We start from the raw sequence: 72,089 nt of genomic DNA on the forward strand, positions 1-72,089 counted from the left end.
GCTCTGTGCCATAGTTACCATATTCAGCTGAGGTTTAAATTACCAAAACCTTTACTGGACCTACCAAGAATAGTGAAATTATCATTTGTTTTGAACTACCCTCCACCGCATCCAATAATCCATATAATAGGCCAGTTAAGGAATTCCGTGGAGTTACATAAAAACTCCCTAGATTTCACACTAGGTGGAATTCGGATTGTCGGGATAATCGTCCTGAATTTTAGCACGAGAAGCTTGTTCCACGCTGTAAAATCATTGCAAACGGTACCAGGCGGCATGCCAGAGGGCATTGCTTCTTTCTGTCGCTCATGTAGATTTTATACTTGAGTGCCAGCCTTTTCAACAAGAATAGTCATGGCCTGCTGCGACTGCCAGTGTTGAGAAATCTCACTGGGAGGAGTTCAAGCACCTGAAAATTGTGCTAGGGGATGTAAATTCTCACTCATGAACTTTAGCGTTAGTTAGCCACAAGTGAGAAAGAACGACTCCATGTAACGGCTGGCAGAGCTTTGCCAGAATTCCACATTCCAAGAGGAATGTAGAGTGGGCAACATTGTGCAAGCTCTGACAACGAGGCAGATTTTCTTGCCCAACCCAATCCTAAGCCTACTAGTGTGAAAAATGAAAGTGCTACCACCAACAATAAGTTATTAGGCCCTACCACTAACACAACTCTATGCTTCTACTCCCACCAGGTCATATTGGAATCTTGTTGCAAGTGCAACACCCAATCCCAATATGACAGGCTTCTCGAGGGCCACAGGTCGGGGCAGAGAGAGAAAATACCATCTCATTAATTGCCAATCTATCCCTCTATGGTGCTGCTTTTTAATTGTGTCACCATGGGTGGGTATCGGTCAGCAGAGGTAGAGATTTCCAAAGGGGTGCCACAGGGCTCTTGTTTGAGCCCCACTCTTTTCAACATCTATGTGGCACCCCTGGCAAGAGTGATGCGTAAGTATGGTTTCATCCCCGTGTCATATGCTGATGACACGCAGCTCCTCTTCCCGTTCAAAACTATCTCCACTGAAGTGAAGAGCTCCTTTTCAGCCGGTATGAAGGCAGTGGCACAATGGATGTCGGCCAACTGCCTTCAATGCAACATCAGTAAAACTGAGGTTATGTTGTTTGGAGAAGCTAAACTGCTTTGGTCCCCGGACTGGTGGCCCAGTGACTTGGGAGTTGTTCCTGAACCCAAGTCGATTGTAAAGAATCTAGGGGTCCGTCTGGATCAAGACCTGACACTCAAGCAACATGTTAACTATATCTCAGGTTTATGCTTTCATACCATCAGCCTACTGCGCAAGGTCTTTCCTCTTCTGCCTGATTCGGTGAGGAGAACCTTAGTTCAGGCACTTGTTCTAAGCAGGATTGATTATTGCAATGGTGTACTGCTTTCTGCCAATGAAGGGGTGTTGGCCAAACTTCAAGTCATCCAGAATACTGCGGCTCGTTTGGTCCTTAATGCCCCTCCCAGAACTGCCTCCAAACCCCTTCTTGACCAACTTCATTGGCTTTCAGTCCGGCAGAGAACGAAATTTAAAACATGCTGCCTGATTCATAAGTGCTTAAATGGACAAGGGCCTGCCTATTTAGAAAAGAAATTTGTTCCATACACCCTCACTCGATCTCTTAGGTCCAGTAATAATCTTCTTTTGCTGGTGCCACAGGCCAAGAAAGCCAGACACGGGAGCAAGGCACTTTTCATAGCAGGACCTACTCTATGGAACAAACTCCCCCTGTCACTTAAACAATGCACAGACCATTTAAAGTTTCGGAAACAATTAAAAACCTTACTGTTCAAAAATGAAATTTAGCTCCCACCCCCATCTATCTCCTGGTGTTCTTCAGGCGTCAAAGCGCAGAGATACTCCATTGTGAGTTGATTCCAGCGCTATATAAACCTATAAATAAAATAAATAAATAAATTGGTAACTAAGTAGTGAGTGGAGATCATGATCCAATTCATGTCACTATTGGTTTGGTCTAGGCATGATTATTGTTACATTGGCATAGTCTCGTGAAATTTACAGCATTTGTATTCAGTAACAATGTGTAATGCCCAAGATTACACCTTTATTTCATGTAGTGTAAATGAGATTCCCGTTTGGGTAAAATATAATTGCACTGGAAAACGAATGCAATCTGCTGTTCTTTGACGTTGCATCACTGAAATTCATTTGGAGTTGATTTTATCCCAAGCAGATAATTAGTTAATAGCTTTCAGCATGACGTACATCTTTATTTATTCGTTTATTTGGTTGTTTAGAGAATATGTATCATAGAAAGTGAGCCTGCTGTCCGAACAGTTTCATCTTCCAAGGATGAGGACATTTTCTCATATGTCAAAAATGTTGCTTGACATTGTGACAGATATTTCTACTGCATGTTATTGTTTGTTTTCATTTAATCTGGAAAGTAGAGTTCATGTTCAAATTCAGGGACGGCGTATGGAAAATGATCATTTCATCATCCTCCAGATGACATCCCTAATTTTGTACATAACCTATACTTTCCAAATTAAATAAAATGAAACATTAACATGTTCCAGAAATGTCTCTTTTTTTTTTCACAACAAAGTTTTATTGAGCAGTCAAAGCAAGGGAAAATGTGGCTCCCCACAATCAGAAGATCGCCACCAACAGTCATGGCACAGATTATTACTTATGCATAGATGTCTTATCAATAAAGGGTGAACAGCTCAATAAGAACAGCCCCGCAACCCACCCATACCCTACCAACTCCCCCTACCCCACTAAACCCCAAACCCCCCCCCCAAGCACGTGTGCAAAATGCAGCAAGCAAATCTTGGGTGCGGTGTGATAGGTATGCCACAGATCTCAGGCCACTATCCATCCCTTAATTAGCGCCGAGACGCCCACGGGTATTCGCCGCGCTCTACAAATGTCAATAAATAAATAAAATAAATAAATAAATAAATATAACACAGTACATTCAGATGTCTTCCTCCCTTTCCGCCGGGGGATCCAGAGACAACCCTCTATAATCGGCCCACCTCTTCCAGATTTTGAAATGTTTACGTGGGCATCCCCTTCCCTCAAACACAGGTTTCTCCATTCCCATATAGTTATCCAGTCCAGCTTTCCATGCAGACAGGGGGGGGGGGGCTCGCTCCCCCTTCCATGCCCGGGCCAGGTCTCTTTTAGCCACTACGAGTCCCAGCAACAGCAGGTGGCGTTTGTAGATGTTCCCACCGATACCTTCCATAACATGAAGCAACCCCAGTCGATGAGTGCGGGGGAGATCCCAACCCAGGACTTCAGACAGGCAGCCCCATACACCTCTCCAAAAACCAGATAATCACACACGACCACACCGTATGCAGCAGCGTACCCGGTGCAGCCCCACAGCGCAGACATTCTGGAGGCTCAATCAATCCCACCTTCCCCAGGCATTCTCGGGTGTAATAGGCTCTATGGAGGTATTTAAATTGGATAAGCCGAAGCCGCATGGCGATAGCAGCCCCTCGCGGGGACTCCAGGGCCTCCCTCCAATCGTCCTCGTCCATGGGACCTATGTCCACCTCCCATGCCGCCCGAAGGGGAAGTAATGTAGAGGAGCAGTGAGTAACCAGTGTTTGATAGATGCGGGAGACCTTCTTGTCCCCCAGGTCTCCCATAAAGACTTTCGCCTCGACCGGACTAAATTCAGGAAGAGATTCCAAGTGGGCGATACTGGGGGTGAGCGCATGGCGCAGTTGTAAATAGCGGAAGAACTGGGATCGAGGCATGTGGAACTCCGCACTGAGCTCTTGAAACGATTTGAGGGTAGTTCCTGACATTACTTGGCCCAGCAGCGAGATCCCAATGGCCTCCCACCCCTCAAACCCAGCCAGGGTAGAAAGCTCTGGGAGTAAACCATTATGCCACAGCAGTGTTTCTGCTGTCAGCTTACCCCACCAGCCCATTCGGCGCAGCGCCTGTCTCCAGACAGCAAAGACCACTTTCGTGACAGATGGTAACGTACGCCGCAGTTGGGCTGAATATAAGATTGTGTGTAGCGTATGTTCCCCCATGAGCGAGCGCTCCAAGGCGTAGGCCGGTTCTCCCCTGTCACCGTACCACCATTCATTAAGAACAAGCAACTGCAAGGCCTGGTAATAAGACAGCAGATCGGAGGTGGCCAGGCCCCCACAATAGGTGGACAAGAAGCATGTCCGTAGCGCCACCCTGGCCGCGCCTCCAGCCCATAAGAAACGGCCCAACACCGAGTTAACTTGTCGGAACCACAGAGGGCTGACAGGATAGGGGTAGTTTTGCAACTGATACAGCAGGCCTGGAAGCGCCACCATCTTGAAGATTGCAGACCTGCTGAAAATGGTTAAAGGCATTCTGGACATGTTTTGGTGTCAGCCTGGACTCGCTCCCACACAGGCACGATATTGCGTTCCTAAGCAACGGCCGCCGATTCCGATAGAAACACCCCAAGGTATTTCAGCCCGTCGGACGCCACCCGAAGGTCTGCCGCCCAGGGGTCCGTTATGGCTCCACCTCCCAGCACCCACAGGGTAGACTTATGCAGGTTCAGTCGAAGGCCGGAGACTTCTCCAAAGATACGCATAATGTCCAATACCCGGGGCCCAGAACGTCGCAAGTCCGTAAGGGAAAAAGAGGACGTCGTCAGCATACAACGCAATTTTATCTGCTAGATCCCCATTCCACACAAACCCGTGCACCTGCGTATCTATGCGCACCCAGGAGGCCAGGGGTTCCATGGCCAGGGCGAACAGGTATGGGGACAATGGGCATCCCTGCCTGGTGCCCCGACCAATTTGAAACCGTTCGGAGATAGCCCCAGCGACTCGTACCGAGGCCGTAATGTCGGTGTACAGTAGCTTAAGGTACGACAAAAACACCGGGCCTAGGTTAAGACGGGGTAGGAGTGCAAAGAGGTACGTCCAACTCACAGAGTCAAAGGCTTTGTCCATGTCCGCTAACAGCAAAGCCGCTTGTTCTCCCAAAGCCCCCATGGCATCCACCGCCGCCTGTGCGCGCCGGATGTTGTGGCGCGTCGCTCTATGAGGCATGAACCCGGCCTGGTCAGGGTGGACCAGATCGGTGATGTACGGAAGCAGGCGGTTCGCTAGAGCTTTCGCTAGAATTTTGGCCTCAATGTCCAGCAAGGATATGGGACGATACGAGTCATGTCTGTCGGGGGGCCTACCCGGCTTCTGAAACACCACATTTTCCGCGTGGCGCCAATCAGAGGGCAGTTTTCCTCGGGTCCGGGCAGCCTCGAGCGCACGGCGGTAGTGAGACCCTAACAGAAGGTGAAATTTCTTGTAAAACTCACACGGGTAGCCACTCGGCCCAGGTGCCTTCCCAGTGTTAAGCTGCCCCAGAGCCTCCCCAAGTTCCTCAGCCGTAAGCGGGGCGTCGAGCGCTGTCCTGGCCTCATTTGAGACTGCGGACTGTCGTAGGTCATCAAGGAATTTGGCCACCTCGTCTGCGTCAAGACTCTCCCGTGCGGAGTACTGCTCTGTGAAGTATCGGGCGAAACTAGCCGCCAATTCAACCGGGTCTGTCATCACCGACCCGTCGTCCGCAGTGAGGCCAGGCAGTGTGATTGGCTGAAGGGTACATTGACATAACCGATGAAGCATTGTGCAAGATTTATCTCCCCACTGGTAGATTCTGCTCCGCGTGGCAAGCCACGCTTGCTTAGCCTCGTCGTGCAGGACAGAGGGATAAGACTGTTGTGCCTGCAGGAGCAACCGTAGCACGGTCTCATCGCCCCCTCCCTGGCTACGCCGTTCTAGGGCCTCGACCTGTGCATCTGCTGCGGTAATGGCTTCCCTGTGCCTCCGGCGGGCGGCCGAACACCAAGCAATATCGACCCCTATTATAGTGGGCTTCATTGCTTCCCAAACCACCACGGCGTCGACATCGTCTACAAGATTGTCCCGTCAGTACTGATCAATCGCCTCCCGCACATGGTGGACATACTCAGGTTGTTGTAGGTGCCACGAAGACATCCTCCAACGGAACGGCTGTCGTTTTGTGTGAAGCTCTATCTGGACGGAGGCGGGGGAGTGGTCAGAGAGCCCTCTCAGCAATATAACAGCCTCTCACACTCTACTCAGGCAGGCACCAGGCATAAACACATAATCCAACCGCGAGAAGGAACCATGCACTGCAGAAACAAACGTGAACTCACGTGCCACCAGATGCATATGGCGCCACACGTCCACCCAGCCCATACTCTCCACCATCGCGCGCAGCCGGGACAGGGGAGCATTCGCAGCCACACCTTGTCTCCGCTAATGGTCGACACAGGCATCCATCACCTCGTTCCAGTCCCCCCCAACCACCGTTAAGGACTCTGGGATGCCTTCCCATATTGCAAACAGCCTTTCCGACAAGGCCCACTGCAGAGGGGGAGGGGCGTACACACTTCCAAAGACCACTGGTTCAGCACCCACCATTCCTTTGACAAATATGTACCAACCCTGGGGGTCTGCCCACTGCTTCTCATGCACATAAGCCACCCTACGATGCACCAAAACAGCCACGCCCCTGGACCCTCTAGTAAACCTGGCATGGTAGACCTGTTGAAAGCCGAACCTCTGCAGGCCAAGTACCTTGGAACCCAACATATGTGTTTCTTGAAGTAAGAGTACATCGACCATTTCCCTTTTCCCCCAGCGCAGTACCGCCCCTCGTTTAATCTTATCAAGCATCCCCCTGACATTCCAGGTTACGACACGCAGGGACTTGTTAGGGAGTGTAGTGGTCTGTTCAGCCATAGTCAATGTGATTGCCCCAATCAGGCCCCCTGTGCCACCCCCACACACCCACCACCCTACTCAGAACATCAGATAGCAAAACGTGCGAGTCCCCCCACCAACTACCCCAGAGCCCCCCAACATCTTCTCTCACCCCCCCTAGTCCCAAACTCCCCCCACCCCTATACCTCATAAAACACTGAAGTACCTGTTGCGGCATGGACAGCCCCGGGCCCAAAACCGAGGACCCAGGACCAACCATGCCAATGGATCCCAACACCCCACAGACCATAAGGTCACACCCCCCCCTAGCTAACTCCCACACCTCGGTGAGGTTGGTGGACCCCATTCAGTCGCCTCCCGAACCCCAGCTGTGACACCACATATGTTCAATGTACTTCTCAGAGCAGGAAGCTCCGTATCAGCGGGATCCCCCAGTGTGCGTTCCCGCCGTGAGACCACAGCAAATCACGGCAGCAGTCCTGTAGAGAAAGGCAGATCTCCACCAGGGTTCAATGACCATCATCAGAATGCTCAGATTCCATAGTCCCACTGGTTTGCGTCGCACTAGCGGGGGCGGATCTCTTGCGTGATCGGGACCTCCGATGTCGTCCTTTCCAGGCCGGTCGGTCGGTCCGCTCCTGTAACGACCCCCTCGATCCACCTGGGTCCAGACCCGGCTGGGCATGCGGCCTGATCCGCACAGTTTCATCTGTCCACTTAAAGACGTCCTCCGGGGAATCAAAGAAGTGGGTCCGGGACTGGTACACCACCCACAGACGAGCCGGGTATAACAAGGAGTACTGGAGTTTCAGGCCCCGCAATTTGGCTTTGGCCGCCACGAAGGACTGCCGTTGCTGCTGCACTAGCTTTGTGTAGTCGGGGAAAATCATGATCTTGTGATTCTCATTGGAGATTGAGCCTCTGGTTCTCACCTCTCGCAATATAACATCAAGGTCATGATAATTCAATAGTCTGGCGATGACCGGTCTAGGACGCTCACCCTCCGGTGGCCTCTGCGTCAGGGCGCGATGCGCACGCTCGATCACGAAGCAATTAGATAGAACCCCCGGCGGTAGCCAGCTCTCTAGCCACCGGGACAGAAACTGCTCCACATCGTCCTTCTCACATCTCTCAGGAAATCCTATAAAGCAGAGGTTATTCCTGCGTGCGCGCCCTTCGGCATCCTCCACCCGCGATGCGAGATTCTTTTGGACGTGCTCCAAGTCCGCTACTTTTTGTTTCAGGGTCCCAACGTCATCTTCAACTACCGAGATCCTGGATTCCGTCTCCGTGATCCGCGCTACCGCATCCTGCAGGTCCTGGCGCAATAGAGTGACATCCGCGCCCACAGCTCCAATCTTGGCGTCCAGCATGTCCCTGGATTGGGTGATCGCCGCCATGAGGGCCGCGTTGTCCGGCCCGAGTCCCCCGCTGGGCCCTGTGAACTTGTCAATGGGACCCTGCTTGGGCGGACCACCACCTCCTCTGGTCATTGCTGCGCACAGTCCCACTGCCACCAGGCCACCTGTACCTGTAGCTGCACAAGTTCCTTTGGTCGCCACGGATGTTCAGTCCCAAGCAGCACAGGGGGGTGCTCCTGGGGGGGAGGCGGCCGGGGCTCCACAGAGTTCAGCAGCAGGTGGGCCCCCCAGCCGAGTCAGGCAATATGCACAAGAAAAGTCAGTACCGGGCTAGGTTCACCCCACTGCGCAGGCCGCCAGCTGCCACGTGTGTCTGGTCCTGTGGACCGCTCCAGTACACAGCCCCGCCGCCTCACCACCGACTCCAGGCCAGCTAGTCCCCGGTGTAAAACACTCACAGTTCGCGGTGGGTCTCTGGGCTGCACACCCGCCGCCGGTCTCTCCGTGACCCACTAGGCGCCCCTCCTCAGCCGCTCCAACAGGCCTCCGTCTCACATCTGCCACTGATGGTCCACTCCACATGTAGGTCCGGGGCCCACTGGCGCAGAAATCGAAGCCCTGGTCGCCCGCAGGACACCCGGGCCACAGCACTGCTACATCGCTCCAGGCCCCTCCTTACACACCAGACGGCCACTCGGGGCACCGCCACAGCCTCACCAGCCTCCGGCTCCACCCGGGCCAACCTACTGCAGACCGGCCAGGCCAGCCCCCTGGTCGCGAAACTCGAGGCCTGGCTGTGCGAGGGCCGCCCAGGCCTTAGTGTCTTTATGCCTGCTGGGGGCTCCCTAGCAGTGCAGGTCGGCACCACAGGGCACTGCCACTGCCCCGTAGATCTCCCGCGTCACAGTTCCAGGCCGGGGCGCCTCCCTGCCGGTCTGTCCCCGGCCGCCAGCAACAGGCCTCTGCTCGGCCACCTGAAAATCGAGGCCCCGGCTCCGTCCACAGGCACTAGGCCACACAGCCCCGCAGGCGATCCCGGCTCACTGGGTCTCCCGGGAGGACCGCGCGGATCACCGGAGAGTTCTGGGCGCCGCTACATACACTCGCCAGACAAGTGGTGCCACCAGCGGGCTCGGGGGCCAGGATAATTGAGCAAATTGTGTCCGGGCCGGCGGGAGCTCTACAAGGCTGCGACCGCCATCTTCGCCCGCTAAGCCACGCCCCCCCAGAAATGTCTCTTTTAAAGTCATCTACTATCTACATGTCTCTCTGTCTGTCTGTCTGTCTGTCTGTCTGTCTCTCTCTCTCTCTCTCTCTCTCTCTCTCTCTCTCTATATATATATATATATATATATATATATATATATATATATATCCTCTCTCTCTCTCTCTCCATATATATATTCATGTGTGTGCATGTACTTATTAAAAAAACGAAGGTTAAAGTAATGCTATAGTTTAGGGGAAATTTTAGTTCAGTTATAAACTCTTCAAACCACTAAAATTCACCAGTTAGAGTTAGAGTTATCTCAATTGGTGGGAGATTTGAATGGACACGCCAAGCGAGATCAAACATAGGATACCCTGTCCATGCCAGTGCAGGCAGGAAAAACACTATGTCCTGTGGATGGACTCCCTGGGACATAGCCTGAGCCGACCCGGGGCAATGGGGTCCCCAGGGCCATGAATGGATCAGTGAAGGGGGCTGCGTACCCCCTCCCTCTTCTCAAAAATGGCTAGACCTTGGGGAATAGGGTCCCTGGGGCTGAAATTGCCCCAGGAAGGGGCTGCATGCCTCCTCCCCTTTTAAAAAAACGTCCTGGACCCGGGGGATGGGTCTCTGGGGCCACAATCACCTGGGGAGCCAAGTACCCCTTCTCCCTTAATAATGCAGCCTGGCCCAGTGGATGGGGTCCTAGGGCCAAAAACGTCCCGGAGTCAAGTGCCCCCTTACACTTTTCAACGCAGCCAGGCCCTGGGGATGGGGTCAGTGTTTTCAAAATTGGATGGGGGAGGGGAGCCCCATGTGCCCCTCTCCCCCAAAATATAAATGCTTGTTCTGCCTTCGAACCTGGCCTACCCATGGAAGCTTTAAAAAATCAAATGGGAGACCACGCTTGTGTTTTAAAAAAAATAAAAGTGATTCATTTATGGTCAGTGATGTCACCAGTAATGTCACTGACCATGTGATGAGCGATGTAATATGTGAGGCCATAAGCAATGCATTGCGGGGGCATAAGTTATGGTTATCTTGGGTAGCTATAAGTGCAGAATTTCTATTGTTTTATAATTTTGCATATGTACATTTTGAACTTAACTTTAACATTCTAGTAACCTTTGTTGTTTTTTTTAGGGAATTCCTAAGTTTTTTTAAATTCTATTTCTTAACTATAATGTCCCTGTTACCTTTGTTTTTTCAGTGAATATATATGTGCACTTGGCAAATTGACAATCAAGGAAGGCAGAGACATTTTAGGGGGTGAAAGCGTGGTGACAAATAAAATAAAACAAGCTATTACTACTCAACCCTAACGTGAACTGCGGACTTTCCATTGAGCAATGGTATGTACTTCTTGAAAGGATATCCTCATTTCCTGAAAAAATTATATGTCTGCAATCCCATGTCTAATCTTTCTTACCCAGGTTTTAGACCAAACCACAGCAAGAAATTTGCTTTACTACCAGTATCAAAACATTTTCATTTGATTTGTGACAATGGCTATAATGCTGCACCAACCCTGCTTGACCTGTCAGTTATGTATCTCATGCAATATGGAATCAGTGGCTATCCAATTTGGGTTTACCTGGTGATGCTTTGAACTGGGGTCACTCTTTCCTTAATTCCATCACTTAAGCTGGCTCTTTACCACCTTTCACACCAACCCCTAAATCACTGCAGTATATAATTCCTCAAGGCTCCTCATTAGGCTTCACACTATTTAATACACAAATGACTTTTTCACCATTGTAGTTCAATCCTTTGGAGGGAGGATATCTGACAATACTCAGCTTATTGTCACTATACCTAGGAGCACTTGTCTTACACAAAAGTTGTTAAAAGCTTGCCTTATTGCCTTATCTAAATGAATGAAGGAACGCTGTCTGCAACTCAATGTGGAGAAGACTGAAATCCTTATTTTTGATTTCACAATTTAAATTCTGAACTTGAAGTTCCCCTGCCGCCAGTAACATCAGCCAGAAACATGGTGGTCAAATTTCATCATGAATTTTCATTTAGCCATCAGAAGTTGATAGTTGTAGCTTACTGATTTACCCTCCTGGACTATCTCCAAAAAGAATACGACATCTTGCCATCTTCTACTCACTAATATGTGGTGCAAGCCCTCATCCCATCTAGGCTTCATTATGGCAATTATGTTTATCTAGGATCGCCAAAATATCTGTCCAGGAGACTGCAGGTGGTACAAAATGGGGTCACCCTCCTGATTTGAACATCCCTTTCTGATACTCTGTTTCTTCTCACCTCATAAACTTCACTGGCTTCCTGTAAATAAGGGACTCCAATTTAAAGTTCTATTTATGACATACAGAGCCAGAACCAGAGCCATCCTTTTTTGTATAATCAGATTCACCCGAGTCTTGCTCCACGGAATCTGCACTCTTCTTCAGCCAATCTGACAGTCATACTTTGTTTTGTCTTTTAGAGTTCTTACCAATAAGCTGTGGTGCAAAGCATCTCCTGATCTTCTAGGTGCTAAATCTGTGGCTCATTTGTGGAAGTGCCTTAGAACTTGGCTGTTCAATACACTTTAGGCACACCTTAGTTTTTCCTCTCTCAGACTGCTGTAAGATTCCTGTTCTCTAGCACCGGACTCAAACAGCTGTTCATGCTCCACAAATTTGTCATTCATTCATATTCTTAAGTGAATGTTCTGCTTATCTATGTCACTTTCATGGGAAAAGAGACACATATATAGGTAACAGCCTCTGGCTCACTCTGGAGGCCTAAAGTTCATACTGCAATTGAGTGCTGAAATGCTGTATTAAAATGTCGCTTATCATGATATTCTCTTAAGTATAGCTGTAACTCTGGTTCAGGAGAAGCCATCACTCAGTAACCACACCAACTATATCCTTACTACAAATATAACATCTCTGGACTTTGAGATCACCCAGACAGAATGCAATAATAATATCAATCTTGATTATATAGCAAACAATACCACAACAAGGGGAAGTAGATACTTTGTTTTAATTGTAGCAGCCTGAAACATGCGGCTTTGCATAAAACAACACTGTTTTGTTTTGATTATGTATTATTTATTTATTTATTGGGGTATTTGTAATGCGCATGGCTGCCTCAGCGACGAGGCGTCCCAGCGCAACCAGAAACCAGAGGAAGAACAGAGAGACCCACAAGTGCCTAAACCTCAGATAGTGGGAAACAGCCAAGTTTTATAGTCTTATGAAACATCAAGAGATTAGGGATGTCTAGAATGTGCGCTGGGAGAGAGTTCCAGAGTTTGGCCGCCAAGAGGCCGAACAAACGGCCCCTAGCCCTCGCTCTCTTAGAAAGGCAACAGGTATGTGCTACCCTGGGCTAGTCACTGGCGAGACCCTGCCACGTTTAGAGATTGACTTTTGAAAATGTTCACTGGCAAAATTAGTACAGGGCTAGCAGTAATGGTTTAATAGTCGATTAATGGTCTTGAAAAATGCAACGTCAGTTGAGAATACACATTTTCACTCGGAAAGGCTCTCTTCTAACATCATTTTTTCCAAGCTAAAGCTGAAAAAGGGTGACGATGCAAGCTTAACATCTGTTGTTGAAGTAAACAGAGGAACCCTCCCTACACGGTTGCCCCAGAGACAGACAAAAATATACAAATGCATTTGAGCAGATCTTCTTTTTCATCTTTTTTAATTGTCTATTTTCTTTCACACTCATTTTCTCGCTCTGATTTGCATCTGCTACAAAAGATGCCTATAAAACATCTGTCACCTCTCCTAGATTATGCATGCTGTTCTTTGCTAAAATGTGTCCTAATGGGCAAGCACTAGGAAGCCTGGGTTAATAATTCCATACCGAAGCAACATCTAGCTGCAAGAATGTGGAAGCTGGAAGTAGTACACAAAAGATCTGAATTAGCTTTAGAAGTGTTAAGCTGCACCCTCACATCAGTGGGTTTAAAAAGGAGTGAGATCGGGGGCTTTGCTTTGACGCTGAAGAGGATGGTGACTCTCTTGTGAGGCTCCATCATGCCTCCAGCTCCCAGGATTACTCAAGGCACATGGAAACACTGACCTGAGCAGCATTCAGTTGATTTAAGCATCCAGGAAGTCTGAAGAGCTTTGAAAACTGCTTTCCTTTGGTTTTAATATCAAGGTTCACAGACTGCTCCGGCTGCCATTTTATTTGTCCTTAATGTCAGCAGAAGTTCTTTCAGAGTTTGCTGTTTATGCATGATGGAGCATACTTGATGCCTCAGTTATGTACATATATATTCACTGAAAAAACCATAGGTTTCAGCCACGTTATAGTTAGGAATTATCATTTAAAAAAACCTTAGAAATTCACTGAAAAAACCATAGGTTTCACACATGTTATCGTTAGCTGGACATTTCACTCATACAAAACCATTGAAATTCCCCCGTTATAGTTAATTCAGCTAACTATAAATCGCGTGCCCGCATTGCACTGCTGATGACGTCACATATTACATTATTCATGACATGGTCAGTGGCATCACACATGACATCACTGATGACATCTCAAATGACATCACTGATGACATCACTGATGACATCATCCTTGTGAAAGAGTGGCAGACCTCCTCTCCCCTAATATAAACTTTGATACACACATTCAAAAATAGAAACTAAAATTTTCAAACAAATCGACATACCAATACCAGTTACAACAACCTATTCAGTAATTCCAACATCTACATTCTCAAGAAAAGTCATAAACCATGTCCGTGCGTCATATCTGCCCAATTGCCAATATTCCGAACGATTGAAAATGACTTTTCTTGAGAAACATTTGGATTTGAAATATTATGTCCTATACTTTGGAATTTTTGAAAGACTGACTTTGAGGATGCTATAAATTACTCAAGTCTGCCCAAATTGTGTGGGTAAAATTGATACCTAGTCACTTTGAATAAGAATGTACTCATCTAACATTTGGAAGAAATATCTAGTTATATGATAACAGGATACCGATATAACTTGCTGGAAATAGGAACGCTTTGAAGTAGTTCTGTTGTACAGAACGAAACGAGTCGGCTGGCTGTGGTACGTACATTTAAGGAAAATGAATGCATTTGAATATGCACCAAGATTCAGCGCTTCAATAAGGACTCTAAGTGATATGATTTGATTGGACTTGTTGTACAAGTGGTGCTGTGCCAAACTTTGGAATATTCTCCTCTACTCTCTACTACTCACTCTCTACTAGTCCACTACTCTCTAATACACACTCTCTACTACTCATTCTCTACTACTCTCTACTACTCTCTATCTACTACTCACTCCCTACTACTCACTATCTGCTACTCTCTACTACTCACTCTCTACTACTCTCTACTCTCTACTACTCTCTCTCTACTACGCTCTCTCTACTACTCACTCTTTACTACTCACTCTCTACTACTCTCTACTACTCACTCTCTACTTCTCACTCTCTACTACTCACTCTCTACTACTCTCTCTCTACTACTCTCTACTACTCACTCTCTACTACTCACTCTACTACTCACTCTCTACTACTCTCTACTATTCTCTCTCTCTGCTACTCACTCTCTACTACTCACTCTCTACTACTCACTCTCTACTACTCACTCTCTACTACTCTCTTCTACTCATTTTGTACTACTCTCTACTAGTCATTCTCTACTGCTCTCTACTACTCACTCTACTACTTACTCTCTACTACTCTCTAGTATTCACTCTCTACTGCTCACTCTCTACTACTCTCTACTACTCACTCTACTATTCACTCTACTACTCTCTCCTACTCACTCTTTGCTACTCTCTCTACTGCTCTCCACTACTCTCTACTACTCACTCTCTACTCTCTATTACTCACTCTCTAATCTCTACCTCTCTACCTCTCTCTACTTCTCTCTCTAATAGTCTCTACCTCTCTACCTCTACCTTTTTACCTCTACCTCTCTACCTCTACACCTCTACCTCTACACAACTACCTCTCTACCTCTCTCCACACACACACATATACACACATATATATGCATATATATGCATATGCATTTATATGTATGTATGTATATATATATATACATACATATATAAACATATATAATCTGCTTATCTATATAAATTCAAATATAAATGCATGCATATATACATATTAAGGGTGGGCGTAGTTCGCGAAGTAGCGCTACGCGAAGCTAGGCGAAGTGCACTTCGCACTACGCGAACTTCACGTAGCACGTTCGCACTGTGCAAGATGCGTTTTCAATGATTGCACAGTGCGGACAAGCATCCGGCACTGTGCAATCATTGAAAACGGCATCTTGCACAGTGTGAGCTGTAGTTTTCTGCTGCTCGAGTAGATTTTTACTCGAGCAGCAGCTTTCGCAACGCGAACTTGGAGTTTCTCATCGCGAGTGGTCGCGAGCATGCGCAAACACTCGCAATGAGAAACCTGACCTCCCCGCGTTGAGAATCTCGCCAGGATGTCATTTTGCTTGCTCGTGGTCGCGAACATGACGTTGAGGACCGCGAACAAGCAAAAAATTACCACTGCACTACGCTACGCTGCACTACGCGTGTTCGCACTGTGCTACGTGCAGCTCGCGAAGTGCGAAGTTGCGCAAACCTCGCAAACTACGCGAGCGTAGCGTAGTGCTTCGCCCAGGGTTAATCCATATATGCACACATATGCATGTTATTTACATGGAAGTTTGAAAAACACAAATAAAAGCAAAGCTAAAAAGCCACCTCATTACAAACAGAATTGCTTTAACTTAAACGAGGGCGAGATCTATTGCATTTTCAATGCTTGTTTACTTTGGTTCCATCAAGAAGGCATTCAGATGTGTCACACATTTTCCATAAATTCTGAATGTTAGACCTCTAGTTGCTCATTAGATCACTGTAGTAAAGCCACTTCTCACCAGGGAAGTCTGCTGCTGGTATTCAGTCAGTGCATGTTTCAGTCTGCATGTCAGAATTTTTTTAATGAAATAGCAGAGGATTTGAGAAGTCAAAATGTGCCCTCATTTTTCTTTCTTCAGCACTAATCATAATTTCTTTGGCAAAATGAACCCCCTCATTTTGTTATTTGCAAATTAAATATTTTAAGTGTTACCACTTTATTCCAATCAAGATGACTTCAGGTGTGCAATACTTTTGTCATAAGTAAGACTGTTAGCGCTCTAGTTGTTCTTTAGAACACTCTGGAACATTCTGTCATTTGGCTATACTTGGGCTACATCTGGGGGATATTTGTGCTACATTTGGGCTCTTTTGTCTTTGGTGGCCATCTTGGAAGACTGCATATCAGAATTTTTTAATGAAATAGAAGAGGATTTGAGAAGACACTCAAAATGTGCCCTAATTTTTCTTTCTGAAGCACTAATCAAAGCACTAATCATACTTTCTATGGCAAAATGAACCCCCTCATTTTGTTCCTTTTTAAATTAAATGTTTTCAGACTTACCACTTCATTACAATCAAGATGGCTTCTGGTGTGCCATACTTTTGTCATAAGAAAGACTGTTAGCGCTCTAGTTGTTCTTTAGAACACTCTGGGACATTCTGTCATTGGGCTATACTTGGGCTACATCTGGGTGATATCTGGGCTACATTTGAGCTCTTTTGTCTCTGGTGGCCATCTTGGGAGACTGCATGTCAGAATTTTTTAATGAAATAGAAGAGGATTTGAGAAGTCACTCAAAATGTGCCCTAATTTCTCTTTCTGCAGCACTAATCATACTTTCTATGGCACAATATACCTTCTCATTTTGTTCCTTTTTAAATTAAATGTTTTAAGAGTAACCACTTTATTCCAATCCAGATGGCTTCAGGTGTGCCATACCTTTGTAATAAGTAGGACTGTTAGCGCTCTAGTTGTTCTTTAGAAAACTCTGGGAAGCTGCAGTAGAACACAAAGGAATCAACTGACAGTCTCTGTCCTTGTTGGATGTACATGTTTTACTGAGAATGTCAGACTTCATTCTCACATGACTGAGAAAGATAATTTAAATTTACAGAAAATATGCTTTCAGTTTAGCTTATAGATCCCCTTCCAAACCACTGTGGGAAAAACATGAGATAATAGTTATCGTTCAAACATGATTCATGATATCCCAGCAGAAGGGTTTTTCACATGGTAAAATCACCTTAGAACACACCACAATTCCTAAAATGAGTATGGTACCATCAACAAATGATTTATAATGTAACTAAAGTCCTAAAACCTTCTATTAACTGCAATGCTTTTTAATGAGGTGCTATCATGTATATTGGTCCCAAGATGGCTGCCAACACTTCTTGGATGAAGTGCTGACAGCCAATAAGATTTCACAAAGAGATGTGTGGTTAGGCTCCGTCCAGATATATATATTTTTTTCTTTTGATTTTCTCAGGAACTACTAGAGGGATTTACACCATTTAACCAAAAGCGTGATCTGCGTACCAGACCCTACCATTATATATATATATATATTCATTTCTGATCCTGGATTGCTTGTTTTTATTTTTCAAATGGCATTCATTCATGAGTGAATTTTGGGAAGAGAATACACCCATCATTCTATAGATGGATTTATTCAACCACTGTGATTATATCATTTACAAGCTTTTTGTTCTATTTTTCTTCCCAATTGTCATTTTGTAGATATTCCATTATATACGGATGCTGATCTCTGTCTACATGTTATTCACGAAATGGAATATATTACTTATTATGCTTTTCTGTGCCATACTTGAATTGTTATCAGCCTCAAACTAAGCCATTTCCTATTTCAACGTATATATTTATCTTTTTATTGCATGGGCAGAAATACGACTTCCCACAATCAGTTAGTTTCAACTATTTACAAGGTTATATATTTTTAGACCCTATTCCGTGGACACATGATTTAAAAGTTTGAAGTTTGACGACTGCTGCCCTAGTCATATCTAAAGCAGACATGATGAAAGGCATAGATCTTCCTCCTTCTGATGGTTAGGATATTGTTTTTTCCTCTTTAGCCTTTGCTTCAAATCAGGTAAAAGAACAAATAAGGATGTGGAATCTCCTCCCAAATCACCATCGTCACCAACATTAGACGACTTAATGGATTAACTAAAATCTCTGCAACCATTTCTTCAAGAAACTAGTTCCAATTTACAAAGGTTGGAAGACAGGTGGTATATGCTTGATCAAAGGATCTCTACTATGGAGCAACACCTTGGTGACGTGGAACAAATGGTGCCCAATGTTTCACAGTTACAAAAATATGTCCACGTTTCAAGGAGGATTACATAGGAATTGGAAAACAGAAACATGAAAAACCATTTACTATTGGACTTTTATATCATTCCATTCTTACAATCTATCCTACCAAAGGTTATTCGTCTAACTTCTGTGCAGCCTTTAAGCCTACAGCAAGCACATTGCTTGGGCCCAAAGATATCATCTTCAACAATTAGACCTCTAGGCATTATTAACATTTTTCTTCAATATACAGATCTGAGGGATGTAATCAAAGGGGCAAAGTTGCAAAAACATCTTCAATGGCCCGGTAACACAGTTTATCTCTTACAAGACATTTCCAACACAAGTGCATCCAGGGAAAAGCAATTTCTAGTTCTTAAACATTAGCTCCAAGCTACTAATGCAGGATACGGGATGGTGCATACTTGCTTCTTCAACCTGACATATTGCAATAAACTACCATTTGTTCTGATCCTGGCTCCCTAAACGAATATTTGGAACACCAGATAGAAAATATAGAAAGTAGTGGACATGCACATGGATAATTTAGTTTTGTTGCTGTTTGTATAATCTTTATTGCAGTGTGTATCTCCTTCTGTTATTCTAGTTTTGAAAGTTTCAATGTTATCCCTTGTGTTTCTTCCCCTGCAGACATTTGCTTGTACATCCTCACGTCTCTGCATGTTGTCCAGTCATTATGTATAGTGGAATGTAGTTGTTCATTGTTGTTGATTTCTTGTTCAGATTTGTTGTCTTATATGTAGGTAGGTAACTATTTTTGCTATGTGTTTGAACACTGCAATATGCTCTTATTAAATGGTATGCTTTTTCCTATTGTTCTGAAAACTGCCAATATTGTCTTCAAATATAATGGGGCTGGGTTCTACATGTCTACTCAAGGGTATCCCCACTCCTCTGCACCCCAAGCAGTGTCTGTCTTTAGGTTTGAATGGTATCCAGGTGTGACCTTATTTTAAACGGTCACCAGACCTTTTTGTGTTTTTTTGTCAGGAATTTGTCTTCCTGTTCCGGTGTACGTTTTTTTCCCTAACTTTCATTTTTCATTTATCTTTTTTCTTTGCTCCATCAATCTCTCTTTCTCTGAATCTACCTGGTTACTTTAATGGGAATTTTATTACCAGTTACATAATAATGCCTTATGAACCTTAGAGTTATTACTTGGATCGTTAAGGGCCTAAAGAATCCTATCAAGAGGCAGACAGTTTTATCTCATCTTTAAAGGTTGAAGGGAAAATTTGGTTTTATTACAAGAAACTGACTTATTGGAAAATGATATTGGCAAACTTCGGACACAGTGGGTTGGAAATATTTTCTATTCTCCTGCATTGGGTAATAAAGCCAGTTTTCCATTTTTGTGTCATAAAGACTTAACAGTTAACATGATTTTGGAGGAAAAGGATTCACAAGGTAGATGGGTTAATCTTAAACTTCATAATATTAAAATATGTGTTGTTAATATATATGGTCCCACTAATCCGAATCCCCAATTTAGGTACACTTTATCACAAAAACTCTGAAAGTATCCTATTGATAATTTTTTGGGGTGATTGTAATAAGATATTCAACCCTGTTTAGATAGGCCTTCGGTAGTCAAATTCATCCTTAGTGCTACACATAAATCTTTTCTGAGGACAAAGAGACTTAATAGGAGCATGGTGATTCAAGTCTTAGAGAATACACTTTGAGCTCAGCAATGCATCGCCCTGAATCAAGGATTGATGATGTATTCATTAGTAGTACAAGCATGACTCAAGCCTTACAAAATTCAGAGATTGGTTCCATAGTTTTTTCAGACCATAAACCGGTATGATCTGATTTTGATCTTTTAAACAATAAACCACACTGCTCATGTTGGAGGTTCAGTAACAACTTTTAAGCGATTCAGCCTTTTAGTCACAATACAAACAGTTCAACTGAATCTTACTGATAATATTGCAATCCACACTGTAAATGTAAATTGATACTTGTATAGCACACTACTCACCCACAAGGGACTCAAGGAGCTTGTACGAATACCACTGTGGAACCCATCCGGGCTTTCCCTGTGAGGCATCCACTCCTGAGCACCCCCAAGGTGGAGGCCAGGCATCCTTAGCGTTGTGCGGGCCGTTGTGGAGATTAAGCAAGCTATTGCCCAGAGTTGCAGAGTGGGACTCCATGATTGGAATAGGCACCGAGGCGAGAATTATTAGGTCCTTGGAATTTTGAGCCCAAGACCCGCCGAGGCGTGGAATTGAACCCTGGTCCCGGGCCTGACCTCTGCATCTGGGTCTGCCACTCTAACCATTGAGCCATACTTCTACACTGTCTGGGATGCATTCAAAGCTGCATCTAGGGGTTTTATTATTACCATTGTATCTGTTAAAACAAAGACCCCTGAAAAGGAGTCTCTAAAACATTTGTCCAAAATGTAAATTTTAGAACACAAATTCTATACCACAAAACTGGATACAAATAATTGAGAGACACTAATTAAACTAAAATCCAATTTAATAAAAATTCCACATATAAAGCTTCTGGTTATTCGTTAAAAGATAATGATAAATTCTACTGTGGCAGAAACAAATCAGGTACTCTTCAAACAAATTAACCTCAAAATCAAAAAAAGAAGATGAATATTACATATGTTATTAATTCACAACCGTCTGCAGTTTATTGCAATTTGGAGATTCTAAAATGCTATATCTAGAATAAGTTAGTTGAATACCCCTGACAACCCTTCCTCAGAAATCTTTTTATACAGTTATTTTCCAACATTAAGAATGGAGCATTATATCCCTCCTAACTTCTCACCGTTAGAATAAGCCTTACCTATCCAGGAACTTCAGTCTGCACTACAGAAACTGCCTATTATTAATTCACCGGGACCTGATGGTTTAACAGTGGAATTTTACTTACAATTTTCAGATGTATTACTACCTTTCTTATTTCAGCTATTCTCTCCATGCCCAACCTCTAATTCCTCCCATTGATATTTTACAGCGCCAGTGATGTGTTTTATTCCGAAGCAAAGAAAGGATCCGACACTATGCCAAAATTAAAGGACTGTAAAATGTTTGCTGAAGCCCTGGCTCTCTGTTTAGAAAAATTCCTACCAGTTATTATTGGTCCTGAATGAACTGGACTTGTGAAAGAATGTACTATAGCTGATAATTTCCGCACCTTCCTTAATAATATTAATAAAACTAATAAGTTACAAACGTCTTTAGCAGCAGTATCCCTAGATGCTAAGAATGATTTTGATAGGGTTAATTGGTAATTTTTAAAGAAAATGTTACAATGGTATGGCATTTTAGCCAAATTCATAGATTAAGTATTCCTATTGTATTCATCTCCCAATCATCTATATTTGTTAATGGTATCCAATCTTCTTATTTTCCTCTAAACAGGGAACTAGGCAGAGTTGCCCACTTTCTCCCCTTCTATTTATTTTAGCCTTGATCCCTTTTAATGTCAAATTAAGTTTCCCCATCCTATTCTGGCTTTCTGTTGAAAAATCAACATTAAATTTACTGCTTATGCAGAAGACATTTTACTGTTTCTCTCTTCTCCATGTTCTTCCCTCCCAGACTACTTTCAAGTATTACCAACATACTTCCAAGTCTCAGAACATAAACTGAATGTGACTAAGTCAGAGGTTTTGCCCTTAAACAAATACCGTGTAAAGACTCATTATGGTAATTTGTGTCTGATATAGAACTCTTCAAAATTAAAGTGCTGGGTACACTCCAAAATACTCTTAAATGTAATATTATTAATTAATTGAATAGACTTAATGAACATACACACACGTTGTCCCCTATATTTCTTTTGTGGTGAGGTAGATTGGATTCCATTAAAATAATGCTTCTTCCCCTCTTTAATTCTTTCCTTATAGTGTTCCCAGTTCAGATTGGAAACAAAGTATTGTCACGTATTTACAACATACTTAAGAGATTCCTATGGTATGGTAAAATATCACAAATATATATTGCTCATCTAAAGCTTCCAAAGTTGATCTGTGGAGTCAACATTCCTGATTTTCTTTAAACAAATTTTTATTGGTTTTTCAAAATGCCATAAAAAAACCAACAAAAAAACCAGCCCAGAGGGCATAACAGGTGATCCAACGGTGCAATTAAAGTTCAGTGCCGTTATCCCTCCCGTTCACTTTCATAAGGCCCGTCTTCCCCATCCATTATTGATTTCTCCCATCAGGGAGACAACATAAGCACTCCCCAGTCATTCCAACCCCCCTTAGTGCTCGAAGCAGACATAACAGGCGATGCAGGTTTACTGTACTTTAATTGACTAACACTAAATAATCTAACCCCACCTCCCCCCGAAAATTCCAAATGGGCAAATAGGATTTACAAAGACATTTTTGGTGACTGCAACCCCGATTTGGCTTTGAAATGGATCTGCGTAGCTAATGGCAGGCATAAACCTAGAAGCAACACTTTGGACCATGATATGCCAAGATCAGGGCACTTCCATAGTGCTCAGCTCTCATATCTGACCTCCCCCAGACTAGTCTATACCCCAATCTTCCATTTCCCCTCTGCGGCCTAATTTATTGTTGTCGTCCTCATCCCTCACATTCTTGTACTTCTAGTCCTCCATCAACTTGTTGTGTCTCAAATGTCGATCGTAAAATCCTCCTCCAAAGCAGAGCTCAGTTCCTTTGCAACTGGGTTTGCGACATGAAAATCACACCTTACCATGGCCTTCTAGCTCTGTGCGCTATTATTCAATGCCGAATACATTTATTTATTTTTTTGTTCATGGAGTGACTACTGTGTAGCATTGCTTACATATGGGTAAAGCCACCCTGCTTCTCATGAGCACTTGCAAGCACTAACTTCTGGTACAAGGTGAAATTAAACCGACTTAAAGTTATCCACAAATGCTACTGCTTTTTGGTTACAGGCTCAAATAGGAGACAGTCTAAGAGCGTACTCGTAGGTATTCAAGTGCATCGATTTTAGAACGGAAAGAATGCCTTAACACTAACCTCATCTTTGGGCAGACACTCCAGTTTATGATGACAGAGGACACCCCCCAAAACAGCTTAATTTTGGAATGTCTCCCAAAGTTTCAGAAATGCTTTCAAATTAAGCTATTTATTTACACATGGGGCATTGTGTAAATTTGATGGCTGCATTAATGACAATCTGGGTTATATCTTATGGGATGACCAGAGCAATGCACAGAGTAACCATGCCCCTCAAGCTACTCAAACACAGCAAAATTGTAAATCTTAATTGGATAGAACGACACTATTGCATGTGTATATTTAACAGTGAAATTAAATGATTGGTGCTAAATGTAGGACTGTGCTGCCATTTCTTTGTGGGGACGGCTCTATGGAACACAAAGTTCATCCCTTAACAGCATAAACGTTCATTCCCCTCACAGGTGCAGTTTATTTAGATGAGGTATCATGGTCGTCACTTACATTAATCACTTCACTAAGGTAGGACCAGACTCTTTGTGGCTGGGTCTTGCTACCCCCGTTATATTTAGTAAACTGTTTTGAGGGGCACTTTAAGATATCACAAACTACCTCAATTAATTTTATTGACCCCCTGCATTCAGTGCTTCTCCTCAACCACGTGTCCGCACCGTTAGGTACGGTCAGCGCTCCTTTTCTTATCTGGCGCCTCTTCTTTGGAACAAATTGCCTACTCACCTTCTCTTATTTTCTGAACATAAGCAATTTCGTAAGGCTTTAAAAACCTGGTTGTTTTCGAAGTAGATCCCCCTTTTGGATTTACTCTATTTTGCGCTTTCTTCGGCTGATGCTTTCTCAGAATTAACGGATATGGCTGCAAGCGCCTTGAGACCTCACGGTGAAAAGTTGCGCTCAATAAAAATCTTTGACTATGACTATGACCGATACTGCTATGGTTGCTGCTCACAATATTAAAAGAACAAGCATTTGCAGTGTGTGTGAGGGGTCGGAACGGACCTGCTTTGGAGCCCGCTGCGGGGCTTGAAGTAGGCGCGGAGCGCGTTCTGGTCCCCGGGCCCACGTGGAGAGGGGTCCCTGGGGCCACCATAGACTCGAAGCTGTGGCTGATGGGTGCCTGACCCTAACATGGCCGCCAGTTGTGGCTTTCCCCCCAGCTGAACGTTTCCTTATATAATTCTACCAGGACTTTGCCCGACCTCAAGATGGCGTCTGGAATACATTTGAATCATGGTTTCTCACCCCCCCCACCCAAATCTGACAATCTCAGAGTACTCTGGAACTCTATCCTGACAGTGGAGTCCGAGCACTATGTCTGACGCCCGGTGGAGCTGTTCTGTTCAGCTATTGAGGAGATTGGCCTTGGTACATCCCCTGACTGTCACCTCCTGAGCAGGACTTTGGGCACAGTTTTCTCCCAGTGTCCCTCACACCCCCATATCATATTTCTGTAACTGCTTTTTCCTTGTCTCCTATCTATCTACCTGACCGATGCCCTATGAAGATATCTTGAGAGCTATAGGGGAGACCTGCTGTGGATTCCCTCCTTGGCCGTCACCTACCCATTCGGTCTTTGGGCAGAGTTTCACTTTGTCTCTCATACAGTCTTCTTCCTTTCCCTTCTCACTCCCCCTCTCCCCCTTCCGCTCCGTTTGTCTTTCCTTCTCGCTCTTCAATGTGTCACATATATTTGATGTAACGTGTAATTGTTTTCACTGTTGGAACATTGTTGATCCTTTATGTAAAGCGCTCTGATACCTACAGGTCTAGCCAGCGCTACATAAAACTCATTAAATAAAAAAAATGCAATAGGTCTAACATATCCGAAAGTTTGAGGTATTGGCGCTGCAACAATAATGCAACGCCAATAGCTCCTATCCTCAGTAATGCGAGACCCAGTGCATTGCAAATGCTTAAGTATTGAGCCAGGAACCAGCATTGTAGATCTCAGTGTAGTACCGCAAATTGCTCCTAGAGGTCCCTAGTCAGCATGGAACCAGGCCTGCATGTCTAGGTGCAGTACTGCAAACTACTCCTAGAGGTCCCGCAGACCTCTTTTGGTCACATATGGTACTGCACCCTGCAGAAGATATGGTATATCCATCCTACCCATAATGCTTTGCAGGCAAGACAGTACTACAAGTACATTCAAATAGCTATGACCATACATACATTTAGTAGTCTGATTTTATGTGTTACCATAAGGCCTTTGGTATTTCTCGAACATAAAAATGTTTTCTTTCTTTCTGTTCTGCTTCACAAAAATTATGGATGGATTTGGAATCTGATTTCATACATCTGTTCACATATACACATATCTTATTTATGTCATCGCCTCCTACGTTTTCGATATCTCCTGTTATTTTACACACTTGTTCCATGTTTCAACATTTCATAAAGGCCAACCCTAGTTCTGTACAGCAATTTATTTCTAATCATGAATGGTGCAATAAACATATTACACAGAACGGCTGTGTGGTACATTGGAAACAATGGATAGACAAAGGGATAATTACAATTTCACAATTACTTTATAATGATATTATACTCTCTTACTCTTATGATTCGTCAAAATAACTGTGCTGTTTACAGGTGGCAAGTGGGGAAAATATGGCAAAAGATCAAGTGTAGGTGGAAACAAGGAAAATAGCAGTAGATGATGTACAAGGCCTCCCACTCCCCACATTCATTTATAGGAAATGTTGGAGTGCAATTTGATACGGTTGCAGTTTCCCATAAATATATTGGTGAAGAAGAGCTCATCATAAACAAATTTGCCATTAGTGAATTCTATAAGTGATCATAGAAGTACAAACCAATAGACTGAAACTCATATGAATATGATATGAACAGCTGTGTGGATGTTTTGGAGGCACCAACTTCAGTGACACTATCTGTAAAGTAATGCCTAATGTATCAGAGAGAATTTGCACATGAATAAAAAGTTAATAATTAAAATAGTTATCAGTCAAAATAGTTTTGACTGGTATCATGATTTGTTTTTAGAAATTGTTAACATGCCAGTATTAGTTGTTTAAATAAATACATGCTTTTTGGAAGGCGTCAGGAAAAAAGGTTGTTTAGATGGAGTAGTATTATGCAATACAACAGTTGTTTATTAATAGTAGTAAAATAATTTGAAAGTGTTATATATTAAAACTGCATTACAAGTGGGCCAATAAATTCTGATATGCATGGTTACAACATATATCTACTGTGCTCCCTAGTGATCTCCTTTGCGCTGGTGCTCAAAAAGCTGCGTAGAACCAACACAGGCACCCTTGCTCGATGGTGCAATGGTGCACGCATTGCAGGGATAATTGTTCATGTGCAGGAAGGTGAATCTTCTTGCACATAAAAAATCAATGAAGGCGATTTGCTCCTTATAAGTATGCTGCAGAATGCAGCACACATAGTAAGAGCAAAAAAGGAGGAGAAATAAAAGTATATGTTCTTGTTGTGCCACTCTAACGCATGCTTTTCAATGGCTTTGGTTTTTGGCACTGCCCCAGATTTACACATCCTTGTTAATCTGGGGCAGTGTCAAAAACAAATGCGTGTTGCTGTAGAACGCCCACAGCACCACCCATTGCAAGCCAGTTGTATAACAAAACTTGAAGGGGCCTCCTCTGCAAAGTACAAGTAGGGTCCCCTCGGACCACACTTAGGATCTCCCAGGCCAGGGCACTGTGCTGAGGTTGCCTCCTGGAGCTCGGGGCCCTCCGCACTACAAGGACTGTGGGGGCCTTTGTTACGCCACTGTTAAATACCCCTTTCATGCAGATTCCTGTGTCAAAGGGTACAATATTTACAAAGCGGCCTTGCGCCAAACAAAGTGGCTTAGCACCTCTTTGTAAATAAGGAGCAGGGCATTGCACCACCAGAGCATCGGATAAAGTAATGCTCCAGTAGCACAATGCCCTTGTAAGTATGCCCCTGAGTTTAGGAAGGTTCAATGGCTCATGGTGCAAATTCAGTATTTATCACACCAACATCTATATAGTTTGGATTTTTATCGCGCACTTTACCCCATTACATTTTGGCAGGTTTCAGCTGCTAAAATCTATAAGGGGAAAGCAGCGGGCTGTGATAACCTCCCAACTCAGAAGCCCAATTTGCAGGAAATGGAATTTATCTCCAACCCACTTGTGTCCTGCTAGATGGTAGTGCTGCAGTCTACAGAATCCAGTCCCAATTTGGGGTGGTGGATAGTCACTAACTAGCAGAACCCAAACGTTGGGAGGGGTATTATATGTGAGGTAAGATAAAACTTATCAATAGGAAAGGTAATTTAGACCCTGAAGCAATCTACCAAGGGCATCTCTATGTAACCCCATTCCTGAAACAGCCGTGCTAAAGGGCTCAGTTTTGGAAAAATGCTGGAAAGGTGAGGCTAAAAAACAAAGAGTATGCCAGAGAACATAGGGCCCAAAAAGAAAAGCTCTTGACGCGTGCTTACAAGAGGCTCCAGGAAGACAAGGATCCTTGATAATTTGCACACTCACCGCACATTTAGGTGGAGGAAATGTACCTAGCGCTTGACACATGATGAGGAGAAACACAAGGGGCCTCGCACAATGCCCACCACGTGCTTTGTTTCTACACAGGTGAAGAACAGTCCCATCCTTCTTCTGCTCAGGACAGGAGCAGCATATGCAAGACAACATATCCCTCGCTCATCAAGGGGCAGCGCTTCTCACACAGCTCTCACAGCTCTTCTTCCAGGCAGATTCCTTTCTGATCCAGAATGAATTCTTTTGAAGAATTTGAATTCAAGTAGATTTCCAACAGGAGGCAAAGTCTGTATCAAGACCTTGGAGAGCAGGATACCACAGCAGGGCAAAAAGTGTCAGTCCTTTTCCTCAGCCCACAGATAGAAACAGCAATTGCAGGCCAACTCACCCTCACACATAAAAGGGAAGTGCTCCTCACACAGCTCATCTTCTTGGCAGGGTCCTCGTGTTTGTTGAAGTGATCTAAAGTTTTAGGATTTCAGGTTTAATATTGATACCCCATTTTCTCTTTGTAGTCTTTGTTTCAGAGTCTCTGAGCTAAGTCAAAAAACAGTTCTGTCTTCCGTGGTCCTTCTTTAATACAGGAGGTGGAGACAGCATTCTGCAGAGCACACACGGCCTATTTAGGTGCTAGTGAAAACTACTCCTTCCACTCAAAACTTAGAAAAGTCTATTCAGCCTGGCTATGACTTACCCAGGAAAGGCAGGACCCACCTGACCACCCCTTGTGACTGTCTAGAGGGAATGCACATCTCCAGCTCCTGTTACTCCAAAACCAGACAGTGAATACACAAACAGGCAGAGGCCCACAAGATGGATAAGCAAGAACATGGCCTCTTTATAAAAGTAGCATTTACAAAAACATAATTTAAAATCCATATTTACTAAAAGATGTGTTATTAAATTCTAAGTTCAGGGAGCCTAAACTTCAAAACCTCAGCTGTTTCCAATGGAAAGTTCCACTTGTACGATGTTAAAAGGCGGCTCATGTGTTAACCTATAGGACAGACAGCCTTTCATTAGTGAAAAACAAAATTGGCAGTATTTCACTATCTTGACATGTAAAACACACCAGAACATGTCCTACATTTCACATACACTGCACCCTGCACATGGGGGTACCTTGGGCCTGGCTATGACTTACCCAGGAAAGCAGGACACACCTCACCACCCCTTGTGACTCTCTAGAGGGAATGCACATCCCCAGCTCCTGTTACTCCAAAACCAGACAGTGAATACACAAACAGACAGAGGCCCACAAGATGGCTAAGAAAGAAAATGGCCGCTTTCTAAACGTATCATTTTCAATAACATAATTTAAAATCCATATTTACTAAAAGATATGTTATTAAATTCGAAGTTCAGGGGGCCTAAACTCCAAAGCCTCAGCTTTTTCCAATGGAAAGTTACAGTTGTAAGATGTTAAAAGGCGGCTCATGTGATAACCTATGGGGCACACAAACGTTCAATAGTGAAAAACAAAATTGGCAGTGTTTCACTATCATGACATGAAAGACACACCAGAACATGTCCTACCTTTCACATACACTACACCCTGCACATGGGAGTATCTTGGGCCACCTGAGGGTTGCCTTACATGTAAGAAAAGGGAAGGTTTGGGCCTGGCAAGTAGGTGCACTTGCCAGGTCGACATAACAGTTTAAAACGGCATGCACAGACACTGCAGTGGCAGGTCTGAGACACATTTACAGGGCTACTCATGTGGGTGGCTACTAGTGCTTCAAGGCCACTAGTAGAGTTTTATTTACAGGCCCTGACATACTCAGTGCACTTTACTAGGGACTTACCAGTAAATCAAGTATGCCAATCATAGATAACCAATCATAATCACAATTTACATAGAGAGCATCTGCACTTTAGCACTGATCAGCAATGTAAAAATGACCAGAGTTCACAAACAGGTTAGAAAAGTAGGACGCAAAAGGCAAACAGTTTGGGGATAAACCTATAAATAGGGCCAGGTCTAACAAACACCTTTCAGACTGTTGATATCATTGTATTCAAGTCGAGATACATTTGTGTATTTCTTATGTGTAGTGGGAACAATGTATTAAATTATTATAGAAATGTGTCAGTGAATGAATTTAAAGGAAAAGTAATTTAAATTAAACATAATTTGAGCAGCAGACTAAACCTGTAGTTGTCCCATCCCTAGAACAGTCAGGGTCAGCAGAGTAGTAGATATAAGACACTATGAGGAAACTAGCTGGGTTTTTAAATTATTTTACAGGATTCTAATTCAGAAATGTGAGTTGGCAAGGTGTTCCACAATTTGGCAGTGGCAACCAAAATTGAGTGCCCTCCTCATGTGACTTTCCGTAATCTGGGAATCATCACCTTCTTACAACAAAAGGATCTAAGAGACCTGCTGGTAGTATACCAATGTAAAGCAAAAGCCGTCACAATTGATCCTTTTGGCTTTTAGCGTTGCTTTGGCGGAGTCAAGACCAGTTCTTCTCCCTGATCTGGAAGGTACTCTGGCTAGTTTCACTGGCTGTATTATGAAGGTGGTGGATTGCCTTTTGCCACTCTCACGTCACAGGCAGGCTAGGGAGTTGCCCTCTCAACCCTGGTCTTTTCCGAGCTAAAGGCACTTAAGCAGCAATGTAAAAAACTGGAACTATGCTGGTGCAAGGAGTTCTGCCCATTAGCTAAGACGAGGCTTAGGGAGGCCCAGAAAACATATTACACTGGCATAGGTCAAGCAGAAGGCCTCTACTATACCGACCAGATAGAGTCAGCCAGTAATAACTCTAGGGCAATTTTCTCTATTGTTCAGAGTTTTCTGGCTCCTAGTACAGAGTAGATCAAGCTCCCTGACTCTGATGCCTGGTCCAAGAAACTCACCAACTTCTTTATCAATAAGATTTGCACTATACAGGCAACCTTTACAGGTCAGATTCAGCCCACAGCGGGAGCTGCGCCCCCTGTTGTCTCACCTGCTCTTCCGTCTTTGTGGAGGGTGCTCACACCTGTCAACTTACAGGACTCACTTAACATTTTTAAGGTCATGAATTCAGGCTCTCCAGCTGATCCCTGTGCAGCTAGGCTTTTGGCCTCTGTAACAGAAACAGTCAAACTTTGGGTCAACACGCTTATTAATCTCTCCTTGCAGGAAGCGCTTGTCCCCGCAGTGTGGAAACAGGCAAAGATTCTGCTGCTTCTAAAAAACCTTCTTTGGACCCACTGGATCCAGTTATCTACCGCCCCATTTCCCTTCTCCCTACTATGGCCACAATCTGGGAGAAGGCTGTTAATAAACAGCTCACTGATTTTATTGAATACTCTGGCCTGGTCCATCCAGCTCAATCAGGGTCAGAGCCGCTTATAGCACCGAGACCGCTCTCGTTAAAGTTTCCAAAGTTATTTGGGACTGGCTGGATGCTGGTGGAAGCGCAGTCCTTATACTGCTGGACCTTTCAGAAGCCTTTGTTACAGTTCCCCATTCGCTGCTTCTGTCGCATCTGGTGGATATAGGTATCTCAGGGCTAGCTTGGAGTTGGTTGAAAACCTTTTTGGAGGAGCATACGCAGCAGATCAGTCTCCCACCATTTTCCTCTTTGCCTCAATGGGTGACCACAGGAGTGCCACAAAGGTACATTTTGAGTCCCCTTTTTTAACATCTATGTCACTCCTCTGGTACAGCTGGTTGAAAGTCCTGGAGCCAAGATTGTGGAGTACGCCGATCACACCCAACTCCTGTATACCTGGGCAAATTGGAATATGCCATTCAGGAGGTTACCAACTGCTTGACAGCCATTTTTCAATGGCTCTCAGTGGCCCAGCTAAAATGCAATGAAGATAATTCAGAAATCCTCCTCTATGGGAATTTTCCACCCCGGTTCAGAGAATCTCTTTGGCCGTCCGACTATCCATTGCCATCTTCTTCGGGTCAACCAGTTAGCAACCTGGGTGTTTGGTTCGAAGAGAGTCTATCCTTTTCGACCCAAATTAAAAAGTTGCCTGGGGGCTGTTTTGGGATATTAAAGTCCCTTTAGAAATTTCTCCCGCTGCGTCCTAGGGCAGGAAACTGCCGCTAAAACGGCGATATTGGGCTTGCTAATATGCGTTATAGAATTCCAATAGAAGCCCAGGTTAGATGTCCTGCACATCTAACCTGGGCTTCTATTGGAATTCTATAACGCATATCAGCAAGCCCATTATTGCCGTATTAGCGGCAGTTTCCTGCCTCTAAAACGGCGATAATTTTAACCAGGTTCTTGCTAATATGCCCCATGGTTTCTTAAACAAAGGATCAGGGCAAAAAATGTTGTGCAAAATTAAACACACAAAAAATATTCATTAATTTCTGCAAATAGTATTAGAGTCAGTTTACTGATCAGATCAGTTTAAAATCAGATTTAAGATAATACTACTTCAGAATGAGTCTTAACATGCAGAGAGAAACTTACTTTTATGAGTTATATCATGCAAAAAAAAAAAAAAAAAACATTTTGCCATAAGTCACTGTTCTTTTCTGAACAACAGACCAAAAGAACAAAAGGTGTTTGAACTGAAGTTCTAATAATTCTCTGTGACCTAACTTGACTCTGTTAGCAGGCACTGTGCCTTCAAGATTAAGCGGTAATAAGTTATTACAAATAAGAGCAGCGTTATTTTTTTTTATGGGTGTCCAGAGAAGCCAAGCTCTACTGAATTGCGAAATTAGACACAGGTTTTAAACAGAAAAACCATGCGTCCATGTATTATACATATAAATTATCTGAATCGATAATACTTTGAAGACAAAGTATGCTTATCGCGTACTATAATCAAGGAATATGTTTCGGCTTTATTTACCCTAATATCTGGATGCATGCTCGAAATGTAAAGATTAGTGGCTAAAACACGAATTGTGTTTTAAACACAAGGTACTAACGACGGCAACAATATGTTTTAAATTGTGTCTCACCCTCCTTGCGGTGTGATATTTTTATTTTAAATTTATTTTCATTCTGAAGTTTGTGATACCGATTTCAAGACGGCTTCAAAAATAGAATGGGAAACAACTGCCATCTTGTGGATGTTTGATTAAAGGAGGTAAAACATCTTCCAGCTTGCTTGCAGCTGAAATTATTCACGGAAAGATCAAACACACTGAAATCAACAGTCCTGTCAAGGCGCAAAACAAAGGCTATCACGTGAAAGAGTATTTTGCTCAGTTAAACACCAAGGGGCAGATTTACAAGCCCCTTGCGCCTCTTTTATGCCGCTGTTGCGTCACTTTTGTGACGCAGTGGCGGCGCAAATGATGCGCCATGGTGCGGGACATTTACAACGTGGCGCATCTCCCAGATAGGTCACGTTGTAAAGCCCTGCGCCAGAGGGAGAAGTTCCTGCTTAGGGGGGGTGGGCGTTCCGGCGAAGGAACGCCTCTTATTAGTGGCTGAGTGAAATCTACAATATTTCACTCAGTCACGTTTAAGCCCATGCTTAAAGCAGGCGTAAGGATTGACGCAGCATTGTGGAGATAGGGCCCCCTAGAGCATTGGTGGAGCTGCGTCGCGCTTGCGACGCAACTCCAGCAATGTGCCAGCTTTACGGCACAGATGCGTCACGCATCTGTGCCGTTTCTGCCCCAAGGTGCGCCGCAGTGTAAATGTGGCGCATCCAGGGTGGCAGGCCGTGACGCACAATAGCTGGCACATCCCTACTGATATGCAGGGATGCGCCAGTTATTGTAAATCTGCTCCCCAGTATTAAGGTTGGAAAACAGGAAAGAATGTTGGACTTTCACCAGAGAGTTTAGTGTGTTTTCTCTTCTCTTTTCATTTATTATTAAGCAGTCTACATGATGGAACGTCAGTTTTGAAGAGATACTCTGGGCCATGTTTATGAGGCCAGTTGTGTTGCACGTGTACCATGCAGTGTGGTGCACGTGCGACACAACTCAAAAATGAAATTTATGAAGACGCGCAAGGCCACGTTTCTTGGCTCTGAGTGACCTAATAAATCTGGAGTATCGCAACTCACTGTAAATCACTGCGTTGCGTTTCTCTGCCCTAGGAAGGAGTTCCTTGGGCCTCATTTATGAAAAGTGACGCATCGCTGCGTGAAAACAGCGATGCGTCACTTTTCATTGCGCCCTCCTTGCGACACCAATGATGCGTCATATTTACAGTATGACGCATCATGTCGCAAGGAGATACAGATATGTCAGTGTTTCTGACGTATCTGTAGGCGCAAAAAAGACCCATTGCTGGATTGGGTCACAAAAGTGACGCAACTCCAGCAATGCGTCCTTTCACACATCGGGCAAGCCCCATGTGAAAGGGACTGCGTCAGTCTTGCGCCTGCTGTGAGGCAAGCAGAAGACTTTGACGCATTTGAGTCCTAGAAGTGGCGCAGTGAAATTTCATAGATTTCACTGCGTCACTTCTACAACCCTTCCTTGCGTGAATACGCCCCCCTTGCATACATTATACCTGGTGCAGGTATAATGTGGTGCAGGGGTTTACAAAGTGGCGCATCTACCTAGATGCGTCACTTTGTAAATATGGTGCAAGAAGGTACATTTTTACGCTGCTGATGCGTCACAAAAAGTGACGCACCGGCGGCGTAAAACTGACGCACGGCCCCGAAGCGGTCGCTCACCCACGCTCCCACGCTTGCTGCTTGTCTGTGTGCCTCATTGCAGCCTGCTACCCTGCTGGTCCCGGAATAGAAGCTTCTCGCATAGCTCCTGGTATTGTAGCCTCTAAGCGCTATTAGAGCCCTCCTGCGCCGCATTGCCTATTTAAAAATATCTTAGCCTGCCTGTTGGGAATTCGATACTGTGCAAGCAGATTGCTTTTGTGAACGTTGGCGCTGTATTGTTTTGATTTAATTGCTGGAACTTGCATTTGTGTACATTGCCGGTCCTCGGCTGTGCCCCATTTTGCTTCTTGCTTCCGTAGCCATTTTGTTGTTGTTGTTCTCTCTCCTGGCCCGTGTCTCCTCCTCGCTCCCGCCTCCCAGCTGAGCCTCCCTCCCACAGTCAGAGTAAGCTCATCCCTCCTCCCCTCCTAGCGCTGTGACCACCTGGGCTTGCCCCGAAGCGGTCGCTCACCCACGCTCCCACGCTTGCTGCTTGTCTGTGTGCCTCATTGCAGCCTGCTACCCTTCTGGTCCCGGAATAGAAGCTTCTCGCATAGCGCCTGGTATCGTAGCCTCTAAGCGCTATTAGAGCCCTCCTGCGCCGCATTGCCTATTTAAAAATATCATAGCCTGCCTGTTGGGAATTCGATACTGTGCAAGCAGATTGCTTTTGTGAACGTTGGCGCTGTATTGTTTTGATTTAATTGTTGGAACTTGAATTTGTGTACATTGCCGGTCCTCGGCTGTGCCCCATTTCGCTTCCTGCTTCCGTAGCCATTTTGTTGTTGTTGTTCCCTCTCCTGGCCCGTGTCTCCTCCTCGCTCCCGCCTCCCAGCTGAGCCTCCCTCGCCCCCGCCCACTCCAACATCCATATATGACAGATGCTCCCACGCGCAGCATTTACGCGCAGCGGTCGCACCCCATGCGCGCCGAAGGTGCGCCAAAGGTAAGCCCGTCTATGCCCGTCCGTGCCTGGACCGCGCCCAGTGCCTGTCCCCCTGGTCCCCGCCGTACCCAGCCCACTAGAATCACATATGATGCCACAACTCTCCTCGCCCTCAACCCCGGACGCACACCACAATGCTGCGAAGCCACCCCTGGACGTACCCACGGCCCATTCGCCTGCCTCTCCTGCAAGTTCAACGGCACCAGGACCCTCACCAAATCCACTTCCTCCACACACAGCTCCGACTCTAACGGCCTGAAGTCCATCCTGCTTAACACCCGCTCAGTCCACGGACACGCAACGGAACTCTGGGACCTACTCGACACTACGTCACCGGACATCGCCTTCCTTACAGAAACATGGATGAACACATCATCAGCACCCGACATCGCCATAGCCATACCGGACGCTTACAAGATTACCCGTAAAGACCGCACCAATCAAACAGGAGGAGGCATCGCCATCATCCATAGGAACACCATCAAAATCACGACAAGCTCCGACGATAATCTTGCAACCGCCGAACAACTCCACTTTCAGATCCACACCGACCCTAGGACCACACTCAGAGGCACCCTCATCTACAGGCCTCCAGGTACCCGCGCTCGATTCAGCGATGACATCACGGACTTCGTCAGCCCACATGCCCTCGCTTCCGAGAACTACATTCTTTTAGGAGACCTCAACTACCACCTTGAAAACAAACACAACAGCAACACCACCACCCTTTTGGACAACCTGGCCAATCTCGGACTCAAACAACTTGTTGATACCCCCACCCATGTAGCCGGACACACGCTTGACCCTATCTTCATCTCCAGCAAGCACATCTCCGTCGATCGCACCACAGCTCTCCACTGGACAGACCACAGCTGTGTTCACCTCAGCTACAAAACCACCCTGACCCACAACCACCCACAACCTATTCCTCGGAGAAACTGGAACAAAATCACCACCGACCAACTCCTCACATCACTCAATCAAAACGCTCCCACCCTCTCATCGGACCCAAACCAAGCGGCCACCAATCTCAAGCAATGGATCACCCACTGTGCTGACGAATTAGCTCCCCTGAAAAAGCACCAGATCAAATCAGCCAGCAAAAATGCTCCCTGGTTTAATGAGGACCTTAAAAAATCCAAGAAGCTATGCGGCAGCCTGGAGAAAACATGGAGAAAAAACCCAACCACCGACAACATGTCCACCCTCAAGGCAGCCACCCGCAAACACCACCAGCTGATTCGATCCACCAAGAAATCAGCATTCAAGGATCGTCTCGACAACAACACTCACAACAGCAAGGAACTTTTCAACATCGTCAAAGAATTCACCAATCCCACCGCAGCATCCAACGACATCACTCCCTCCCAAGACCTCTGCGATGCGTTATCATCCTTCTTCTACAACAAAATTGCGGACATCCACAACAGCTTCGAGAATACTCCCAGAGATCAACCCTCCCCAACCCCCTCAGATCCTACTCCGCCAACTAGCAACCTTAGCGCCTGGAACCGAATCACCACTGAAGACACCATCCGCCTAATGAACTCAATCCACTCTGGCTCGCCAACCGACCCCTGCCCCCACCACATCTTCAACAAAGCGGACTCCATCATCGCACCCCATCTCCGTGATGTCATCAACTGCTCGTTCAACTTTGCCACCTTTCCAGAAAGCTGGAAACACGCCGAACTAAGCGCCCTTCTGAAGAAACCCACAGCAGACCCCTCAGAACTTAAAAACTACCGACCCAATTCCCTCCCCCCTTTCCCCGCCAAAGTCATCGAGAAAGCCGCCAACAACCAGCTCGCCGCCTTCCTTGAATCCAACAACTCCCTCGATCCATCTCAATCCGGGTTCCGAGCCAAACACAGCACCGAAACCGCCCTCATTGCAGCGACTGACGATATCCGAACACTACTGGACAACGGAGAAACAGTGGCCCTCATTCTACTCGACCTCTCCGCCGCTTTCGACACAGTCTGCCACAGCACCCTTATACAACGCCTCAGCAACATCGGCATACAAGGAAAAGCCTTGGACTGGATCACCTCATTCCTCGCTGGGAGAACTCAAAGAGTCTGACTTCCCCCATTCAACTCTGAGGCCACTGATGTCATCTGTGGCGTACCACAAGGATCCTCACTCAGTCCCACCCTCTTCAACGTTTACATGAGTCCACTCGCCTCCATCGTGCGTCAACACAACCTTAATATCATCTCTTACGCCGACGACACCCAGTTAATCCTTTCTCTCACCAAAGACCCTAACACCTCCAAAACCAATCTTCACAAAGGCATGAAAGAAGTAGCCGAATGGATGAAACATAGCCGCCTAAAACTCAACTCAGACAAAACGGAGGTGCTCATCCTAGGATCTTCCCCCTCTGCCTGGAACGGCTCTTGGTGGCCTTCCGCTCTGGGCACAGCACCCACACCCACAGACCATGCACGTAACCTTGGCTTCATCCTAGACTCCTCTCTCTCGATGTCCAGACAAGTCAATGCAGTCTCATCCTCCTGCTTCAACGTACTTTGCATTCTCAAAAAGATCTTCCGCTGGATTCCCCTCGAGACAAGAAAGACTGTCACTAATGCACTGGTCACGAGTCGACTGGATTACGGTAACACACTATACGCCGGAATCACAGCAAAATTACAGAAAAAACTCCAACGCATCCAAAACGCATCAGCGAGACTCATATTAGACATCCCCCACCAAGATCACATCACCGGACACCTAAAAGACCTCCACTGGCTTCCCGTCAACAAAAGAATTACATTCCGCCTTCTCACCCACGCACACAAGGCCCTCTACAATCTAGGACCAGAATGCCTCAACACTCGACTGTCCTTCTACAAACCCACCCGCCAACTAAGATCGTCCAATCAAGCCCTCGCCGCTGTCCCGTGCATCCGAAAATCCACCATGGGTGGCAGATCCTTCTCCTTCCTTGCCGCCAAGACCTGGAACTCACTCCCCACTCACCTCCGCCTCACTCAAAACCACATCTCCTTCGGAAAAGAACTTAAAACCTGGCTATTCGACAAATAATGAACCACATCCCCAAGCGCCTTGAGACCCTCTGGGTGAGCAGTGCGCTATACAAATGCCCGAACTTGAACTTGAACCTTGGGTGTTGCATGGATGTTCCAACGCAACTCTCATGAATTTTGACGCATTCCCAGAATCACCAACACTGATGAATCTGGGAATGCACCAAAATGCTATGCTTTCCCAGGGGAGGTGTAACAAGGAGAAACATCTTTATTTCTCCATGTTAATTAATCTACATAGCTAAAAGGTACATTTTTGTGATAGGATAGTATTGATCTGATTGCATGTATCCTAGTCTAATCTGATTTTATACACTATTTTCCAGTTGTTAGTATTTTGTGTGTCATCAACATGCATTGATATTGTTTCACAGTTTTAATATGTAAGGGTATGGCACACTTTTATGTGTGTCTGTGCCCAAATCTACCTAGAGCCTTGTTTTTACTCCCCACCTTTTATACTGATCGTGATTTTGTTTGTTTTTATGGTACAGAGTGACAGCATAGCTTTCACAAGACAATACTGTGATCACCACAATATACTCTGCCCACATGTTGGGATCCGGGAGTACATGTTTTGACTGCGCTGAATTTGTGCGCTTCCGCAACAAAAGTGCTTAACCTCCACAGCTTTGATAATTTTGTTTATTTATCCTCGAACTTGCACACCCATGAAAATGGAATGTTATTCACGGGTCTTTTAGGACTAGATAATTTATGTTGTATTTCTCTCACAGATACTCAGATGGGACAAGGGCTGTCATTAACCTACATGGTTTAACCTTCCGAAGTAATATTTTTTGCATTAACATATAGGGGTGGATTCTGATTCAGGAAAAACCGCTCCTAATAGCTGTACGGAGTGTTTTTCCCATACGAATCGTACCCTGCAGTGTCCCCCGTACGTACCATGAAGTACGATTCGTACCAGGAGCTGGACTCCGTACGAATCGTACAGAGACCGTACGAATCAAATCCCCATACGAATCTCCCTCGGAGCCCGCTGTACGCGACATCCGTACAGTTCGTGGGTGCTTTTTTCCGACCCGGCAAGTATGATTTGTTTGGGGTATGCACCGAACAACGCTTTTTCTACAGGAGCCGAAAACATCCGGAGAAGCAGAGTTCTCCTCGAAACAGGTACGGAACGCCCCGCCCCCGGGTATGGTGCGTACATTCCATGATCACTGGGGAACGGTGCGTACCCCTCCAATCATGGGGTGTACGCACCCGCACCGTACCCCGCGATCATGGGGTGTACGCACCGTACCCCACAATCATGGGGTGTACGCACCGTACCCCATGTTCGCTGGGTGTACGGTGCGAACACCCTGCGATCGCGGGGTACGGTGTGTACACCCCATGATCGCAGGGGTATGCACCGTACCCCTGGGATCATGTGGTGTACGCACCGTACGGTGTGTGTGTGATTGTGTGCTTTCCCGTATGAATCGCCATTACCTGACATGGACCGTACAAATCGCGTCCTCTTACGCCGGTCCGGATCATACTCATCGGGTCGTATGGCATGTGTACGAGTCGTACGGTTCATGGTTTCAGCCTTGCAATACGTACGGATCGCCACGATTCAGACGGATTGACGAAATACGGATCGTACTACGCGACTCAGACGGATGGGTACGATTCGTACGGAGAGAGCTCCGGATACAAATCGTACAGACATTTTTTTTCCAGGATCGGAATCGGCCCCATGGCGTCTTCGTCTAGGTTTCACACTTGTCTGCAGACCAGGATACTCAGAACATCACACAAACTGAGACGGGCTGCAGTAAAGACACAGTGGCAGAAACCGTGAATGAATAAAAGAGGATGATGACCAACAGAAAACAAATATGCTCATGTAAGTTTATGTTATCTATAAAGCACAAAATATCATATATATGGGGCTATTTTAGTTTCAAAAACCTTCAAATTTGCCGGAATTGGTGAAAAGACCTGAACAATAACCAGCAAAATGACAAATTAAGCATAGAGGATTCAAGTTTTTAAGGGTTTCTTAAACTTAAGAAATGGGGGTTGGTTCCATCTTCCTACCAAAGAAAATGCACGGGCTGCAAGTGAAGACCGGTGCGATATTTGAACCATTAGTAACGACTGCGCTGCAGATACTGGAGAATGGTAAGGCTGATGCCACCTGAAGCGATCTTTCACAATAGCATTGCGGGACAAATATACCGCTTTGTGCACCCACCACATTGGCTTACATGTTCTCCATTCATTTACCAGTAAACTGTGGAGAAAAACAAAAGTCAGTGAATTGTGGCCAGAGGCAGCTGGCCTCATAGCTTTGAAATGTGCGTGACCAAGGTGAGATGAATTACAACAATCCAGCCTAGCTGATATAAATGTGCTTAAAATCATCACCTTCTCAGAGAAAGATACAAGGCACAAAAGTCTCTTCAGTTGTACAGCTGAAAGAGGCCAGACTTGTTTAAAGATTTAACCTGATCATGCAAGGTTAATGTTGAATCTGGCATGACTCCATGATTTTTCAAACATGGAATAGGACTTGGATTCTGGGCCAAAGAAACAGGCCAGGTGGCATACTCCAAAAAGGAGCAGGCCTCAAAGGGCAGAGAATCTCTGCTTTGCTCCCATCCAGTTTTATAATGATTGACCATTCAGAATTTGACACACGACAAACAGGTACAATGTTTAGTACCTGTGCCACATAGATAACTAAATACCTTTCAAGTGATCTGTGTGTAATTAGCATGCATATAAAGATCATACTCATTTGATTGGATCACATTAGCCTATGGAGACAGATACATGTTGAATAGCAGTACAGCAGAATAGAATTCTGAGGAACCCCACAGTGCAGTGTGTAGGCTCAGGAGGAATGTGCTCCCATTCAATGTTGAAAATATCTATCGAACAATAAGCTCCAAAACTATTCCAATGCTTTAGCTTCGATACCAAGACTTCTCAGATGATCTAAGAGGTGGAGGTGCCTAACAGTTCTATGAATAAATATTGTGCACAAAAATATTGAGGCACATGAATATTGTGGTAAAAATATTGTTTACATAAAATCGTCTTTCTATTCTTATGATAGGAATGACAAAAATATTGTGAAGGGAATATTGTATAAACAAGATGAGAATATTGTTTTTTTAAAATACATATAGGCTAAGTAATATTTCAAAATATTGTTAAATGTTATATAATGTCATTTACATATTTGAATGAATTATTGCACTATGTATGCTGAGGCTGACGATGTGTTCAAATGCAGCTCTACGCAACGCTCAGAGTCGGCTATTGACAAAGGAACTCCCAGCTCATTACAGGCATTGTTCATTAAACTTGAAAGACAAATGGAACGTGAGGTGCGGAAATGGTGGGAAGCGACCTCACTGCAACGTTATCTTGAGGTCAAGAGAGTACCACGCGGATTACGCATCTACACAATTCCTTCATACGAGAACCCAGATCCGGCGCTTCTTGAAGAGTGGTCCGAATATACCGCAGAATCAAGCGCAGGAATGTTAAAGATTCTGGTTAAATTTGCCTGGAGTGACCGGGAAAAATGCCTACAAGAAATAGCGGACATCGAATCATTAATTGACTCTAACACTGAAACGGCTGACAGAGTGTCAAGGCTTCAAGCACTCTTACCTGTGAGTTGCCTGTAGATGGATTTCGCAGAGACGTTATGGACCAACTTCCCCAAAATTCTAGGCAACACCTAGTGATTATTTAGAACACCTAGGTAATTAAATAGAAAAGAAGGGAGGAAGGCCGGATCGTGGACGCTACCTGGTTCCTGAGTTGTCGACCTGCGAGGCAACAAAGAAACTTTGTAACATTTATCTAATTATCTCCTAGTCTACAATGTACAACTCTTTTTTAGGTCTCTCTATCTTTTATTTCTAAAAGCCTACCTGCGACGAGATGAATCTAAGCGTCGCGTCCGTGTTGTCGTCGGGAAGAGTTGAAGCTGTGTAGCTTGTAGGAGTTCAGAGTTGAAACCAAGAAAAGGAAGTCTTGCTCTTTCTCCTAAGAAAAGATAATATTTTGTGAATAAGTTACTCCCTTTCTACAGTTTAAGCACTCTCTTAAAGGTTCCACATTTATACACTTCACTTACTCAGCACACTCTGTCAATTCTTCCTTTGTCTTCCCAACCTAAGTAGAAACAACTTTGCACAAAAAAAAATTTACCGAAATTCTTCTTTCAATTATTGTCCAAAAATAATATTCAGCGCTTGATATTTTCTCAAGAGCCTCTTTCTTGCAGGAGAAACAATTGTCCTTTAAATCGAGATTCAAACAAAGTCTTTGAAGTTTTCCTTTCAGGTAAGTTCAAGCCTCTAAAATAAGTTCAAGCCTTTCTGTAAATTGCTGCTTGCTTGCGATGGGCGCCTTAAGGTAACTAAAGAAAGTTTTCACTTAGCTTTTGTTTTTTCTTGTCTTTCAGGAACGCTCGCTGAATCCGAAGACGGGAGACTGATGGAGCTCGGCTGCAGACCTGTGGGCGTTGGCTGACGTTCAAAATCCCAGGACGCTCCCAGATGAAGTCTTCTCGGGGGCGCGGCAGGAGACGAAGCATCGGGAAACCTCGGGTGTGGCCTTTTATAGGCAAGCCACACCCAGAGAGACGCTGACGCATTGCGCACCATTTCCTTGCGTGCGTATGCGTCTGGAAACTTCCTCATCAGCTCATTCACGGCAATGCAATCCGAAGCTGTCTAAACTAGCAAAATCACTCGAAATGCACAGATTCAATATTTGACCAAAGGCATTAGTACAAAAACGAATACAAGCAAGAATACAGTATACCAAAAGTCAGTATATGCCTTTTACATCAATGGCATCAAACGTATTAAAAAGTCACATATAACATTTCACACTTGGCGTGCTGGTTGCACGGGACAGGGGTGGGTTTCTTAATGGGGATACAACTGCTCACTAGAGAGCAGAAGATAGTGGTATGTACGATTCATGACAGTACTCCCCTCTCAAAAGCCCTCCCAGAATCTGAGGAATAGGTTTAGGTTTAGCGGGATTTTGAAGATGAAACCTTTTTAGGAGTCGAGGAGAATTTTGTAAGTTGGAAAGAGGTTCCCATGTCCGTTCTTCGGGTCCATAACCTTTCCAATGAACCAAATAAAACATTTTCCCTCGAATTCTTTTTGAATCTACAATTCTTTGGACTTCAAATTCGGGAATTCCATCAACTAGTATAAATGCAGGCTTCTTTTTAAATAGTCATTGGATCACAAGGTTTAATCAAAGATACATGAAACACTGGGTGAAATTTATACCTGGTTGGCAAAGTTAGTTTTGTGCTAACAGGATTTATAATCTTTTCAATTGGAAATGGTCCGACAAATTTGGGGAAGAATTTTTTACAAGTCTTTATTTTCAGATTTTTTGTGGATAACCACACCTTATCTCCTATGGAATATTTGGGTGGTAATTTCCTATGTCGATCTGAAGTTTCTTTTTGCTTTTCTTTAGCTTGTGCTAAATGGTATTGGGCCTGATCTTGGATGCGGATTAACTTGTCCATATGATCTTCTAAGGATGGGATTTCGGAAGGGATTGATACAGAACCTGGAATGTTCTTTGGATGAAACCCATAGGAACAAAAGAATGGAGACAAAGTAGTGGAGGAATTATCCATGTTATTATAAGCAAATTCCAAAACCCATAAAATATCCGACCATTTTTTTTCATCTTCTGCTAAAGCACATCGTAGAATTTGTTCAATAGTTTGGTTAGTTCTTTCGGTCAAACATCCGTTTGGGGATGATAACCAGAGGAGGTACGGATGTCCATGTCTAAAGTCTTTCCTAACGATTGCCAAAAGTGGGAAATAAACTGAGGACCCCTATCAGAAATTATTGCTGATGGGATGCCGTGCAAACAAATTATTTCCTTAGAGAACGTGTGAGTTAACTCTTTGGCTGAAGGAATCTTCTTTAATGGGATGAAATGAGCCATTCGAGAAAAATGGTCTACCACAGTTAAAATAGTATTAAAACCTTCCTTAGTTTTAGGGAGCTCAACAATGAAATCAAGGGATACTGTGTGCCAAGGTTGTGGTGGAATCGGAAGAGGAAGCAAAAGGCCACTGGGAGATTGATGTTGTGTTTTATTTTGAGAACAAACCACGCAAGTTTCAATATAAGATTTAACATAATTTAACAAAGAAGGCCACCAAAACTTTCTTTTAATAGAATGACTAGTCTTAGTTACTCCTGGATGTGCAGACATTAAGGTGTCATGATGTAAAAATATCACTCTTTTCTGGAGTTCTTGTGTGGGTACAAATATTTGTTCATTCAAGAATAACAAATCATCTTTCTTTTGTAACAAGGGATTCAAATCATGCCATTCATCCATTGTTTTCTCTAGTAACCCTCTTTTGATATCTTCCAATACATCAGTTGAAATTAAACCCACTTTAAAGCATCGATCAGACAATACTGGTTGAGTTTCTTCTAAAGAACACTCTTTTTCCTCTGTAAATCCAATGCGAGACAGTGCATCTGCTTTTAGGTTCTCCTTTCCAGGACGATAAGTGATAATGAAATTGTAATCATTGAAAAATAACGTCCAACGCAATTGTCTAGCTGTGAGAGCTTTTACAGAACGCAGAAATTGTAAGTTTCTATGATCTGTATAGATCGTTACAGGATGTTTAGCCCCCAACAAATAATGACGCCATTCCTCAAAGACTGCTTTTATGGCCAACAACTCCTTGTCTGCAATTGCATAGTTTTGTTCAGTGGTTGTGAGTTTTCTAGAATAATAAGCAATTGGATGCATCTGACCCGTCTCTTTGTCTCTTTGAGATAAAATACCACCAACGGCTAACTGAGAAGCATCCGCTTCTACTATAAAAGGATGAGAAGGGTCAGGATGCATTAGTATTGGTGCTGTAGTAAATTCTCTCTTTAGATTCTGAAAGGCTTCCTCAGCGTCTTTATTCCATTCAAACTTTACGTTCTTCTTTAACAGTCTAGTTATTGGGGTAATCATGTGGGAGAAATTACAGATAAACCGTCTATAAAAATTAGCGAACCCCAAAAAACTTTGAATTTGTTTTACCGAGGAAGGGCTTGGCCAATCAAGAACTGCTTGGATTTTCTTTGGATCCATCTCAATACCTTTAGGACTTAGAACATACCCAAGAAACTCCACTTTAGTGGTATGAAATGTGCTTTTTTCAAGTTTTATGTACAAGGAGTTGTCAAGTAGTTTCTGAAGAATGGCTCTTACTTGTTTTACATGTTCAGTAGTGTTTTTGGAGTAGATAAGAATATCGTCTATGTACACAATGCAGCAAATATCCAAGAATTCCCTCAAAACCTCATTTATAAAAAATTGGAACGCTGCAGGGGTGTTGCAGAGACCGAACGGCATGACTTGATATTCGTACAAACCAAATTTTGTACGAAAGGCGGTCTTCCATTCGTCTCCACTTCTGACTCTAACCAAATGGTAAGCTCCTCGTAGGTCCAATATAGTATAAATGGTGGCATCTTTTAACTGGTCTAGTAAAGTTGGAATTAAAGGGAGTGGATATCTGTTTTTGATGGTAACATTGTTTAGAGCCCGATAGTCGATACAAAGACGCAATTCACCTCCCTTTTTTGAGATAAAAAAAGAGAGGGGAGGATACAGGTGATTTTGAATGTCGGATAAAACCATTAGCCAAATACTCATCTAAATACTCTCTCAGGTTTTTGTTTTCTTTTTCAGTGAGAGCATATATTTGGCTACACGGTAAAGTAGCTCCAGGCACTAGATCAATTCGACAATCGAAATCTCTATGGGGTGGTAAGGTGTTAGCCTTTTTTTATCAAACACGTCTTGAAGATCTGAATATTCCTTGAGAACTCCTTCCAACAATAATATACTCTTTGACTTTAAAGGGAAATTGTTACCCTGAACTTGTAACTCTAATCCAGGAGATAATAAACATGAAGTTTGACAAAAATCTGAGTCAAATAACACAGTCTTCTTTACCCAATCAATCTTTGGATTGTGTTTTACTAACCAGGGTATACCTAGTATCAAACGAAATTGAGGGGCGTCGATAAAGTCAAATGTTATTACTTCCTCATGTTTATTTAAACAAGTTATTAAAAGTCTTTCAGTGTGAAATTGAATTAGTCCAGATGATAGGTCTTTACCATCAACTGCTTTACAACTTCCAGATGTTCTTTGGACTCTGATTTAAAATCTAATTCCTTAAAAAACAAGTGTCAATAAAATTGCCAGTGGCCCCTGAGTCAATTAAAGCGTCAACTGTCCAAACTCTTTCTTTTCTAGAAAGAGACTGTAAGGAAATTCTAATACTGAGGTGATGAGAAGTTGTCTCAGGGGTTGTTGAGGCCAAGCTGGGTGACATACTCGACAATCTGACCTCGTGATTTGTCGAGCCTGTTAGTTTTCCGACTGTTGTACTAATCCTACCTCAGAATTTTTTACCTTCGGTTTAGTTGGGCGAACTGGACATTCCTTAACAAAATGCCCTGACTTTCCGCACTAAAGACATTGGTTTAGTTTCCTCCTCTTGTCTTTTTCTTCTTTACTCAAAGGTCCCTTAATGGTTCCAATCTGCATTGGTTCTCCTAAATCTATCTTAGAAGAGGATTCAAATTTAGTACTAACGTTTCTTTCTTTGAAAGAAAACACCTTAGATTCAGATTTTCCTTTTTCCCCTCTTCGTTCAGTCCATCGATGGTTTAATTTTACCACTAAATCTATGAAGTCCTCTATATCATCTGGTGGATCTAGGACTTGTGTAATCATATCCTTAAGCTCGTCCTTAAGACCTTTATGGAAAAGAGACACTCTTTTTTCTTCAGGCCAACGAGCTTCAATAACTAATCTGTTGAACTGAGATATATAGTGTAGTAAATCCGAAGATCCTTGTTTTAAATGTAGTAATTCATGATCAGCAGACTGAACAAATACATGTTTAGCAAACAATTTCTTCATAGTGTTCTTAAATCGTCTAAGATCATAAAGAATAGGATCATCCCGCTCTACTATTGGTAGTGACCACAAAGCTGCATCACCACCTAAATAAGACAAAATGAAAGCTACCTTGGAGGAATCATCAGGAAAAGCTGTTGGTTTAGCAATAAAATGCAAATGACATTGATTTAAGAAAATTGAAAACTTATTGCTGTCTCCATAAAACCTTTCTGGTTTGCTAAGGGAATGGGTACTGGTGTTACCACTTGAATTTGAGTTGGCGCTGTGGAAGAACTGGAACTCGAGTGCAGGGTTTGAAATCCAGGTTGAAAAGTTGCTAGTTTCAACACTGGTTTCTGAGCTGAAGAAAAGCTCCAAGTACTTGGATCTGATTGTAAACTGGTTTGAATCACAGTTATATCTCTACGAAGAGCCGTATTCTCTTCCTGTATAGCTGTTAACATATTAGCGATGTTTTGCAAAGAATTAGTGGATCCATAACGTCTGGGCGAAAATATCGTCGTGGGCTTCGTCTTCTGTCAAGGCTACAAGCACTCTTACCTGTGAGTTGCCTGTAGATGGATTTTGCAGAGACGTTATGGACCAACTTCCCCAAAATTCTAGGCAACACCTAGTGATTATTTAGAACACCTAGGTAATTAAATAGAAAAGAAGGGAGGAAGGCCGGATCGTGGACGCTACCTGGTTCCTGAGTTGTCGACCTGCGAGGCAACAAAGAAACTTTGTAACATTTATCTAATTATCTCCTAGTCTACAATGTACAACTCTTTTTTAGGTCTCTCTATCTTTTATTTCTAAAAGCCTACCTGCGACGAGATGAATCTAAGCGTCGCGTCCGTGTTGTCGTCGGGAAGAGTTGAAGCTGTGTAGCTTGTAGGAGTTCAGAGTTGAAACCAAGAAAAAGGAAGTCTTGCTCTTTCTCCTAAGAAAAGATAATATTTTGTGAATAAGTTACTCCCTTTCTACAGTTTAAGCACTCTCTTAAAGGTTCCACATTTATACACTTCACTTACTCAGCACACTCTGTAAATTCTTCCTTGGTCTTCCCAACCTAAGTAGAAACAACTTTGCACATAAAAACATTTACCAAAATTCTACTTTAAATTATTGTCCAAAAATAACATTCAGCGCTTGATATTTTCTCAAGAGCCTCTTTCTTGCAGGAGAAACAATTGTCCTTTAAATCGAGATTCAAACAAAGTCTTTGAAGTTTTCCTTTCAGGTAAGTTCAAGCCTCTAAAATAAGTTCAAGCCTTTCTGTAAATTGCTGCTTGCTTGCGATGGGCGCCTTAAGGTAACTAAAGAAAGTTTTCACTTAGCTTTTGTTTTTTCTTGTCTTTCAGGAACGCTCACTGAATCCGAAGACGGAAGACTGATGGAGCTCGGCTGCAGACCTGTGGGTGTTGGCTGACGTTCAAAATCCCAGGACGCTCCCAGGGGGTCTTCTCGGGGGCGCGGCAGGAGACGAAGCATCGGGAAACCTCGGGTGTGGCCTTTTATAGGCAAGCCACACCCAGAGAGACGCTGACGCATTGCGCACCATTTCCTTGCGTGCTTATGCGTCTGGAAACTTCCTCATCAGCTCATTCACGGCAATGCAATCCAAAGCTGTCTAAACTAGCAAAATCACTCTAAATGCACAGATTCAATATTTGACCAAAGGCATTAGTACAAAAACGAATACAAGCAAGAATACAGTATACCAAAAGTCAGTATATGCCTTTTACATCAATGGCATCAAACGTATTAAAAAGTCACATATAACATTTCACACTTGGCGTGCTGGTTGCACGGGACAGGGGTGGGTTTCTTAATGGGGATACAACTGCCCACTAGAGAGCAGAAGATAGTGGTATGTACGATTCATGACACAGAGATGGCTTAAGAGAGAAAATGAAAACCCGATTGATTGCCTATCAAGAAAAGATCAAATCAAGAAAACACACAAAGTTCATACGGGATGCTAATGACTATGAACAGGGCAAAATCCTTACTTTTGCCCGCAAATTTGATGCCCCACGCAGGGCCTTGAGAGGAGGTGGTTTAAAAAATACACAAGCTAAAGATACATCTGAATCGGCTGCAAGCACGGATGCAGAACAATCAGGAGAGGAAACCACAGGTACAACTACATACCCTTTGACTGGCAGAAGTCGTTTTTTAGAGGAGTTCGAGCTGATGTGCAACTCTCGACAACGAGGGGGAAGAGGCAGATCACAAGCCCCACAAAACCGACAAAGCAGAGCAACAGGAAGACAAGAAGGGGTGGCAGATACAGGCAGGCAATTAGGAATGGCTACTCAAACACGAAGCCAGAAAAACCTAAGGAAATAACACAATCTGAAGACCTCTCAATCATCAATTTGACGCAATACAAGCTAACCCAGGATCAAAATAATGTACTGAAAAAAGGAATGACATTCTGCCCAACAAAGAAACTAGAGTATACCCAATCTCGGATTGATCTGTACCTTTTCTCGCGAAAATTGAAATTACAGAATTTTTTCAAATTGAGATCTCAAACTCGTCCTCCTTTGGCTGAAATAACAACTGTACAAATGGAATCCTCCGCATTGACCGGCACTGATCTCAGTGCCATGCAACTTATTTCAAGCCAAGCAGTAACAGACTCTCAAGACCCTGACTTGAATGTGACAGAAGCAATAAAATTTGGCATCAAACAAAAATCGTCACCATCCAATTTCAAACCAAAATCAACATTTATACCAGCGTCAACCTATGACACTATTAATGTATTTGAACAGGCAGTCATTCAAGATCTCTTAAAGATGAGAACAACCACAATCTCTAACCAGAAATATAACCTAACTAGAGGAGAACAAAAAGCCTTAAAAGAACTACTAGAAAATCCCAAATTGATATTGAAACCATCTGATAAAGGCGGAAATGTGGTTGTGATGACAAGAGAATATTACACACAGGAGGCGATACGCCAGTTGTCTGATACCAACTGTTATCAAAAAATCAGCAAAGATGATTATAATAAAAGCATTGACCAATATCATCAGGTAGAGGGATGATAAATGACAAGGAATACAAATTTTTGTCTTGTCCGTGTCCGGTGACATCGACATCCTACCACTTACCAAAAGTCCACAAAGACATTAAACGGCCACCTGGCAGACCTATCGTCTCCTCCACTGACTGCCTAACAGATCGTATGTCCCAATATATCGACTTTTTTCTTGCAGACTTCGTCAAAACACTGCCCTCATACATCCAAGACTCTACTGATTTCATTAAGAGTATCATGGACATACCTTGGGAAACTGACATGTGGATGATCACATTAGACATAACTAGTTTATATACGGTAATTGATCACAAAAAGGGCTTACAGGCTGTATGGTACTTTCTTAACTCCTTCGACGCTCATGACGAGCTCAGCTCGTCATGCAGTACACCTCTCGTACACTCATGACGAGCTGAGCTCGTCATGAAAAATGGAGTAAATGAAAAGTCAGCACAGTGGGCGAATTGCCTTAGCAGCCATGGAGTTAAAGGAAGATCTTTAGAATACTCTGAACATAATGAAATGTTGTTGGAATTTGCCGAATTTGTCCTCCATAATAACATCTTTCTTTTTGATAAGCAACATTATCGACAAATAAGGGGGACCGCGATGGGCACCTGCTTTGCCCCCAGCTACGCAAATTTATTCATGGGCTGGTGAGAGAAGCAGGTGGCCTGGGCGGAGTCCTTCACTGAACATGTAATTTGTACTGTAGCCTGGCATCGATATATCGATGATTTGTTCATCCTATGGAAGGGTCTCAAACTCCAAGCAGAATCATATCTTGACTCACTGAATAACAATTCATTGAACCTCCACTTTAGTGGGCATATGAGTCAAACCACAGTATCCTTTCTAGACCTCCAAGTCTTTATCAAAGATGATAGAATTTGCACTAAGCTGTTTAGAAAATCAACAGCCGGTAACTCCACACTTGAGGCAAGTAGTTGTCATCAGACATCCCTGATAAAAAGCATCCCATATGGGGAGTTACTTCGCATCACAAGAAATTGCTCTGACGATAAAGACTTTGAACAGTCAGCAAAAGATGCTATTGATCGATTTAAGGCCAGGGGATACAAGAGTGGTTTACTGAACCAGACCTTGGAAAAAGTACAAAAGATAAAATGCAGTAGTCTGTTTAAAGAACGTAGACAATTCATACCAAAAGATACAGAATCCAGTAGATTTATAACTACATTTTCCGGAGAATCGGAGGGATTCAGACAGATACTTAACCGGAACTGGCATATTCTTAAATCAGATCTAGTGATCGGTAAAGATTTGCCAGAGCGACCACAAATAACTTTCCGGCGAAGTAGATCGCTGAAAGATCATCTGGTTAAAAGTCATTACCAAGCTGTTCCCTTTGTTCCACGATTAGACACTATGACAGGCTTCTTTCCATGCTCTAAGTGCAAGGCTTGTAAGAATAGCACTAAGGTTCAAACATTTCAATTGCCAGGCACAAGAATGACTAAAAAGATAACATTCTTTTTAACCTGCACCACACCCTTTTGTGTCTATTGCCTTATTTGCCCTTGCCTGAAAATGTATGTTGGCAGTACTAAACACCCTGCCAAAAAAAGAATTTTAGAGCATGCCCGAGCTATCGAGAACAGAGATCCCACTTATCCAGTGGCAACGCATTTTTCCGAAGTCCATAATAGTGATCAAACACTACTAAAATTCTATTGCATAGATCATATCCCATGAGTGACCGAGGTGGTGATAGATTGCAGAAACTACGCAGGTTAGAATCAAGATACATTATCGAACAACATACTGTCATCCCATTTGGTCTTAATTCCGAAGAAGAACTTTCTATACATCTAGGATAATAATACTCTTCTTTCCTAGCTGCTTGAGATGACATAGGTGTATACAAATGCTTCTGCTGATACCAATGTAAATAGTTCCATGATAATGAAATTGAAGAGCATTGCATAATCTGAACATGGTTGTGTTAGATGATTATCAATTCTTTGAGCTGTTGCAATGAATTAGTCACACCGTCATCAGGCCCATACAGGGCTCAATTTTGTGAACCAAGTGTCTTTGCCCATACAGGGCTTAATTATTTTGCTATATAATTTTTGAAATTTGCTTTCATGAACGACATAATTTATGACTTGTGAATTTGGCAGGTTAATAATTCATTATTCAGCAATGGTTTATTAAGGTATTAAGTATTATGTACACCAGTTTAAAATGGCCGCCACAGTCGTAATGAAGATTTTGTCTGTCTTTCATGTCAATGAATTCACATGATAAAATGTGTAATTGATTTTGAAACGCAAGCTTAAATGGTGACAACGCTTGTTGCACAGGTTGACACAGAGGAAAAAGGCACCTTCGCCGAAACGCGTACTGTTGTTTGTGCAATAAAATACTTTTGAAAAGTTCCGCGAGAGTGCGGCCGCTTCCTTCCCTGGTCAGGTGAGGGGGGTTCTTGGAGCTGAATATATATATATATATATATAAGACAATGCTCATCCTGGCGCAAGCCTGCGCCGCCAATTAGTGATTCAATCGGTCTTGAAAGAACGAAGAGCTGAACCCAGATTCGGTGCCAAACAACAAGGTGCTTTATTTATGCATGTTGCTGAGCCTGTCCGCCATTACGCGTTTCGACTGTCTCCACAGTCTTGGTCACAAGGTAAGGTCACATTACCATCATTGGATTTAAATAATCAACACAAAAGGCAGACTCAACATTTCCACCTCCCACTAAGCATTCATTAGGCTCCTCATCGAGGAAACAGAAAGAAGACTACGAAATAATATCCACAGTCTACACATTCAAAAAGATTAAACTCTCAGTGAGTATTTACATTTGCTCATAAGTATTAAAAAATGTGCAAAATATGCCTTTGATATAAGACTTATGTACATATTTACATAATTACATCAAATAAATAAATATATATTGTAATCACTAAAAACATTTTGTTGATGTTGATAGTAAAAAATCTTAAATTATTCCCGAAAGAGAAGCCTACAAAACTGCGTTTACCCCCTGTGGGGTTATTATAAAGTGCTTAGTGCAAATTCACATTTTGTGGATGTTTTATGCATTATATAACATTAAAATCCAATGTAATGGTATTGAGCAGCAATCATGGCATAGTGCAAACAATCTGAAAAAGTGTAAGTGCTATTTCTAGTGCAAAGTTCATACAATAAAAAACATTCATTTTGATTTCAAGAAAACATCAATAAGAAAAAGCTATTGTAGGAGCCCCTACTAAAGCAAATGAATCCTGAAACTGATTGGTATACTATATATAAACTAAACCAACTAAAATAAACTATAGGACCAACATCAAAGAGAATATTTCATTCATTTTGTGTAAAGATTGATGTTCTCAATGGTTCCCAAAGTACAATCTATTAGTGGTTTGTTGTGTCTGTTTATTAAAATGTTATTATAAACAGGTATACAAATCCTCGCTGGCATTGAGGCCCCCTGGAGTGCGGCTGTATAACTCAAGGATATAACGCGTCTCCAGGACCCTGAGAAGTGCATCACTACTACCACCCCTTTTCAGGGGCAAGACACTATCGATGACATAATATGTCAGATGTTTCGGGTCACTATCATGGGTGCTCTCAAAATGGCGAGCTGCAGGATACGATTGGTCTATGGTATTGATTGCTCTTATGTGCTGCAATATCCGCCTGTGAGCCGGCAGGCGGGTGCTACCCACATACCGAAGCTCACAGGGGCACTGCAGCACATAGACCGCAAACTCAGTCTTGCAGGTCAGTTGTTTTGTAATAAGCTGAGGTTCAGTTTTAAAAGGAGTCATATATTGTTTCCTGCTACAACCATATTTACATGCCTTACAGATTGAGCATTTTTTGAAACCTTTGCTAAGCGCCATAAAGGTTTTGGATGATGGTTGATCCAAATGATTTTTGACCAATCTGTCAGCCATTGAAATGGATTTTCTGAAGGAAAATTCCGGTTTTCTGCCTACTAGTTCCCCAATAACCGGATCCCCGGTTACCAGGTTCCAATTGCAGCTGAAAATCTTGCGAATTTCCTTATGCTGTCTGTTGTAGGTAACTATGACTCTGGATGACTCAGATTTAGTCTTAGTGCAGGGAATAGCTATCTTTGTTCTAGAAACTAGTGCCTGTGCTCTCGTCTTATTGATAGAGCGAGCCAAGGCTTTTTCCACTGTCCTCACTGAATAACCCCTTGCAAGGAAGCAAGATTTACTAGCCTCCTGAGCTTTCAAACACTCACTATCTGAGCTGCAAATTCTCCTAATGCGCAGCATCTCCCCAAAAGGGATGCTGCGTATTAGATGTGGGGGATGTTGGCTTGCTGCATGGAGAACTGTGTTGCCAGCAGTTGGCTTTCTGTATAGCCTAGTTGCTATTGTGTCAGATTCTATGTATACTTCCAAATCTAGAAAACATACTGAGGATGTGCTTATGTTAGATGTAAATTCTAGATTTAAATCATTGTTGTTCAACTGATTAACAAAAAGCTCAGCCTCCTTTTGAGTACCCTGCCAGATTAAAAACAGGTCATCAATGTATCGAAGGTATAAGGGGACATGTTCCCCCATCATGGTGCGATGTTTCCCCATGAGGACCTGTTCCTCCCACCAACCCATGTGCAAGCACACTAGGCTGGGAGAGAAACAGGCCCCCATTGCCACCCCTCGGACCTGTTGGTAGACTTGATTGTTGAACAGGAAGTAATTTTGCTGTAAACAGATTTTGATCATGGAAATAAGCATTGTGTTGTGTGCAGAAAAATTGATCGAGCGTCTATTAAGAAAATATTTCACCGCTGCTATACCATCATGATGTCGAATTGATGTATATAAGGATGAAACATCTAACGTCATTAATATGCACCCTGATTTCCATGACACATCATTTAGTTTCCTTATAAAATCTGAAGAGTCCTGCACATAAGTGTCCAAAGTTTTTACACTGTCCTGCAAGAAATAGTCTATGTAGGATGACATGTTTTCGTTTGAACTATTTATAGCAGAAATTATTGGACGCCCTGGTGGATTGTCTAATTGTTTATGTATTTTAGGAAGTAAGTAAAATGTTGGAATAACCGGGAATTCTTTTTTCAAAAATCCAAATTCATCTTTCAATCAGGAGTTTGTTAAAGCGCGACTACTCACCCGTAAGGGTCTCAAGGCGCTAGGGGTGAGGGGGGAGGGGGGAGTGCAGGTTCCATTCCATCAAGGAGGGGTCTGTCGAAGAGCCAGGTTTTGAGGTTTCTTGAGAAGATGGGGAGGGATGTTGTCTGTCTGAGGTGGAGCGGAAGGGCGTTCCATGCTTTGGCCGCGAGGAAGGAGAAGGAGCGGCCTCCCGATCTGGTCTTTCTGGTGCGGGGGACCACGGCGTAGGAAAGCTGGGCTGATCGTAGGGTCCTTTGGGGTGCGTGGAATTTGAGTCGGCTGTTCAGGTATGCTGGTCCAGTGCCGTGGAGGGCCTTGTGTGCGTGGGTGAGCATCTTAAAGGTGATTCTTGCCTCGACGGGGAGCCAGTGGAGTGTGCGCAGGTGCTGGGAGATGTGGCAGTGTTTTGGCAGGTTGAGGACCAGTCTTGCGGCGGTGTTCTGGATGTTCTGTAGCTTGCGGATGAGGTTTTTGTTTATTCCGGCGTAGAGTGCGTTGCCGTAGTCGAGTCTGCTGGTGACCAGGGCGTGAGTGACTGTCTTTCGGTGTTCGAGGGGGATCCCTTTGAAGGTCTTACGAAGGAGGCGGAGGGTGTGGAAGCAGGAAGATGAGACAGAGTTGATCTGGCAGTCCATTTTGAGCTCGGAGTCCAGGATGATTCCCAGGTTGCGTGTGTGGTCTGTGGGGGTTGGCTGGTTTCCAAGGGTGGTGGGCCACCAGGTGTCGCTCCAGGCGTCGGGGTTTGGGCCCATGATGAGTACTTCTGTTTTGTTGGTGTTTAGTTGAAGGCAGCTGTTTTTCATCCATTTGGCGACGGCTTCCATGCCTTCTCGAAAGTTGCGTCTGGCGGTGTTGGGCTCGTTGGATAGGGAGAGGATGAGCTGGGTGTCGTCTGCATATGACACGATGTTGAGTCCGTAGGTTCTGACGATGGGGGCAAGTGGAGCCATGTAGACGTTGAAGAGCGTCAGGCTGAGGGAGGAGCCCTGGGGGACTCCGCAGGTGATCGGTGTGGGGTCCGAGAGGAAAGGGGCTAGTCTGACCCGCTGCGTCCTGCCGGAGAGGAAGGAGCATATCCAGTCGAGGGCCTTGTCCTGGATTCCTGCATCGTAGAGTCTGCGTATTAGGGTGCGGTGGGAGACTGTGTCGAACACCGCTGATAGGTCGAGGAGGATGAGGGCTACTGTTTCTCCTTTGTCCAGTAAGGTGCGGATGTCGTCTGTTGCGGCGAGGAGGGCGGTTTCTGTACTGTGTTTTTTTCTGAAGCCGGATTGGGAGGAGTCAAGGATGTTGTGTTCTTCAATGAATGTGGCGAGTTGGCTGTTGATGGCTTTCTCGATGACTTTCGCTGGGAACGGGAGCAGGGAGATGGGTCTGTAGTTTTTGAGGTCGGTGGGGTCCGCTGAGGGTTTCTTTAGGAGGGGGTTGACCTCGGCGTGTTTCCAGTCGTCGGGGAACGAGGCGGTCGCCAGGGAGCGGTTTATGGTTTGGCGGAGCATGGGTGCAATGGTGTTGGCGGCTCTGTTGAAGATGTGGTGGGGGCAGGGGTCCGTGGGGGCCCCTGAGTGGATTGACTTCATTGTCTTCAGTGTGTCTTCGGTGGTGAGGGCTGTCCAGTCATCAATCGCTGGTTTCCCGGTGTCGGGGGTGGTTGGTGAGGGTTCAGTGTGTTGGTTGTCTTCATCGAAGTTGTTGTAGATGCTCTTGATTTTGTGGTGGAAAAAGATGATGAGTTTGTCGCAGAGGTCTTGTGAAGGAGGGATGTCGGTAGACTCGCTGGTGGGTTGGGCGAACTCCTTGATGATTAAGTTAGAACTCCTCCATATAGCCAGTTTGGCATTTTGATCCTGCCATGCCAATTTGATAGCTCCCAAGTTGCTCTTTTTATAACAGGATTGATCCTTGAGTTGAGACTCAGCTTCCTCTATATACATTTGACGTGGCCAGAGAACCACATTGCCGCCTTTATCCGCTTGGTGGACTAGAATGTTTTGGTCTGATTCCAGTTTTTTTAGCAATGCGTAGTAGCTCTGGTTCATTTTATTTGTCACTATATGTTTTTTATTTGTAGCTCTATATAGTTTTTTTAGATCTTTCGTGATCAAATCCTGATAGACATCTATGTTGTCGTGAGTTGATATAGGAAGAAATACTGATTTAGGTTTGAAGGGGGTCACACATGTTGCGATATCTATTCTTGCAGTAACAAGAGGAACTTGTCTTGATATCCCCACTTCTTCCTGTAGTGCCATATTTCTTCAAAATCAGTGCGGTCATCAACATTGAGGATAGTTGGGCTACTTGGAATAACCGGATTTTTCTTCCTTGCATATATATATATATTCGATATAGGACTTATTTAAAAAATAATAAATCATCTGGCACTCCAGGGTAGATTACAAAAGTCCTTTTTATTTTTATGACAAGATACATCTACGCGTTTCGAGAGTCTAGCTCCCTTGTTCACGATGTTTCACCACCATTTTGGCTGGATTAAAATACACTTCATGGAGGTAGTGAAAACAAACAATGGACTCAGCATTAAAAAACACCACAATTCTCTATAACATGGCAGCCATATTATAACGTGTTACTTCGCCAGAATTTTACCAAACATCAGGCCTCATTTTAAATATACTTCATGTACAATTATAACAAAAAGATATTTCTCTTTTTATAGTCCAAATACCTATATTTCAACTATGTATTTCAACAGGATTCATGTAATTAAATTCCCCTGTACAAATCGTACATAGTGAGAGTGTTGATGTCCGTTTACTAGATTTTGAACTAGTTCTTTTTCATCACAATTAAATTGGCAAGTGCCATTTCTTGTATTTTCATATATTCTCGCACAAAACAACGTAACTATTTCTTAAAAAGAAAAAAGTGCAAGTGCAATATTTCCTAATCTGCATATAAAGTGCAAAAATTCAGTACGGGGGGAATAATAAACTTTACTCATTAAAAACTCTCCATAAGAGAGATGGAAAATTCAGAATATGCATAGAAGCAGCTTATACTTATATCGACCTAAATACAAAATAAAGTGCTAGTGCTTATGTAAACTTTGATCATTTTCTCAATGTAAACATTTCTACTACAGTACTCAATATATATATATATATATATTCACTGAAAAAACCATAGGTTTTAGGCCATATATAGTTAGGGGTTAGCATTCACAAAACCTTAATTTACTCGCACAAAACCATAGAAATTCGCATATATAGTTAGATGCAATAACTATATATCGCGCACCCGCAATCCACTGCTGATGATGTCACATATTACATCATTAATGACATGGTCAGTGACATCACTGATGACATCACTGATGACATCTCAAATGACATCACTGATGACATCTCAAATGACAATATCCAGTGACTGTATGTTTCTGAAAAGTCAAAATATGTCTTACATATTGAAGAATGAGTGGATGTATAAGTGTCTGGATGAAGGATTTAGTAGGTGCATGACTGACTGTATGAGAGAGTGATTAAATGTGTCTCACTGAGTGCATGGGTTAGTGACTAAACTGTCTTAATTTGTGCATCATTATATCTGTTGTTCTATGAAGTGCTGTATGTGTTAATCAGTAGCTATATGAGTAACTATATGGGTTATTGATTGGTTGCCTAAGTATTTCTATGGGAGAGTAAGTGTGTGTGTGGGGGTGGCTGGGAGGTGTGTGACTCTGTGTACGCATGTGTGAACAGTTGATTCACTCGATCTATGGGTTCAAAACTGCATGTTGAAACAGCTGTATGGGTGGTTGACTGTGTACGAGTGTATTGGTGAGTGAATGGATATTTCAGTGCTACATGTCAAAGTAAGTAAATATGTAAAACACAGTACATGTGAGAGTTCACATATATAAATTACTGTGTATAAGAGCCAGTGAATGTGTGAGTGGCTGAATGGATCATTGAGAACTTGTATCAGGAATTGTATAAGAGAGTAAATATGTGTTAGTATATGTTTGAATAAGTAAGGTGTGTATAACTGTATAGTTGATGAAATGGAGGTGTGATTGATTCAGTGCATGACTGACTAGGTGTGTGAGTATCTCCATGGATGAGTGACAGTCTGTGAGTGTCTGTTTACTCTGAGTGTATCTAAGGTTATATTAGAGTCTGAAGAGGTTGATCGTATTATCACATGATTGATGTCATCAGTGATGTTGTCAGTGATGTCATCAGTGATGTCACTGACCATGTCATTAATGATGTAATATGTGACATCATCAGCAGTGGATTGTGGGTGTGCGATATATAGTTATTGCATCTAACTATATATGCGAATTTCTATGGTTTTGTGCGAGTAAATTAAGGTTTTGTAAATGCTAACCCCTAACTATATATGGCCTAAAACCTATGGTTTTTTCAATTAATTTCAATGGTTTTTTAATAGCAAATATCAAAAGCTGTCAAATGTGAAGTACGTGATAGGTACAAACATTTTCGTATTTATGCACGCTGATGTACTTTGAACGCTGTCCCCCCCCTCTTTTCTCTTAGCAGTACTCTCTCTTTGCAGATAGTGAAGGGTAGTTAACGCAGGCCTTTGCCTCTGTTCTAATCCGTCGTGTCTGCTTCTCTCTCCATTTGATTGATTGTTATCCAAGCATTTTCTGTTTTAGAATTGGTTCTCTTTGGTTCATTCTCTATTTACAAACAAGCACAGAGTCGCAATACTCTGTTTAGTCTTTGCAGATAGTGAAAAATCGTTTTAAAAAACAAAAGGAATCGAGCAAAATCAGTAGGCCACTAATGGGATCTCTTTTTGACCTAGCTAAAATAGAAACATTAAAAACAACCCCTCATGAGAAATACGAAACTAGTGAGATGAACTGAGCTCCACATGATGATGGCTGCAAGACAGCTCGGCTCCGCCACCCACCCCACTCAAAATAACGACAAACCCTATGCAAATATTATAAATACATACAACACACCAGCAAAGTAACAAGGTAAAACATTTTATTAAATAACTATTTACATAACTATTTTATACTTTTAGTTGCCCGATCCGGCTAGCTCAATCGATCGAGCATGAGACTCATGCACACTGATCGCCTTTGCCTCAGTCAAGCATCAATAGTAAAATTGAGTGTTCGTTCATGGTTTTGGTCCCTGAGTTGCTTCGATGTCACTGCCTTGCACAAATGGCATAAGTCCTGGATGTTGGGTGCCATAGTTCAGAGTTCTGAGCAGCGCTTGTAACACTGTCTAAAGCTTATTTGCACCTGCTGCAGCTTCACTATTCTCAAAGTAAGTGGGGGCCGTTTGTGGACCTGACTGCATTTGAAAACAATGTGATACGGTACCTCCCTAAACCGCTTGACGGAGGCCCCCGAGGGGCGGTGTCATGGTACGGACTCGGAGAAGACGCTTGGCTCCGACCCCCTCCCCAAGTCTTATAGCCCTGGTGTAGCCTGAGATCGCACCCGACATAGGCGGCCGGCTCCCGGGGTCAAGCTGTCTTTGACGTTTTGTAGCCTTTCGAATTCTATCCTTAGACGGCATTGTCTAATTCCCAAATAATCTGCAGTTGAATCTGTGGTGAAATATAATAAAAAATGTTATTAACCACTATTACCAAACAGTAAATCAATAACAGTAAGAACTAGATTCGACAATGCTATAAAAAAAAAAAAAAGTATGCACAAGGGTGCACAAGGGTGCAGGGGGTATCACTTTGACACCCTCTGACACCCTCAAAACAGGCACAGGTGCCATGTGGCAAGCAAACCAGCCCTAAGGGCAGGTCTGCCTTTCACATGACATAGGTGTGCGAGCACACATGTGCATGCACACCGGAATCGGTATTTTACCATGAAGTTTGATTTCATGCTAAAATACTGATTCGTTAAGGTCTTTGGGACTCAGAAGACTCCCCCCTACATAACTAATTAACAGAATCGGTAAAATTACCAATTCGGTATTTTACCGAACAAATAATTTTTCCGATTCTATAAATGTAGATTTACCTACACGTGGCCTTGGATTTAAGCCCCTACATACCGATTTGCCATTTAACGATCGGAAACGGCCGAAAAAAATGGCCGTAACCGGTCGGTAAATTGCCTGAAACGACCACCTACATCTGGCCCTAAGTGTGCATGCATTTGATTTCAAACAAAGTTTTAAAACATTTTATGTAAAACAATAATACACCTAGTGCCAGATGTAGGTAAATCACATTTACCGATTTTGAAATACCGAATATTACCGAATTTTACCGATTCGGTATTTCAAAATCGGTAAATGGGATGTAAGTACCAACATCTGATTTATTACCGATTCCTTAAAAATTCGGTATTTACCGATTCGGTAAATACCGAATCGATATTTGCTATTGACTCCTATGGGCCTTGAAGCCCATAGGATTCAATTCAAATACCGATTCAGTATTTACCGAATCGGTAAATACCGAATTTGTCAAGGGTGCAGTGGGTATCACTTTGGCACCATCTAGCACCCCCAAAACGGGCATGTGTGCAATGTGGCACACAGACATGCCCTAAGGACACGTCTGTCTGTCACATGGCATATGTGTACATGCACAGATGTGCATGTACACAGGAATCGGTATTTTACCATGGATTTGTATTCCATGGTAAAATACCGATTCTGAAAGCCATGTGCCACTGGAAAATTGGCTACCCACATTTCAATCTTGCATTTTCAGTAAAATTACCGAATCAATAAAATTACCAATTCGATAAAATTACCGAAAAAGCAACATTTAAGGGCAAATTAATTAATTTTACACATGGGGGCGTATTTACAAGGGCCTTACACTACAAGGAAAATGACTTCAAATGACCGGACACACATGGGGACGAATTTACAAGGGCCTTGAACCCGGGGGAAGTGACTTGAAATTGCTAAGCACACATAGGAGAGTATCTACAATGCCCGTGCAACACTTATGCATCATTTTTTACATGTACACCGTAACATTAACAACACAATTACATCATATATCTGTTCCGCAAAAGCGACACATTGCAGGAGTCACATCATTTTACCATCAAAAACAATTTCACCTTTGGTGACTCTTCCATTCTGAACATTGTCCCACAATCCGTTTGACCTGAAACGATTACACAAATAAAACATTTGTGACTTTTAAATTTCCGGAGAAGTATAATTCACCAATACCTTAAGAAACATGGAAGTGGTGAAAAAAGCCAAGCTTGACGTTACGGCAGCCACGAGGTAGCTAGGCTCCGCCACCCCCCACTGCTCCAAGCATGTCTGTCCCACCGCCCGCCACGATCATTAACGGTAACATGAAATAGATACAAATCAGCAGATACCTACCCCCATTCCGGAAACTCCCGAAGTGCAACAGGGCCACGGTTACGCCCATCCGGAAGATGAGGCCTCGACACGTGCAGGGCAGCCGTGGGGTGGATGGCCCGAAATGTACTGGTCTCCCGATTCCCTTCTTCTGCCGCCTTGCAGGCCACAGGGGGGGGATGTCTTGTCTCTGCCTCCGACCCCCCCCTCTTATCGCCTGGTCCGGACATCACGAATATCAACACCAGGTGTCGGCGTGGGGTGTGCTGGGAGGGAGAGGCGGCGCGAACGAGCCTCTCCCACCCCCACGGGTGGGGGCCCCTCAGCTGCACCCCCAACGCTCCACTCACCCAACAAAAGGGTCGTCGCATAAGGTGGACCAGGAGAGGAGCAGAGTCCGACGGTATCTTCTTCCTTTTTCAATAATGGCTGGGACCACACTGGGGGGGGATGTCTTGCACATGCCACCGACCCCACCCCCCTCTCCCCTCGTATCTCCTGGTCTGGCCCCGGCTTGATATGAGCTCCCCGTTCGGTCCTGAAGCAGCGCCCTGCAGGCCACGGGGGGATGTATTGCCTCTGCCTCCGACCCCCCCCCCTCTTATCGCCTGGTCCGGACATCACAGATATCAACGCCAGGTGTCGGCGTGGGGTGCGCTGGGAGGGAGAGGCGGCGCGAATGAGCCTCTCCCACCCCCACAGGTGGGGGCCCCTCAGCTGCACCCCCAACGCTCCACTCACCCAACAAAAGGGTTCCTCCACTCTTGCGATGCAGCGGCGCTGCACTCACCCGACAAAAGGTCTCGTCCACTTTTGCGAGGCAATGATGCTCCGCTCACCCAGCGGGGGTCTCGTCCACTGTTGCGGTGCAACGACGCTTCTAGTTTTCTGCATCCAGAAACGTTCTCCTCAACTTTGAAGATTCTATAAGAGCCACGGGGGCCCCCGATGGGGAATGATTGCCATGATCACCCACGGAATGACCACGACGTAGCCGCGGAACGTCGGCGCGCTCATGCCGGCGCCGGCCTCAGTCTTGAAATCACCAAAATCCTGCAAGACTACCAACTTGATCAGTTCCGGTGGGACACCAGTATGACCCGGTGGGAGAGATTGTTTCCTCCCACCCCACTTTCACTGATGGTTCATTTCACCAGTCCCCTCTGCTACCCTTCAACGAAAACTTTTGGACTGCCAAAAGAGGTCCCGGTCCAACCACGAGTTGGTGGAGACATTTTGACTATACTTAAACCTTCCTGACCTCACCCAAAATGGCGCCGGTACAAATGAAACTCTCAACTCCTTGTTGTGCCCCGATTGCTCAGCCTTGAGATCATGAGATATGTATGCAGTTTTTAGCACATTAATTGATATGGGATAAGACTGATTATATGTTCGGACAATGAATTCATCCAGGATGGGTATTGATTATACTTTCGAACAATGAATTGACATGGGACGGGTACTGATTACACTTTCGAACAATGAATTGATATTAACTTCTAATGCATCATTGATTACTGTATTTATTATTGAAGGTTCGAATTGTCAACACTTTTGGTACTTGCTCACAATGAATTATCGATATGATTTTGTTGCACTTGACGCACTTTTTACTATGAAATCAACGACCACTTACTCTGTTATGTTTTCCACAAATAAATACCCCCCCCCCCCCCCATTTTCAGTTCCAGCCTGCTCCGTGGCCGGCCCACGGGGTTATAAACCCGTATTTGGGCACCAACATTTTTATTAAAGGTTTTTGAAAAAGCAGACGTAGTTGTAACGCGTAGATTGGTAAGTTTCGAAGAAATGGCCACTGTTTCCGAGTTTTTTTATTTTTTTAAAAAGCAGGTGAAATGAAGCAGCTCAATTAGTTAAGGGTTAAAAAGTATAGTACGCAGAAACATTGAAAATATGAATGGTCCAGGTTTGTTGTGTGTTTTTCATTTTTCTACAGCATAAAGCAATCTATAAAGATCCTGGTATTTAGCCTCTACTTTATATGCTACCTGTATCAGGGAAATTGTTTTAAATGCCCATAAGCCACCCCAAACGAATGTAACCTGGCCCCCCTAGTACAAACGAAAACGACCCTGTACCACTGTAGGTTATCTCTCTTCCTCAAAAATGACAAAAATTACTTTCTAGAACGTTTTGGACATTGATGATTTTCATATGATCTATTTATTAAAGTAATACTCATCTCTCCACATGAAATTAATTTTCCACATGCTACACAAGTCAATCTCACCTGCCTAAAGTTCTTTTACAGATTTGGGACCGTTTCCCTTGCCTCTGACTCACTTATTGCTAAGTCATTGGTGGATGTTTTTGCCGGTCGGGGATTATCCACCAAATCTCGAAGTTGTGCTTTAGAATAATTAAGAGAGTGCCACCTCTCCATGTGCCGATGCATGGTATGATTACCATAGCTATATTTTTTTTCGGTCCCTCTCGAGAGTTTTTTATTTTTACAGATGAGGCAGGTAACGAACCTGGCATTAACTTTCTTTTCATGCGAAGGAAAAGAAAAAAATTGCCGGATAAAATTCACTTTCACATGGGACGTTCTTGGCATTTCTTTCAGAAACTTTTACATCACTGTGTCATTTCTTTGTCTATCCTGGTTAAAGCAATGTCATGTAAATAGTTGTATAAAAAGTTTTTTTTAACGTGTTTACTTTGTTGGAGCGTTGCATATATTTATAAGTTATTAAAGTGTTATAATCCTACAACTTTGTTGGAGTGCTATATATTTTTAATGTGACACATAATTGTGAAGACTTTGATGTACAAAAAGGCATCCCTGGAATCTTCCGCTTCAGGCTCGGACACACACACCCTCACAGTGAGAATCCCCTCCCCAAGCACAATACAGGATGGTTATCAGATAGTAGGAACGCGTGTGGTTTGACGGATCTCATCGGGTGGGGGACTTGATCTACTGTAACTCCTTTGAAGAGGGGTGATTCTTTACAGCTGGGGCCATAAACTACATCTGCAGGGCTAGGTGATAGCCTGGGACCGGCCTGGACAATCGGACACAGAGGAAGAGGAGTCTCAGAGGGTGCGGTAGTGAATAGGGTGAAAGGGAGGTGTCGGGCGGGCACAGAGTGTGACTCTCAGGGAAGGGCAGCGCAAATGGGGGGAGGTTTATGGCCCATGTATGAGAGAGAGAGCGGGGGTGACTAGTGCGTGGGGGAGATGCTTGCAAGGGTGGGGAGCCATGCTGAGGATCGGCGGCGTTCAGAGAGTGGGTCTGGTCAAGGCATCTAAAATGGCTGCCGTGCACGACAAAAGTGTGGCATTGCAAAAAAGGCAAGATGGCGCAGACAATGTTTATCAATAAAGATTAATTTATAACAATTATTTTTAACAAAATATTTACTCGCAGTGACAAAATGGCGGTCAACAGCTCCTGATTTCCATCGAACGTTAACAGAAGTCAAGCGGCAAAAAAAAAAAAAAAACGCTCACGCACAGCCGCTGGAAGACATGTATCAACATATATGAGCCTCCTCAGCCACCCTCAGAAAACATAAGGGGTCAGGATACGTCTCCCGTACCCCCTTATACCTAGTAATTTAATTAAATCGAAACACAAAATGGCGAATTCACGTTTCGCTACCAGTTTGCGACCCGGTTCGCGAACCGAGAAGCGCTTCTACCGCGAAAAATCAAATTTTTATTATTTGCCCCACGGGACCCTTTAATAACCCCAACATCATTCCTAGGGGGTCAAGAAGGATATACCTTGCCCCCTTTCATTAAATTTCCCCTTCGTTTTTCTCCTCCTCTTGTCTCTCGATCCTACCGAGAGACAAGATGGCGGCCGCAACGGACTGTTTAGAATGTTGACAGACACCGGAGAGCCAATCAGCTTCGCTACGCAAAGCTCCATTACGCGAAAAGTACGCGATCTGGTGCGCTATCTAGGAGGCTGTCACAGATATATCTGTTTTTTTAAACGTTAATTTCTCAAAATCCACTGGAGCACATATATTGAGACCCAGCAAAGGCACATCGGGCTAACAGTCCCTATAATTTTGCCAAGTTTTGTGTAAATCCATTCAGCCGTTCGAGCAAAAAGTGAGGCCAAAGGCCCTATGGAAAAATGAATAGGAAAAACGCGTTTTGGGACCCCCCTTTTTCCTCGGCCCCCCCTTGCGGAACCCCCCCAGATTTTCAGGGGCTGCTCAGAAACAAAATGTGCCATTTACCTGAACATTTCAGCCGATTCCGTCCACAAACGCAAAAGTTATTAGACATAGAATTTTCAAAAGTTCCATAGAGAAAAAATCGTAACTATATATACCTACTGGCGACCGCCAGTAGGTAATATATATATATATATATATATTCATTGAAAAAAACATAGGTTTCAGGGGTGTTATAGTTAGCTGGACATTTCACTCATACAAAACATTTAAATTCCTCCATTATAGTTAGTTGTACTAACTGTAACTCTTGCGTCTACAATCAACTGGTGATGATGTGCGACAGCATTGTCATCCGTCCTGCATATAAGGGTGACAATGTGGTCGTCCTCGATCGGGGCCATTATACTGAGGAAGCGAACAAACAACTCAGCGATGACAGATTCTACGAATCAGTCAACAATGAAAGGTACAACTCCAGCATCACTAGTGTGTGGGACCTCATACCCACTCGGATAGAAAAGGGGATTCTCACATGGGAAGAGTACTATTACCTTCGGATCGCCTATCCTATTCTTCTGATTTTTAACCTTCTTCCGAAGGTACACAAGGACCCCATCAGACCTCCGGGACGCCCAATCGTATCTTCGAGAGGGAGTGCCGCGGAACATATGTCAAAATACATTGATCATTTTTTGAGGGATTTTGGATTGGCCCTTCCCAGTTACATTAGGGACACCAAGCACTTCCTCAATAAGATCAAATATCTGGCCTGGGAAGAGGGACTGTTGCTCATCACTCTTGATGTGAACAGCCTTTATACCATTATTGATCACAAACAGGGGCTTGAAGCATGCAAACACTATCTGAACAGCAGATCCATTAGATTCAGGGAACATTCTAGCATGCTGATCGAAATACTACAACATTGCCTATCGAACAACATATTTTTGTTTGACCGCAGGTTATTTCGGCAGGTGACTGGAGCGACCATGGGATCTTGCTTCTCTCCCAGTTTCGCCAATCGCTTTGTGGGACACTGGGAGGAAGATGCAAGATCCCGACTGGATCTCCAAAGTGATTGGGAACAGGTGTTGATGTGGCTTCGCTACATCAACAATTTGTTCATTGTTTGGAGAGGATCGACAGTGGATGCTGAAAATTTCATACAGAAACTTAACACCAATGATCTGAATATCAAATTGAAACTAGAATAGAGTTCCTTGACATTGAACTTGAAATCATCAATATTTCAGTCCACACATCATTGTTCAGAAAAAGCATGGTGGGCAACAGTGTTCTTCATGCCCTCAGCAGTCACCCGGATACCCTCAAATGGAGCATTCTTTATAGTGAACTGCTGAGGGCACAAAGAAACTGCAAAACCTCTGAGGCTTATGAACAAGAAAGTGCCATTTTAATCGGACGCTTCTTAGATTGAGGTTATCCCAGTTGGGTTTTAAAAAAAGCTTCTAACCGGGCCAACCTAAGTGATAGATCTATGACCATCTCAGACAAACCAGAACAGGAACGTGATGAAGGCAATGAGGAGACCAGAATGATCATGACTTTCAGCACGGATGCTGACAATATCAGAAAGATCATGACAAAAGACTGGAACATTCCAAAAAATGATCACATCATAGGCAACAGTATACCCGACAGACCCAGCATCACCCACAGAAGAGGCAGAAATATTAGGGATATGTTAGTTCACAATGACATCACTACCTACCCCCAAAGGAATCAGCATGGCCTCAAGTGTTTTTTTTTACCCTTGCGGTCATTGCAAAGCATGCAACAACAGTACCTCTAGAAGACAGGAGGTCTACAATGGAATTGGTAAGAACTTAACCCAATTTTTGACATGCAGTACAACATTTGTCATTTATGCCATTGAGTGCACTTGCAATTTATGGTACATTGGTAGTACCACCTGCATGGCAAAAAAACATATCCTAGTGCACGGCAGAGCCATTACCAATCTGACCCCAAGTACCCAGTGGCCAGACACTTTAGGGACAAACATTTTTCTGACACCAGAGACATGAGCTATCTCATTCTGGAACATGTTGAAAAAAAACTAGGGGCTGTAATCGGGCTCTCACCTTTAGACAAAGGGAGTCTAAATACATTATAGACTTCCAAACTAAAACCCCGGGTGGTTTAAATCAGGAAGAGGAGCGATTGATACAGCTTAAAGAATAGGTGCTGTGCATCGTAGTTTCTGAATCTATCTTTACCTGTCACCACTCAAGTTTCATCTGTTTGTAGCTACACTATGACCATTTGCTATCTTTTCAGCCCTTTCTGTCTGATATCAGTGATCTTATCACTTCTTCGCAGAAACCTCCAAGCTAACTTTATCTCCTTCTTCTCTTTCCTGTCTTCTACCATTCATAAGACGAACATAATGTCCATTGTTTTACCTTTTTAGAGTGGTCTAGAATGATTACAAATATGATGACCTGTTTTTAAATCTATAATTCTCTTCTCTTTCTCTTTTCTGTCTCACAGGAGGAAAGGAAGGGGTCCATTCACAGATAATCACTGGCACGGACCACCTACCCTTATTCTTCTCTTCTCCTTCTACACATATAAGCACTTCGTCACTTGCACAATGTGTGGGTAATCTTTTTGTTGCACAACATTGCAATATATGCACTATGATCATTGTATTATGTTTTTCGCTTGTGCTTGGTGTGGACATTGCTGTTATTGACAGCTGTCAACCAAGGACGTGGTTTCCTAGAACTTGTAGAACATACATTACACACAGTAGACCCGATCACTGCCACTGTGGCAATAATGTTGGTTTACAGTGCAAATTTTGTATCTTATAGGTTTTGATTTCAAATGCATGAATGTGTGCAGATGATCGCACACAATATTGAGGTGTACAACATCTGATAGACAACACACACATTGGCTGATATGTCAGAGATACACACACCAGACATCCCCTTTCTGTGTCTAGGCTGTACATACAAATCAATAAGCGTTCCTACCACAGTTGCTACGGCAACAAGAGACGCTTCTAAACTTTATTCAATACAGTTTGGGGCTGCGCACATTTACTCTGATGTGTTTCATGACGGGCCATACCTTTGCTGAACCACATTAAGCATCTCCTTATTACCACCGTAGGACAGGAGCTCTGTCTGAGTCGAGTTACCTCTGCCACTGGGGCATTGATTGATTATACACACGTAACAGCAGTCATTTAGACTTACATGCTGTACTTCCACTGGAAGACATTTGTGATCCCCTTACCGTTGTTATAGCAACTAGGGACGCTTTCTAACTTTATTGACACAGCCGCGTATCACAAGCGCTCACTTTGACGCACCCGTAATGGGGACGCCCAGACACCAATAAACAGGTGACATGTTTACATTACTTTCTTCAGATGGCCACACCATCAGTGCAAAAGTAATTTTGGGAGTGCACTATTTTATTTACAGGCTCGGATGTATTACCATGCAACATTATGTCATACGGCACAGAATTGATTTTTACCTTAAACTGTAATTCTTTACTCATTTTTGTGGTTGAACATATTTGAGCTGGACAGTGCTTTCAGTTATGCACTTTTTTCTGGGAAACATTAGAAAATGTATGTTTCTATAGGTCGTAATACTGCAGCACTAGCATTTTGTAACGCAGTCCTATTTCTTTGACCATTATGTTGTGCCGATAACTATTGCCTGCATTGGTTTGCACATTCACGTGATCAAGCTTTTTTCGAAGCAAAACGCGTTGTGAATAAACTTGAGGTGAAAATTTAATCCTACAGAGTTTGGTCTTTTCCTGAGAGTGTATTGATTAATGGAGTTTTAAAGGCAGATTTCCCCAGCCGGTAAACTCCGCCGGCGTGTGCGCCACTCTCCATGGAGTCCAGAAGGAGTGGCTTTTCACTTTGGATATATGTATATATATATTCACAGAAAAAACCATAGGTTATAGTGGATATATAGTTAGGAATTTGCATTTACAAAACCTTGAAAATTCAATGAAAAAACCATTGGTTTTAGGCCATATATAGTTAGGGATTTGCATTTACAAAACCTTATTTTACTCGCATAAAACCATTGAAATTCCATATATAGTTATAAGCGCTAACTATATATCGCGCACCCGCAATCCACTGCTGATGATGTCACATAGTACATCATTCATGACATGGTTAGTGACATCACTGATGACATCACTGATGACATCTCAAATGACATCACTGATGACATCACTGATGACAACATCCAGTGACTGTATGTTTCTGTAAAGTTAAAATATGTCTTACATATTGAAGAATGAGTGGATGTATAAGTGTCTGGATGAAGGATTTAGTAGGTGCATGACTGACTGTATGAGTGAGTGATTAAATGTGTCTCACTGAGTGCATGGGTTAGTGACTAAACTGTTTTAATTTGTGCATCATTATGTCTGTTGTTCTGTAAACTGCTGCATGTGTTGATCAGTAGCTATATGAGTAACTGTATGGGTTATTCATTGGTTGTCCAAGTATTTGTATGGGAAACTGAGTGTGTGTGTATGGGTGGCTGGGAGGTGTGTGACTGTACATAGATGTGTGAGTAGTTGATTCACTATATGTATGGATTCAAAAGTGTATGTGGAAACATCTGTATGGGCGGTTGACTGTGCATCAGTGTATTAGTGAGTGAATGGATATCTCAGTGCTACATGTCAAATTAAGTACATATGTAAAACACAGTACATGTGAGAGTTGACATCTATAAATAACTGTGCATAAGAGCCAGTGAATGTGTGAGTGGCTGTATGGATCATTGTGAACATGTATCAGAGATTGTATAAGAGAGT

This window comes from Lissotriton vulgaris, chromosome 3_2, assembly GCF_964263255.1.
Source record: "Lissotriton vulgaris chromosome 3_2, aLisVul1.2, whole genome shotgun sequence".
Taxonomy (NCBI): Eukaryota; Metazoa; Chordata; class Amphibia; order Caudata; family Salamandridae; genus Lissotriton; species Lissotriton vulgaris.